General features: G+C 42.9%; 2 protein-coding genes across 2 annotated transcripts; both read right to left on the bottom strand.

The window, feature by feature from the left end:
* Window positions 1-517: 517 nt before the first annotated feature.
* Window positions 518-32,059, bottom strand: CDADC1 (cytidine and dCMP deaminase domain containing 1). Its single transcript, XM_068984464.1, has 10 exons — window positions 31,955-32,059; window positions 31,111-31,208; window positions 26,042-26,116; window positions 22,810-22,987; window positions 19,318-19,887; window positions 15,225-15,274; window positions 11,681-11,850; window positions 9,838-10,027; window positions 7,165-7,225; window positions 518-3,259 (listed from the first exon to the last, which is right to left on the bottom strand). Exons 1-10 carry the CDS (start codon window positions 32,034-32,036, stop codon window positions 3,186-3,188), a joined length of 1,548 nt encoding a protein of 515 aa, XP_068840565.1. The 5' UTR covers window positions 32,037-32,059; the 3' UTR covers window positions 518-3,185.
* Window positions 32,060-39,835: 7,776 nt separating this feature from the next.
* On the bottom strand, window positions 39,836-41,873 carry MLNR (motilin receptor). Its single transcript, XM_068984769.1, has 2 exons — window positions 40,976-41,873; window positions 39,836-40,197 (listed from the first exon to the last, which is right to left on the bottom strand). The coding sequence occupies exons 1-2, from the start codon at window positions 41,871-41,873 to the stop codon at window positions 39,836-39,838; spliced, it is 1,260 nt and encodes a 419-aa protein (XP_068840870.1).
* Window positions 41,874-53,456: the final 11,583 nt, after the last annotated feature.

Below are 53,456 nucleotides of genomic sequence, written 5' to 3'. Positions count from 1 at the left end.
CACAGTACATAATGTGATAAAGCTGTGAGTAAGCACTTAAAGTCATAATACCAAACAATGAATACTGATGCAACCAAACTGAAAGAATATTAGGAGGATGGAGAGATGGAAGTGTGTGCTGAGGAGAGGGAGGTGAAAGAAAGCCCTTCCATGATGGAAATTCAAAAGAAAATACCTAAAACTAAAACACTATTAAGAAACGTGATTTGGAGACAAATACAAAGTAAATCAGCTAAAATCCTTGAGCCTGGCGGCCTCTGGGGAGGGGTGATACAGAAGACAGAGTGGGTCTTACTGTTTCAAGAAAGGTTTATAGATCTATTTTGCTCATTTTTAATGTGTAGGTGTAATTTTACTTAAGAAATGACTTAATTTACAACGATAGAAGTCTTTTATTACTGTCACATACATGTTAAAATCAGCTAATACGTCAACAGGTACAGGACAAATGAACACTGATATTAAAAACAAAACTGAAAATGTAAAGAGAGAAAAAAACCAAAGCTGATACTGATTTAGGCCCTTGTGACATCCTGAGCTAGACTTTAAGAAATCATTCACCTTCTGGACACTCGTGTTTCCAGTTCTGCAGAGGAATATTCTAAACAGATGAGATCTAAGTTCCTTTGAAATCTGAGTCTGTTTAAGTGCAGTAGTTGAATAGGGTAAACACATTTTATGGATGCATTTCTAAAGGGTATTCCATTTTAAACAGGCCTTGTTTTCAACTAGTACTGATTAATAGGGCTTTTCACTTTTCTTATATGTAATAATTTTAAATGATCACAGAAAAACCCCTTAATATGACACATGAAATGAAGGTTCTAAACTGTTCCTTGACCTTAAGAAGCAGAAGTAACAGCCGCAGCTCAATGCTAAGCGGCCACTCTTGGCAATACCAGAACTTCAAAACATAGCTCTAAAGTGGGTTAGAAGCAGACTGCTGTGGTAGATCTGAAAGCTCAACTGTTCATGCATAAACCGAGGAAGATTTATGAGAAAGTATTCTCAAACTCATTAAGTAACTGAGGAAGAGAAACCCATGGAAAAGCCGAATAAAAGAAGAAGCGTTAGCAGTGATTAGATACAGGTAAACCCTCACGCACCCCACCTGATAGCCGAGCGCCGAGCCAGGCCTGCGCTCACCCCACCTCCAGTCGGCATAGCTGCTGTCCTTGGCAGTAAACAAATGCAGAGCTCTGTTTTAAATTATGCATTTACTGTTGCCTTCCCAATCTTTGAAATTAATGGTGATGTATTTTTAAGGGCAAGTTCTGATTTCTCAGCCTGAGGGGTGAGCCCTCTTGACTGTGGGTGACTCGGTTTTAGGCAGTACTGTTGCTGCCCCAGGGGGCTCCTGGTACAGGTTAGCAATCTTTGCGTGAGTTCCCAGTCACTTCCCTTTCCTGCTGCCCGGGGTGACCACCCATCTCCATCACTTTCTCAGATGTTCACTGCACCCCCACTGTTCAGCTGCCCGCCCCCTGCAGCCCCTTCAGGACCTCCACTTCTACGGGGCCTCCACTTCACCCGAGTGCCTGCCTGTCCTCCTGTGTGTTCCTTCCACCACTGTTCCTTCAGTTACATCCACAGGGCAGTTCTCAACCCTGAGGGTCCTCAGAGGCACCTTCAGGGAATGCTGGCCCCAGCCCCGCGGTTTGATTCAACAGGTCTGGGGTAGGGCTTAACAATGTGCACTTCTAACAAGTCCCCAGATGAGGCTAACGCTGTTGGTCCAGGGACCCCACTCTGAGAAGCACTATTATTAATACGTGACTTTATGCTTATGTCTGTCACTAGACTGCAAGCTTCTTGAGGTCAGGGAGCATTTCTTACACGCCTCATCTCCAGGGTCTAGCCGGTGTCCAGCAGTCATTTAGTCAACAAATATTTATTGAATGCCTGTCACGTGCCAGACACTGTTGCAGGCACTAGATTCAGCAGTTTAAAAAAAAAATTTACACACACAACACAGGCTAAGCAGGCTGCCGTTCAAACAGGGGCACAGGTCCACGTGCGGGGTGGCCTGTGCACTCTCCTGAGACTGGCAGTAGGCCCTGTGAGGATACAAGACGCCCCAGGGAGAAAGTGGGCGACAGCAGAGGTGAAGCTGACTCCCCGCACAGAGTCTGTCGCACCCCAGGGCTGCCCATGGGCCACCAGCCACACGGCTCCCTCCCTAACTCCAGGAAAGTACAAAGCCCGTGCCTTTATCTTTGGGCTGATTTTCTGAAAGTTTCCTCAACAAATAAAAAATGAGAGGACTCATGAAGAGCAATTTGGAAAATAACCATCATGTTCGCCATCAAGACTTTCAGTATTCTTAAGGTTTGCAAATGTTTTTATAAGGCCTTCCATTCAAAGCCCTGAAACGCTCTCTGCTAATTATATGGAGGGGATAATGGGCAGCATTTATGAATGGAATTCCAGACTAAAATATTTCTTCTCTTGTTAGTGGTTTCAAGAGTCAGTGAGATCAGAGAATAATATTGTCCGAGAATAATGCTGTCTTCCTATTGCTACCCTGAATCAGCGATGTAACACCAGAGTCCAGCAAGTATCATGATTTTTACACACTGAAAGACTGAAAAAAAAATAACCTTGTTAGGAACACACTTTTATAATGGAGAGGAGGTCCACCAAATTCATTTTTTATGACTCCAGGCTAATCAAGTAAATTCTGATTACCAGAAAGCTTTGGGTATAAATGGGGCCTTTTGGTGAGTCACACATTGACTTAAAAATGGTCAGGTTGCTGTTTATTTCCATGGAGTAGATTACTAATTATCACCTTCATAATCCAAAGGGATTAATATTTCTGAAAAGGTGTGTACTTCTCTGCTGAGATGTGACCTCCAAAGAACCAGCCCCTTTCAGACTGGATCCCCTAAAGCTAAGACCAGGAGAAATCAATCCCTGTAGCCGACTGAACTGGTCTCTTGAAATGACTGACACCTGCTTCAGTGTAAAAAAAGAACACACCACTATACTCTGGAAAACATACAAATAAATCTAAATAAAAATATTCTCCTTAGTATCATTCATATGCTAATAATAAATTAGCTTCCTTTAAAAAATTTTTTCAACTATTTACAAAATCCATTCTTCTTTTCTGAGTTAACAAGGCGGGATTTTAAAAGTGCAATAAAAATTCTGGAGGGCTTCACCCCTTGTTCAGACAAGACTTAGTGGTTTGCAAGACGCAGCTTCTTGTTCTGGTGTGGTTCTTCATCCAGGGGTAAGGATCCCAAAACGCCATCTGATGGTCAAGAATAACTTAACGTCAGGAAAATGCTACTTCAAAGAAATGAGCTTTGTCACTTCAAAGAAAATGTCACTTCAAAGTCAGAGGCTGTAAGATCAAAACAATGTTTAAGCTAAAGAGGAATATTTTAAAAATAAAAATGAAAAAGGGCATATTGATTTTATCTTTAAAATTCTCAACTGTTAAAGAACAGATTCTAGATAAGTCATTCACAGGTGACACAATGTATCTGACCTTTTACAAACTGGATTCATCAACAGTGTATAGACAACAATTCACAAAACTTTTTCGGGGGAAAAGTTATTACTGTTAGGCTGGAGGAGACAAAAGGACCCGTCTGTTGTCCAGGGAGAAAAGGGAGTCGTCTGTGGGGCAGTGAGGTGTGAGGGACACCCCCCCCTCCCATTGGAAGGCAAGCAGACTCATCACCTTGGTCAGGTGGGAGACGGGCCTGGCTTCCAGCTCGCCCCATGACCTGATTTCCCTGGCTTTCCTGGGACACACACTGTGTGCGTGTAAAGTGCACAATGTGATGGGTTTCAACACAAGCACACATCTGAGAAACCACCACCACACTTAAGATGGTAAGTATACCCACCACCTCTGAGAGTCTCCTTTTATCCTGCTGCTTTCTGTCTTTCCAGGGATCTGCCTGCCCTCCAAGCCTCTGTGCTCACCTCGCTCTTCCTAGTCTTGAGGACACTTGGATCAGGGTGCAGGGAGAATAGATCTGGAAAGCTTTCTCTCTCTCTTATTATGTAATATTGGAAACATTAAAAAAAGAAGACTGTGTGTGATACAGATGGGAGTCCTAAAGCCTCATAATAAATTAACACTCAAGAACCTACTTGGTCGGTGTTCAGTCCCTAAGCCGTGTCCGACTCTTTCACCCCAGGCTCCTCTGTCCTCCACTCTTTCCCAGAGTTTGCTCAAGAATCTACTACCCAACCCCCAAAACTGAGGGAGCGGTGTGAAACCACCCCCAAAACCACCTCTCAGGTGCCCCCCAGTCCAATCCCATCCCTCTGTCACCCTTATTCAGAGGTAACCACTGTGCTGAATCATTTATCATTCCATTGCTTCTTAAAAATAATTTTGCCACATGTACTAACCAATACACTATTTGCCTTCTTGTTGAACTTTACATCGAAGTTGCATTATAATGTATTTAGTCTTCTGAAACTTGATTTTTTCATTCAGCATTATATTTCTAAGATCCTTCCATGTTTAAGAAGCTGTAATTCATTTTACTTTCACTGCTTTATAATATTCCACTGTAATATTTTAATTTCCAGAGATAAATTTTTGTGCTATTTTCCAGTTTTTGCTTTTAAGAGCAATGTTGCAATGAATTATCTATCTCTGTCTTTTCTACGAAACATGTAAGAATTTTCCTAGGGCGTATGCTTAGAGGTCAAATTGCTGGGTCATGGAATACACACATCTTCAGTTTTACAAAGATAACATTAAACTGCTTTCCCAAGGTGGCTGTATACATTTTTAGTCCAACCAGCAATATACAGAAGTTTCTAATGATCCACCTCCTCACTAGCACACTTGGTGTCGTCAAACTTTAATTTTGCAACTCTAGTAGGTACAGCAATAGGGGTGTAAACATTGTTGCAGTGATTTTAATTTGCATTTCCATGACTGCTAATGAGCTTGAGCATTTTTTCATGTGTTTATTAGATGTCTGTGTTTCTTCTGTTGTGAAATACCTGTAACTATCTTGTACCCATTCTCAAATGAACTCAACTGTTAATCAACTGTATATAATTGGCAGCCACAGACTACTTCATCCAACAATAGCAGAATATACGTTATTCTTAACCTCACATGGAATGTTTACCAAGAGAGACCACATTCTGGGCCATAAAACACACCCTAATAAATTTAAAAGAATAGAAATCATACAATATCTGCTCTCAGACCACAATGTAATTAAACTAGAAATGACTAACAGAAACATAACTGGAAAATCCCAAAATATATGTGGAAGTTAAATAATACATTACTAAATAACAAATGAGTTAAAAAAAAAAAACAACCAAAAAACTCAACATAAATTTTTAAATATTTTGAACTAAATAAAACACAACTTATAAAAATTTGTAGCATTCTGTGGAAGAAATGCTAGAGAGAAATTTATAGCAGTGAATGTATATATGAGAAAAGAAGAATGATCTAAAATCAATGGCCAGAATATACGAATCCAAATAACCAAAGTAGATTCGTGGTAGCCTGGGGCTGGAGGTAGGAGGAAACAGGGATGACTGATAAATGGGTAAGAGGATTCTTTTTGAGCTGATGGAAAATTCTGAAATTAGGCTGTGGTGATGGTTACACAATACTCTGAATCTACCGAAACCCACCCAATTCTGTACTTTAAAAGGGCAAATTTATGGTATATAGATTATACCTCAATCAAGCTCTTATAAAATTTAAAAAGAGATAAGGATATTATTTAGTGATATAAAAATACAAAAAATACATATTAACAGTTTTTTTTAAACAAATATGTATTTGTTAAAAAATACATACAAAACACAAACCTGCATTTCAGTGGACAATCATAAAGCAAACATTTAACCATCACCCAGGGCAAGAAATAAAGCCTTGCCAGCAAAACGGAAGCACTCCTCTCATCCCCTCGCCATCCCGACCCCTCCTTCCCCTCTCAGGACACCCCCAACAGCACATCTCCCCTTCCGTAGTGATCTAGGGACAGGGAATCCTGGCTACAAGACTCTTGATTGTAAGTGGCAAAAATCTCCTCTTTCACGGCTTGCCTTTGTACTCTTTCAGTGCTATCTTCTGACAAACAGATGTTCTTTATTTTAACACAGATAAATGTTCTTTATGTTTAATGCTTTTTTGTGTCTTCTCCCTAACAACAGGGAATTATTAACTCACCCCCCTCGAACACTATTATTGAATACATAGTCTTCAATCAGATCCGTATTTTTTCCTTTCCTTTTATCTTTAACCACCTCCCCCCCGCCCCCGGCTGATAAATTTTTAAAAAGAAAGATGGAGTGGATATGTACTTTTTTTCCAGACTGCAAATTAAAATTTCACTACTTGGATAAAATAAAGCTAAGTTAGAACACAGAAAATCAGGATATTCACATAGACATTATTTTCATAAAGACTTTCATATTTGCTAATTTTTCAGAGTAATCAAATCATTGTTATTATCAAGAAAATTTTACTTATTATATTGAACTTCTACTTACCTTGAATCCAAACAGAAAGATAACAACTAATATTTAAAAATAATATTGTATAGTAATAATTCATATTCAAAATAATATGCATGAGGAATTGCAAGGTCTCCTAAAGACTATATTGCTTTAAAAATATGTGTTAATATATAAACAGTAAAACTCTGAATACTAGTAATTCATTTATGGTAACTGTGATGACTCTTAATTAGATTATTAAAATAACCAGGATATTTCCATTCTCTGGCCAATCTGAGCTAATGTGGCTTTACTCAAACAAGAATGTACATAGCCTCATAATCTGGCCCTGGTTCCATCTGTATTAATTAAATGCATTTTTCTTTTCTAACTGCCCAAGAGGCTTTTGTTTTGGTACAAAAGAGCACTGTTGCCTATAGTCTCATACAAATTTAATTTATAAATTCGATTTGTGCATGATTATTTGTATTAAACTACAGAGTCCATAGGACTAGTCATTAATAAGCACTTCCCATGACATCTAGCATATAGTCCATACACAAGTGTTGGCACAAACTGAATGCAAAAATCTAATCTGCAAAAAGAATATGGTCTCCCTCCAACCACAGCAATTTCCAACACCTGATCATTATAAGTTACTATTTTTCTTTTCTTAGCAACAAAGTCAACCTCAATAAAGGACTTGTAGATACTTACTCTCTCTGCTTTCAGGCTCATTTTGCTCAAGAACATCAGTTCTTGATGGATTCAGTTGCCACTATAAAAGGAAACAAACATTTTATGTGTATGTTTAAGAAGGTTTTTAAAAATAGCATTTCAGCATTGTGCCTTCAAATATAAAAACAGCTTAAAACAGTAAGAACAGTTAGTGTGTCATACCACCCAAGCCCTAATAACAACTTTGGATGACCCTGAATGATATGACTGCTGGATTAAGGATCAATATTCTTAGAGAATCTTATATATATGGTTTAGTAAGTATTTTTTAGGTGCTTTATATGTTCCAGGCACCCTGGACACAAACAGAAAAGTCAAGTTGAAATCTATAAACAGTACTATTATATCTTTTGTACTTACTGCAAACCATAGCATATAAAAGTTACATTAACTGCCAGCATTATCATTAAAAAGCAACACATGATTCTGGACAGGATCCTTTTGCTATAAAGAACTTTATTGGGACAACTGGTAAACCCTTACTGAACTCTGTGGATTAAGTGGTAGCAATATATCAATGAAAATTTCCTGAGTTTTGTGGTTGTATTGTGGTTATGCAGGACAACCTACTGTTTGAGGAAATACACAAGAAAGTATTTAAGAGTGACTTGGCATCATGGCAACAACTTAACTCTCAAGTGTTTCTGGAAAAAAATTCTAGTGTTTTTGTAACTTTTCTGCATGCTTGAGATTATTTCTAAAAAGAGAAAGGTTTTTACAAACCAGAGTAGTTAAAAAAAAATCATGAGGCATTAAAGTTCTGAGTTTTCCACAAAATAATTACCACCTCAGCAGTTCTTTGGAAATATCAAATACTAATTGCTTCTAATTTTTTCCTGATTTTTCTCATGAGAAATGCATGTGTATGTGTGTGTGTGCACACACGTGTGTGTATGTGTCCCCTTCCTTTTGTGTAATCTTAAACTTTAAACTATGTTCACCTCTGCTCCTGCTGCTGCCTCTAAGTCACTTCAGCCGTGTCCAACTCCGTGCGACCCTGTAGACGGCAGCCCACCAGGCTCCCCCGTCCCTGGGATTCTCCAGGCAAGAACACTGGAGTGGGTTGGCATTTCCTTCTCCAGTGCATAAAAGTGAAAAGTGTAAGTCGCTCAGTCGTGTCCGACTCTTAGCCACCCCATGGACTGCAGCCCACTAGGCTCCTCCGTCCATGGGATTTTCCAGGCAAGAGTGCTGGAGTGGGGTGCCATTGCCTTCTCCAATGTTCACCTCTATCTACTACTATATACTATTGAATTTAAGTTGGCATAAAGCTCAACATTCAGAAAACTAAGATCATGGCATCTGGTCCCATCACTTTTTGGCAATTACATGGGGAAACAATGGAAACAGTGGCAGACTTTATTTTTTGGGGCTCCAAAATCACTGTAGATGGTGACTGCAGCCATGAAACTAAAAGACGCTTGCTCCTTGGAAGAAAAGTTATGATCAATCTAGACAGCATATTAAAGAGCAGAGATATTACTTTGCCAACAAAGGTCCATCTAGACAAAGCTATGGTTTTTCCAGTAGTCATGTACGGATGTGAGAGTTGGACTGTGAAGAAAGCTGAGCACCGAAGAATTGATGCTTTTGAACTGTGGTGCTGGAGAAGACTCTTGAGAGTCCCTTGGACTGCAAGGAGATCCAACCAGTCCATCCTAAAGGAGATCAGTCTTGACTATTCATTGGAAGGACTGATGCTGAAGCTGAAACTCCAATACTTTTGGCCACCTCATGCAAAGAGCTGACTCATTAGAAAAGACTCTGATGCTGGGAGGGATTGGGGGCAGGAGGAGAAGCGGATGACAGGGGATGAGATGGTTGCGTAACATCACCAACTCAATGGACATGAGTTTGAGTAAACTCTGGGAGTTGGTGATGGACAGGGAGGCCTGGCCTGTTGTGGTCCATGGGGTCGCAAAGAGTCAGACACAACTGAGCGACTGAACTGAACCACTGAATTAAAAAAAAAAGGCTGTGGGAAGAGGTGGATCAGGGACTTTCTTTTGTTAGCCACCAGATGGCACTATAGAACCAACTGATTCAAGGTTTCTAAGGTCAAGTTCTTCCCTGGTAGCTTAGCTGGTAAAGAATCCACCTGCAGTGTGAGACTTGGGTTGGATCCCTGGATTGGGAAGATCTCCTGGAGGAGGGCATGGCAACCCACTCCAGTATTCTTGCCTGGAGAATCCCCATGGACAGAGGAGCCTGGCACAGCACAGCACAAGGTCAAGGTAAAATTCTCTCTCTAGAGATATATATTCATAAGGCAGATCCTAAGCTGAACATTTGTGACTAGGCAAGTGCTTGCACATAAAAATAAACTCAATGATAATATTTTGTTGAAACTCTTTAAAAGGGCAAGAATCGCTAATTTAAAATATGCAGCAGAGTAACGGAACAACATGGGCTTCCCAGGTGGCTCAGTGGTAAAGAGCTCGCCTGCTAATAAGTTCGATCCCGTGGTCGAGAAGATTCCCTGGAGGAGGAAATGACAACCCACTCCAGTATTCTTGCCTGGAAAATCCCATGGACAGAGGAGCCTGGTGGGCTATAGCCCATGGGGTCACAAAACAGCTGGACATGACCTAGCGACTAAACAGCTATCAACATAATACAAACTATATTTGGAAACAATGTGTATCTACTTACTGTAAATTTGCTGACACCTTCAAGTTCCCCAAATCTCATGTAAGAGATGTCTGCCTTCTTTTTTCCAACATCTACATCCCCTGCATAGATTTGTTTTATGCCTGCACCTTTAATTAAAGGTACACATTCATCACAAGGGCACTTGGTCACAAAAATCATACTTCTTTCTTCTGGTTTTATTTCTTGACACCTACAAAAATATATATACATATGAAAAAATTAGGAAGGTAGTTTCTAAAAGGGTAAGTTATGTTTTAGAAAAATCTTTAAACATTAAAATTGAGTCATTTTTGAAACAGTTTTACAACATTATACACAATAATGATCAAGCCTTATTCTTGCTGAATTAGTCAATGCCAAGATTTTCAGTATTTAGACTACAAAGGAAATGAAAACAGAGGGAATAATGCTTTCTAAGTAGGAAACTCTTTATAAAGTCAGAATTATGGGCCAGAACTAACGCCTTCCCTGAGAATGTACCATGTGTGATTAGACATTAAGTCATCGTGGTAGCCAGAAGATCTGGTGCCTAAGAGATATTTAATAAATGCTTACTAAATTGATTAATGTTAGAGTTCTGTTTTGAGTTATGGTTCCCTTACTGCTTTTACCTCACATAGGATAACTTAACAAACACTTGGATTTGAAAAAATGAAGCAAGTAAATCTGTAATGAAGAGTTCAAGAAAACAACCTGTGTAGTGAAATTCTGCACGCCGGGGTAGTTTAGGACTGAGGATAGAGGAGTTGCACTTCCAGGTTCTGTGGTTTACAAAGCTCTCAGTCGTATGCTCCCCATCACCAGCCTTCCACATCCATGTCCTCAGTTTAGAGTCTCATTCTCTTCCCCTGGACCAGGGAAGCAGAATTGTATGCATCTAGCGACTTAGCAGCAGCAGCAGCAGCCTGTTCAAACTGTACACCTGTACCCTAAGTAATCATTACTATAGCTCTGTCAATGTCTTTCCATTTGTCCACTACTACCAAATGAAGTCTAAACTCGAAGTTCTCCCCTGTCAATCCCAAGCTAGCCCACGGTCCAGCCTAAATGGAACATCTATGTTCCTAAACACACAAGCATTTTCCTTCTTCTAGCCCACTGCTATGCCTCAGGCAAGAATGGTTTCCCTTCAAGTAAGCCTCTTCAATTGCCACAATCCTACCAAAGCTTTAAAGCTCAGCTCAAATGCCAATTTCTCCATAAAGGTTTTCCCTCACACTCCCTCTCCATCTATTGCAGCCCCTGAATTTCTACCCACTTTGTGTTGACCCTTCCCACACAACTGACCATGTTAGGTTGAGTACAGTCTTATATCCCACACTGGACTATAAACTCTTCAGGACAGAAACCATGACTCATACAGATTTGAATCTCCCAAGAGCACCCACTAAATGGTAAATGCTGAGAAATATTTGCGGAAATTATCTAAATTAACGTTAGAAGGAGGTAATGCCAGTGATAAGCTCTAACAAAAACTATGTTAAAGCAATTTGGTTCATAATAAAATCTATATATTCATAAATACATGCTCAGAATTTAGAAAACAAAGGTGATCTTATAATGCAGAAACATGCAAGACCCTAAGGACACACTTCAAGCAGTTTTATCCTGGAGAGAGAAGGAAGAAAGGAAAAAAGATTTGCTCAATAAATCTGAAGGCCTGGAGGATCCCTGACAGTGGCCTCTGGTCACGTAGCAAAAACCACATACGACTAGAGCTATACTTCTGAAAAGGATATTTCTTGGAATTTTTAAAAAGGCAATAAATTACAGCAAAATGAAAGCTAATTTCAATTAACCCTTGCTACATTTTATACAAAATACATGCAAACGGATTTCATACCTAAATGTTAAGGCATTCTGTTCCGCATGTACGATGTATCTGAATTTCCTTATTTCTCTGTCTTTCTGTTTGTCATCCATGTGCGGGAAGTCAGCATACTCAGATCCAACAGGAAAAGCATTATAACCGCATCCTATGAAGTACATGGCGCCTGTCCCATCACAACTTCTCTATGGAAAGTGAGCAAACCAACAAAGCTGTGTTCAACATTCTGAAAAGGCATCTTACACTCTATCTTTAAAGCCTAGCCTCACACTTTGTATAATGGATTCACTTTTCCATAATACACTATAAAGTTATGGCAAACCTAGATAGCGTATTAAACAGCAGAGACCTGGCTGACAAAGGTTCATATGGTCAAAGCTATGGATTTTCCAGTAGTCATGTACAGATGTGAAAGTTGGACCATAAAGAAGGCTGAGTGCTGAAGAACTGATGCTTTCAAATTGTGGTGCCGGAGAAGACTCTTGAGAGTCCTGTGGACAGCAAGGAGATCAAACCAGTCAATCCTATAGGAAATCAATCTTGAATATTCATTGGAAGGACTGAAGCTGAAGTGCCAACACTGTGGCCACTTGATGCAAAGAGCCGACTCATTTGAAAAGACCCTGATGCTGGCAAGAATTGAGGGCAGAAGGAGAAGGGGACGACAGAGGATGAGATGGCTGGATGATATCACCGACTCGATGGACATGAGTTTGAGCAAACTAGGGAAGGGCAGGGAAGCCTGGAGTGCTATAGTCCATGGGGTCGCAAAGAGTCGGACACAACTTAGCGACTCAACAATGAACAACAGTGATACACGGAGCCATCAGAAAAATACAGTATTGGATTTTCCTTCAGCAGGGTGATCTTGTCAAAGTTAAATTTCAAGCAGGCTAATCATCTCTAGTATATAATATCAAGACAGTCCTTCATTTTAGCAGTTAGTTAAATACTAGCTTAATTCACACACTGTTTCACTTGACTCAGACATCTCTCCCTGATTGGTTATAAGATCCTAGAGAACAGAAACCATGTTTTATACTGTTCTTCTGGCCCTTAAAGCACACCTATTATAGTGGTCCATACAGAGCAGGTACTCTATATTATTATAAATTATTGTTAATTTATTATATGCTCTGTGCTGTGCTACTGGTTAGCAAGTCACAAATTCCAAAAATATTTTGAGCAATTTCTGTTTGGGGTTAAAAATGTGCTATTATGTATACAGTTGGAAAATAAATAATGTATTTTCCTTCCATCTTTATGTTTACTGAGCCTCTATTGTGTGTGTGTGTGTGTGTGTATATATATATACATATACATATAAATAATAGAACTTCCTACATAAGTGGCATGTTTCTTTCTCCTGGTCAGTGGCATATTAGGTGTTAATATGAATGCTTTATCAACTCTAAGAGTGAATATTTAATAAACCAAACCTGTTCATAATTGTTTGGAAAATGCTATGCTGCTGCTGCTGCTGCTAAGTTGCTTCAGTCGTGTCCGACTCTGTGTGACCCCAGAGATGGCAGCCCACCAGGCTCCCCCGTCCCTGGGAGTCTCCAGGCAAGAACACTGGAGTGGGTTGCCATTTCCTTCTCCAATGCATGAAAGTCAAAAGTGAAAGTGAAGTTGCTCAGTCGTGCCTGACTCTTAGCGATAAACCTCACTAAATTTCAATATGTTAATAATTACTCATGTGATAGTATCAACAGTATCATATTTACTGTCTCCTAGTTCCATTCCTTCTCAACACATCCCCATAATTTCAAGTCTTCATCATCTCTTTTCTTAATCTCCCTACTTCCTGTCTAGCCCCACTTTATTTTTAAAATGCAAATCTGATCATTTTCCCACTTAAGATGTTCTTGGACTGCACTGTCCAATACAGTGGCCATTACACGTGGTCAGTGCAAACTGAGAGGGGCCAGAAGATGCCCCGGGAAAGGAAACGGCAACCCACTCCAGGGTTCCTGCCTGGGAGACTCATGGGCAGAGGGGCCCGGGGGGCCACAGTCCATGGGGTCGCAGGAGAGTCTGACACAACTGAAGTGACTAAACAACAACAAACAAGTACAAAACACACACAGAATTATGACGACTCAATATTCCCCTCAAATGCAAAACGTTTCATTAAAAATATTACCCAATATTTTTATATTGGTTACATGCTGAAATGGTAATATTTCTCAACAGGTGATTAAGTATATTCCTAAAATTAACTCACTCCAGTGTTCTTGCCTAGAGAATCCCAGGGATGGGGGAGCCTGGTGGGCTGCCATCTATGGGGTCGCACAGAGTTGGACACGACTGAAGCGACTTAGCAGCAGCAGCAGCAGCAAAATTAATTCACCTGTTTCTTATTTTTTTTAATGTGGCTCCTAAGAACTTTAAAATCATGTATGTGGCTTGCTTTTCATTTCTTCTGGTTAGTGCTATGCTCGGGTATCCCCACTGTCTAAAAGATAAAGTCTGAACTCTCCATGGTATATGAAGTTCTTCATGGTGCAGCCTAATCTTTTTGCTATTCTAGTAGACACAGGACTCTGGACGCCAATGTGCCAAATCGCTTGCATTTCCCCATATTCTTATGCGCTACCTCTGTGTGTTGCCCTCTGAGTCCCACTAACTCACTCTGCTGAACTCCTCCTCATTCTTCAAGCCTAATAGCACCTGACCTCCTCCAAGAATGCTTTAATTTCTCCGAGCAGAGTAAGAGGCCTCCTCTATGCTCTCATGGCGTCATGTTATGATTACAGTTATATGCCTGTCTCTTTTTCACCTCTGTCTCCATCAGTAGACTGTGTAAGGCCATGAAGGGTGGAATATGTGGCCCCACTGTTCACAGGGGCACAGAGTCTATCCTGTCCTGTAGAAGCTGTTGAATGAAGGTTTACTAAATGAATGTATCTATCTAGAAAACTGCTGAAAGAAAGCAGTTTTTCAGTTCAGTCAGTTCAGTCGCTCAGTCGTGTCCGACTCTTTGCGACCCCATGAATTGCAGCACGCCAGGCCTCCCTGTCCATCACCAACTCCCGGAGTTCACTCAGGCTCGCATACATCAGTCAGCGATGCCATCCAGCCAGCTCATCCTCTGTCGTCCCCTTCTCCTCCTGCCCCCAATCCCTCCCAGCATCAGAGTCTTTTCCAATGAGTCAACTCTTCACATGAGGTGGCCAAAGTACTAGAGTTTCAGCTTTAGCATCATTCTCTCCAAAGAAATCCCAGGGCTGATCTCCTTCAGAATGGACTGGTTGGATCTCCTTGCAGTCCAAGGGACTCTCAAGAGTCTTCTCCAACACCACAGTTCAAAAGCATCAATTCTTTGGCGCTCAGCTTTCTTCAAAGTACAACTCTCACATCCATACATGACCACAGGAAAAACCATAGCCTTGACTAGACAGACCTTTGTTGGCAAAGTAATGTTTTTAGAACTTAATAAATACCCTAATAAGAAATATTAATCCCCATGGGTCAACAAAATGTCATGCACTTAAGATCAAAATATGTTAAACAAAATCAAGTGTAAATGGTTATAAAGAATTAATTTCACACTTACAGATTTTCCTTCCGCCCAGATGACTGCCCCGACTCCTGTTTTATGATCCTCTGAAAGATACATGGCATGTGACTCAGTGAAAACCAATGATCTGTTAGTTTCAGAAATAGACTGTTTTTCCAAAAATAATAAACATGTATTTATTGAAATATACTTCATAAATGTAGTGGCAATCCTTGACAACCTCACTAATTATGGAAAAGTATGAGAATACTGTCAAGCATAGACTAGGGGAGCTGGTGTGAACTAATTATAGACAGTGTCACTACCAACCCAGGCACAGACGATGCATGTGCAGAGATCACTGCAGTAACAGTGCCCACGCTCAGGTGACTTCAAAGCTGTGACTAGACTTTAGGGTAACTTTACTGAATCTCCACCAAGTCAGTTTTTAAATACCTATTTCTAAGAGATGATGAAAGAAAGACAGAAGTTTTTGAACTAATGGATTTGGTGTAATATAACAACCATTCACAACAATCAAATCTGTCTTCTCCTAGCATTTTTTGCACTCTCATCAAAGAACATACATTTCATGGACGTGTTCTTGCTATGAAAAAAGTTCAGATTCATAAACACATATCCTTATGGGCCCTCACATACATATATATATTGCTGGAAGGTACATGAAAGGAATTTTAATTTACACAAAATGATGTCCTTTCCCTGACCTTCAGAGTTTACCTTGCGGGGAGAAGAATGCCAAGTTGTTGACATGATGCTCGTTTCTAATTCAAGTGGTAGAAGTCATAAATATTAGATTAAAATTTCCCTGCAGAACCAATTTAATTACTCTGCAACAAGCAAAGGTGTATTTCTTTAAACGATTAACCTTAAACAGAAAACACAAAACCAAAATAGAAATTCTACATATTCAAATTAAGTGATTAAGATTTAGATCTCTTCACCCAATCTGCTTGCCTTCCTCTGACATGAAGAATTTTGTAACCAAGACTTCCCTTTACTGAATACCTGAGTCCCTACACTCATGAAGCTCATGGTCTGGGGTGGGAGGAAGGTGGTAACAACAAAGAGTCTAAAAGCAAAGGCAGTGTGCTGGGCTATAAAGGAAAGGAACATGATACCGAGGAACAATGTGGCAGGAATGTACTTTAGAGGTGGAGACTGTCAACAAAAGGATTTGGGGATAAACAAAGTCTTGTGCCTTCCAAGATCTTCAGAATATAACATGGTGAGCAAAGAACAGAATTATGGCTTTATGCTCATTTCTAAGGCAAGTAGCAGAAGGTAAAAATGAAAACCTCTAAGTAAAACTGTACTTAATAAATGCATAAATCTGGAACAAAAAATGAAAAACTCATGGAAATTCTTCAGATCCCAAGTTTTTAATTTTAAAAGTTAAACATATTAACTTTATCTAGAGAGCTCAGGGCAGTGACTAACATATGGTAAAAGCTCAAAAACCGTTTGCTGAATGAAAAAAACAGAGTAATATGATTTTAATGAAATAAGAATATCTATTTGCTGGGGGGGGGGTAAGAAATTCTTCATACCAAGTCTACTTTTCCTACCACTGACACTAAGTATTCTTCATATTATTATTTTTTAGTCCAGGAGCCACCTTTTCTGTTTCAGTCTAAGGACAGACTAAATCTTGTCAAGAGGGGGAAAAAATGCGGTGTTTTAAAAATTTTTCTTCTTTTTTTTTAGAATTTTATTTATGGCTGTGCTGGGTCTTCGATGCTGTCCAGGTTTTCTCTAACTGCAGTGAGCAGAGGCTATTCTCTAGTTGCCGTGCGAGAGCTTCTCATTGAGGTGGCTTCTCGTTGCAGAGAATGGGTTCTCACCTAGGTCGCCCAGGCTGCAGGAGCTGGGGCACGTGGGCTCAGCAGCCGCAGCTCCCGGGCTCTACAGCACAGGTTCAACAGTTGTAGCATATGGCCTTAGTTGTCCCAAGGCATGTGGATCTTCCTGGATCAGGGATTGAAGTCGTGTCCCCTGCATTGGCAGGCAGGTTCTTTCCACCGAGTCACTAGGGAAGCCCCCCAAAATATGATTTCTAAGCTCCACTATTTAGCTAAGGTTAGCTTCACCAAGAGAATATACTTTACTACATGTCTTTTGAAATCGGAATAAAATTTCATCCATATACAATGGAGAAGGTTTCACCCAGCCCTCAAGGTTGGGTGACAGATGAGGTAATTTCTCAAAAAGCTTTTCACATCTGTAATTTTTTTGTAAAACTTCTTTTAAAAAAATCTTTCATGTCTATAAATTGCTACCCAGGATCTGCTCATTCACAGGGTTTTCTCTGTATACCGTTGAAGGAAAGGTCAACTTGTAATCACTGAGCCAAACTCCTCGGACCCTTTGATCACTGGAAGTCAGAGGACTCTTTATGCTACTGTTCTGGCACACAAGTGTGGTTATTTTCAATCCCAATACTGTGGTCACATCAGGGTTTGTCCAAGTGTGGTACACAGACCAACTGCATCAGAACCATTGGACGCTTGTTCAAAAGGCAGACTCCTGACTCCCATGGAAACTCCCTGAATTAACCTCTCCAAGGGAAGCAGCAGACTTGGGAACCTAGACTTCTCATGAGCATCGCCTCAACTGAAAGTTGAGAACCGCTGAGTTATGATTTGAAACAGTTGAGCTTTTTTGGCTATGTCACCCTACTTTCATCATCAACACTGTGTGGTTCGGGAGGAAGGCATAATTGTCCGCTTTGGAAAACACCTAGTCTAATGGAAAACAGGACATAAAAAGAAATCAAAATTCACACTTAAACCAGATAGTTAAGATTAGATGTCCTACAGCGGTTTGGCATCATACAGTTTGTGCCTGTAGTAGAATCAAATTCTTTTAAGGTGATGATTAACCCTGTTGAATGTTGGAATCCCTTGCAGAATTTTTAAAATTCACAGGCCTAGGACACACCTACAGGGACGAGGCTTAGTGGGTCTGGATTAGAATTTGAGCATTTGTACTTAGAACTTCCCTGGTGGCTCAGATGGTAAAGCATCTGCCTACAATGTGCGAGACCTGGGTTCAACCCCTGAGTCAGGAAGATCCTCTGGAGAAGGAAATGGCAACCCACTCCAGTATTCTTGCCTGGAGAATCCCATGGGCAGAGGAGCCTGATGGGCTACAGTCTATGGGGTTGCAGAGTCGGACACATGACTGTGACTAAACTTTCACTTTTAATAAAAGCTTCTATGGTGATCCTGACAAGCTGCCTTTTGAAAACCTCCATTTTACTGAAATCACTTCAACCCAGGGTCTCTGTTGCATGTACTGCAGACCAGTGCATCTGTATGGACTCTTTTTGAAGATTTTCTCTATCCTCCTTCTCTTCTTGGGATAAGTTTTAAAATCCCTACTTATAGCCCACTCACCAGGCACTCCTCTGCGGCTCCTCCTGCTGGCATTTTCTTTTCCCTATTCCAAAGTCGCATTTTAAAAAGTGATCATCATTCTACTTTCAAAAAAGTTATGCCTGGTAAGATGTAGAAACACTATTCTGTAACTGGAAATATAGATACCACCCTTTATCATGGTAAGGTAAAATTCCCAAGTAATATTTTCCTTCTTCACATACATACTCATGTACAACTTAATAAAGTTAACACTATTTGATTTCTCCCCTTGCTGTTTGAAAACATACCAGAAATTGGAAGAATCTGCCAAATTTCCTTTGATTCTACTGGTTATTTGAAATTCATATTTTTAAAGATTTTTCTACGTTTTTACTAAATATTGAATAGATATAGAATATTGAGTAGTTAAAAAAGAGGAATAATTCTGGTTCTCTCTCTTTCTTTTTGTCCTTTCTCTAGAGGAGGGCTCATTCAACTGGGAAATGATAAAAGCAAGCAGCAGAAAGGGCTGAATCAGATTCTGATTTATAAATGCAGCATCCAATATAGGCCACAAGAAATCCTAAAACTGCTCTAAGAAAGAGATGTCTACTCAAGGGTCTCACTAACTTCTCCATATTGGTATGAGCAGCAACACTTTAGTATCTAAGGGTCAATAAACGCTACCAGAAGTGAAATGAACACCACTTTATGTCTGACACAAATACGACCCCATCAACCCCCATTTAGGAACTAAGCATGTAACTCACCAGTTCGATATGCCAGTAACCTGGCCTGAATCATGCAGTGCCTTGCAATTTCTTGTGGCAAACTTTGATTGTGAATTTCATTACTGTGTTCGGTGTTGCCACAATAAAATCCGTAGTGTTTAAAGTTGGGCACGCTGGAAGCTACTGCGGCCAGGAGAAGGACAAGGTCTTTCATGTTCTGCCTTAGATTGCTAAAGTACGGATTCTCACACAAGTTCTCCAAACCTATAGTCATCAGTATTTGCTTATGCATTTCTTCATTGGAAACCAAAAATATCATTTCATATTCTTTTATTCTCTCTTGTTTACATTCAGAATAAAAATCAAAGTTAGTGTCTGGCAATGTTTTGGAAATTTTTTGAATAAAGTCACATTTGTAAGAGGTCTCCTCTACAAACTGCACCATGTAACACACCAAAGGCTGAAGTAAGACACACACGTGGGCCCGACTGTTTGACTTCAGTCTTTCTACTGCTTTGGCATCTAACTTTGCGTCTTCAAAACTGGAAGCCTCAGTGAGCAAACTTATTTCTGGGTCAGCAGGCCAATATGAAATTCGATTAACTCCAGCTGAAATAAAAAATATGAAAGGTAGTTAGCAGATGCCTGCTGAAATTAAGGGTTTTCTTGATAAATCTATCATATCATTGCAGTTGATCCTGAGGTCCCAATGTAATAAATGTCTACTACCAAATCACCAGTAATATAGCCCGAGTGTTGGCAAACTATGGCCACAGGCCAAATCTGTCCCGTTGGCTACTTTTGTACAGCTTGCGGGTCAAGAATGGCTTTCACAGTTTTAAATAGTTGAGAAAATGAAAAAAAAATACTTGTAACATAATGAAAATTATTCAGTGCCCGTAAAGATTTATGGGAATACAGATATACCTAATCATTGACATAGTTTCATTGTTTCTGTACTATGATGGATTAGCTGAGAGATGAACAGCTGTATGAATACGATACAGCCTGTAAAGCCTAAAATACTTACTATGTGGCCCTTTATAGGAAATGTTTGCTGACAACAAAGCCCGTGGGAATCAATGGTTTTGCTAAGTGTGGTCCCAAAGCCCAGAGCTAGGAAGATGTACCAGAGTACTCCAAGTAATGAAATGGCTGCTTCTAGAAATAGTACAGCATAATTGATATTGACTAGAGCTGTGAACCTAAAATAAACAATTTATCCACGCATGAAAAATGTACTGGTACTTTAAACTCTTTTCTCTGGGAAGCTCATCTAAGAAAATATTTGAAGTAAAGACAAAAAATAAAAATTCATGTACGTATATGTTTAGTGCAGCACATTGTTTAGAACAGTAAAAATTGAAAAAATCTAAATGGCCAGAACAGGGGAACAGTTTAACACATTACAGTCCTCCTCATAATAAAATATACAGTTATCCAAAACATCCATAAAGAATTTATAACCTGACAGGAGCAGGGAAGCAGGGGGAGAGGAAGAAGTGTGAGCTGCTTTTACGAATACAAAATTAAAGACAAAACAACAACTACAAGGAACATTCTTCAATCAATGTAGCAGAGGAAAAGTTAGTCATTTTAATATGGGCTGCTGTGCTTAGAGGCTCAGTCGTGTCCGACACTTTGCAATCCGATGGGCTGTAGCCCGCCAGGCTCCTCTCTCCATGGGATTCTCCAGGCACGAATACTGGAGCGGGTTGCCATGCCCTCTTCCAGGGGGATCTTTCTGACCTGCATCAAACCCAGCAGTACTGCAGGTGGATTCTTTATCACTGAGCCACCAAGGAGTCCCATCTTTAACATACAGAGACCGAAATTCTTGAGAGCACGTGTGAATTGACAAGACAGAAAGTAAATTTACCAAAGAGAAAGCGAAACAAAATAACAAACACGAAAACAGTTTTAAATTTGTGTTTGGAAATGAACAACAAGATGCCTGATACAGAATTAAACACATAAACGTTCATCAATTAATTAGTATTTAAAACAAAGAAACCTCTTTGCTCATGTCTCATATAATTTCCATTAGAAAAGGCATTTATTTTTTTATCATTGTGCCCAGAGGTGAATAGACAGATGGACCACAGGTTTTCTATATTCAAAATAATAAACATCTGAGTTGAACAAATGCACATTTCTACCTACTCCTTGCTACTACAGACTCTTACTGTGGCTTGGGCTGTAAGGTAACTGTGAAGGCCTCGTTTGAAGGAGGCTCTAGCCACGTGACCACTTCTTCTGGAAGTGCCTATAACTCAAGGGAACTCTCCTTACCGTCAATCTGATCTTTACTCTCCTGCACTGGCAGGCACATTCCTTACCACTAGCCACCCGGGACGCCCATGTAAAAGATATACCATTTTTTAAATAGGAAAAATGGTCTGGATACATACCTAGGTACAAAACAGAATCATAAACACAAAGATTGGAGAGGAGCCCAGTGTGACTAGATAGCTATACATTAATTCTTTGTGCTCCTCCTTTCGAGGGGTAGAGTAGTCACTGGGAGGCAGCCACCCCGCCAGGAATTACAGTTCCCACAATGGACGCGAACAGAAATGATGTCTGCGACTTCCAGGCCAGGGCTTTTAAGAAACAGGTATGCTTCTTCTTGCTTTCCCTAGTGGCTCAATGGTAAAGAATCTGCCTGCCAACACAGGAGACTCGGGTTTGATCCCTGAGGTGGGAAGATCCCCTGGAGGAGTAAATGGCAACCCACTCCAGTATTCATGCCTGGGAAATCCCATGGACAGAGGAGCCTGGTGGGCTACAGTCCCACGAGGTCACAAAAGAAGCAGACAAGACTTAAGAGGCTAAACAACAATAACAAAGCAACATTTTCTAAACATTCAAGGAGTCGGACACTACTTAGTGACTAAACAACAACATGCCTGCTCTACTCTCTAGACACAGGAGAGGCCAGTAGGGATTCCAGTAGCTTACGACAGAAGATGCTGAGGCCCACAGATCAACCACAGAATAGCTGGCTGCTGTTTGATAACACCTGCACTGGACTATTACATGCATGATGAGTGTCTAATATATTAAGCCACTGAAATGTTGTTGATGTTTGTGAAAGCAGCTAGTATTAGTCTACCGATACACTGAGGGTCGGGACTTCCCTGGTGGCTCAGACAGTAAAGCGTCTGTTTACAATGCGGGAGACCCAGGTTCGATCCCTGGGTTGGGAAGATCCCCTGGAGAAGGAAATGGCAATCCACTCCAGGACTATTGCCTGGAAAATCCCATGGACAAGAGGAGCCTGGCAGACTACAGTCCATGGGGTTGCAAAGAGTCGGACACGACTGAGCGACTTCACTTCACTTCACACTGAGGGTCACCTAACTAGTTAGTGATACAGCTGAGAGCAGAATACATGGTTTCCGATTCTTCTTCTTACAGTATATCAAACTGTCTTCAGATACATATGTATATTTTTAAATTATATTAGACAATTTGACTTGTTCTCAGATAAATGCTATTAATCCCCAACAAAGCCTTATATGCACTTACCATTTACAATCATTTTCAAACAAGCAGAACATGGCTTTCTGGAAAAATAGAGATCACAGTTTTTCAGCTTTGACCCATGTTTTATCAGAGCAATTTTCCCAGCATGTAAATCTTCACTTGAACAGTGGAGACCAACAATTTTCATATTTTTCACCACCACAAGACCAGTTCTCTTCACCTATATTAAGATATAAAATAGTAATTTATTTTATAATATCTAATGATCATCTCATGGATTATACTTGATTTATGAATAAAACAAAAGTTTAATTCTTCATCTGAACATAGTTTGAACAAATACACATTTCTCATTAGGTCCAAAAAATTTTCTGAAGGTTTAAAACGTTGACTTTATATCAGAAGTTTTCTAAATCTAGGCTTTCTTAACCAAACAAGCATTTAATTATCACAAATTTATCCTAGTAAAAAATGAATTACTTTTTACCCTAGTAAAGGGCAATAATCAAGTTGATTTGACTTGTTTCTTATAGCATCTAGCCTAAGACTACTTAGTATTAAGGTTCTAGATAGTAAGAAGGAAAATTTGGCAAACCCTGTGATTTAACACATGGGTAAGTGAAGCCCAGAAAATTTACATGACTTTCTGAAAGACTCACAGACGGTAAAAGCCAGAACTAAATCAGAGGTCATCTTAAATTTAAAAAAAAAAAAAAAGTTTTTTTAATTGAAGTATAGTTGATTTACAATGCTGTATTAGTTACTGCTGTAAAGCAAAGTGATTCAGTTATACATATACACATTCATTTTTTTATACATTCTTTTCCGTTATGGTTTACAATAGGATACTGAAGATAGTTTTCTCTGCTATATAATAGGACCTTGCTGTTAATCCATTCTATATAAAGTTTACATCTACTAACTAAAAATTTTCTAATTGATCCTATTATACTTTTTATTCTTATTTATTTACTTATTTGGCTTTGGCATGTGGGATTTTAGTTCCCTGACCGGTGGCTGAACCTGTGCCGTCTGCACTGGGACCACAGTGTCTTAACTCCTGGACCACGAGGGCAATCCCTAAAATATTTTAAATACTTACTAAAATAAGATAATTCTCAACTTCTTTCTAACAAATGATTCTACTAATTTTTAAGACTATGGCAGTCTAGACTAATGTGGTTAGGATTCACCTCCCACAAATATATAGGTTATTTATAATTTTTAAAATGTTTTAAAATGTATAGTCAAGCTCAAGGAAAGGAAGACATAACCTCGGGTGTTAGAAAGAGAGAGAACTCAAGGCAAGAGCACTCAGCCACAGCCGTCTCAGCGGTCTCCCGCCCACGGTAAGGGGCTGGGCTGACTTTTATTTTTCAGTCCCAGAAGCTGGGCATGAGCTGGAGGGCCAAAGAGTGGTTCCTTTAAACCTAAGGTGATCTAATTTATACAGATACTAATCAAAAAGGCAGCTGTAACAATTATGACATCAGATAAAACACATTAAGATTAAAAATCAGTTCTGCATGTGCCACAAAATAGCTGTTTTCACAGCAAAAAATTCTGAAGGAAGGGACATTAAAACTAATCCTTGGGTTCATAAGGGATTTTACAATATGAGGGGGACTTGGGCTGAGAACACAGTGTCCATTATTCCCTATTCCCTTTCAAAAAGATTTTACTCTAAAGTTATTCTCAAGAGGACATGTTTGAAATCGCTTGCAAGACAAGACCAAACTAAAAAAGAGCCAAGTTTCAGTTTCAGTTATGAGTATAAATTTCTGTAACAGTGGAAAATGAGACTCAGCGGCATATCTAAAAATCATTCTTTAAAAATGAAGCATTACTCATCAATTAACTTTTTTATTGGAACAATCTTTTAGGCCACATTTATCACTTTTTTGTTGAGAGTACTTTTTACTTTTGAAAATATCTTTTTTTTCTTCCCATTCCGTTTCTAGCTAGGGCCAAAACCTCAAGTTTGAGACCAGGATTCTTCCATCCCAAACTTAAAGCCAATAAAAGCCTCTGTTGCATTCCATTCTGGGACTTCTGCTTACTCCAACTCCCGGAACTAAATCTTTGCAGTGAGTCACTGTTCTGGATACTGATTTTGCTTCACTTCACTAACATCTTGACAAGTCGTCTACGTAAACCTAATCGCAGAGTTTTACAGTAAAACAGAAGTGAAAGAGGACAGTCTGTTTTGTATACGTTCACTAATTTTTTCCTTTTGCCTTTCTTATAATTAAAAACATCTAAATATTCTACAACGAATTATTTCTATATTCTTGTTGGGCATTTTCGAGACTCACTCTCAGAAATAACCAGAAGTCTCCAGGAATGTACATCAAGGCAACTTTTTTGAATGATAAAAATGTACAAGGTAACTTTTTTCAAAATATGAATGTTTTGTCTCCTCTCCACACCCAGTGAATCACAGAGTCTCTCTGGAAAACTCAAAAGATTAAGATGGCAAGGAAATACGAGGCATATCAAAAAGAACAAGGCTCATCTGGTCAGGTCTGGGCTTTGATGTTACTCTACTTATAAGCTAGTAAGTTGGCCTGGTACTGTTCCATAGATGCGAGCAGAAGACAAACTACATCAGAAATGACTATGGCTCCCGTGCAGCAAGCAGTGCAAGCCTCACGTCTGCGACGGTCCCCTTGCCCACAAGGGGTCACACGGACGGGCCTATATGGATTTCTAGACACAGAGTGAGCTAGCTGCGTCACAGGAGAGGAACACTGTGCTCAGGAATTCTGCTGTGTCTTACTGAGAATGGTGAGCAAGGCTGTTCTATGTCCCAGAGAGAGACATTACTTCAACCCTCAAGGTTACCTGCTGCAAACTCAACTCCTGAGAAATGGCCTGGGCGGAGCACAGCGAGGACCTTGCCTTCTTGGCAAGACGAGCAGGATATGTTGGAGTTTGAGAAAATATGGAAAAGGGTTTCTCAACACATTCTATATGAACTCACATGGGAAGGTGATGAGAGTGAAACTTGAAAATGTTAAAAAAAAAAAAAAGAGCAAGACATAGGAACAGATTATAGATTATATAATCCTATCTGGTCTCACCTCCCCACCCCCAGCCTTTGGAGAGACATACATAGTCTTATAAATGTATCATTTTTAGAAGGATACACAAAAACTCTCCTGGAAATGGGAATGGGGAACTTGAATATAAAAGAAACTTTTATTCTACTTTGTATCATCCCTTTTGCTTTGTTACTATGAACATGTCTTTTTTAAAAATCATAAAAGTGCACCTGTTTTTTGTCAGCAGATACTCTGGCCATCTCTTCATTGTCTCCTAGGGGTCCATGCTTTCCCTCTTCCTTTTCCTAATTAAAAGCAGATTAAGGGGGCAAAAAAAGGATTAGTACATAAAATGTGATTAATTCAATATTTCCCATGTAAAGAACAGGAAGCAGAGGAAGTAATGATGTTGGTAATGAAATGATGGGGGTGCGGGTGGTGGTAGTGGTAATGCTGACTATATGTATGATGATAATAATAATTCCCAACAGTTACCACGTATCTGGTCCTAAATCACCTTCTTTAATTTTCCCAACTTTTACAAAGTAGCTATGATTATTCTCATTTTCCAGATGAAGAAATTGTGGATAGAGATAAAATATTTCAACCATGGTCACAGAGCTAATAATAAATGGGTAAGCAGGGATCTGAGCCCCTAATCTACTGTCTTCACCATTATGCTACATTACTTCTGTCCTGGAAAAGCATGTGAGGTCTTTCAGCATAAAGATAAGGTCCCAGAGGACACCATGGGAAGAGCTGGGAGAGAAAGACAATACATGATGTATAGAGAAACATGAGGGAACAACGCAATTATTCTAAAGTTTTAAGGAAGTAATATTCGGGAAATTTTAGATAAGTCTTACATAACTGAAATTTAAAACTATGAACTAGTAGGAAAGATAACTATTTTTAAATGACAGCCATGTTCAACAGTATTCAATTTCTATTCCAAATTTTTTTTTCAAATTTATTTATTTTAATTGGAGGCTAATTACTTTACAATATTCTGGTGGTTTTTGCCATACATTGACATGAATCCACCCCGGGTGTACATGTGTTCCCCATCCTGAACCCCCCTCCCACCTCCCTCCCCATCCCATCCCTCTGGGTCATCCCAGTGCACCAGCCCCGAGCATCCGGTCTCGTGCATTGAACCTGGACTGGCGATCTATTTCACATATGGTAATACACAGATTTCAATGCCATTCTCCCAAGTCATCCCACCCTTGCCCTCTCCCACAGAGTCCAAAAGACTGTTCTATACATCTGTGTCTCTTTCGCTGTCTCGCATATAGGGTTATCATTACCATCTTTCTAAATTCCATATATATGCATTAATATACTACATTGGTGTTTTTCTTTCTGGCTTACTTCACTCTGTATAATAGCCTCCAGCTTCATCCACTTCATTAGAACTGATTCAAATGTATTCTTTTTAATGGCTAAGTAATATTCCATTGTGTATTATTCCAAAATTTTTAAGTACTTATGGGTTTTTTTTTTCCTCAGAAGTCCCACTCATTTATCTAGTTTTAGACTGGATAATTAAAAATTCTTACTCTTTATACTATGTATACTTTGCTGAACAAACCTCAAGACACATTCATACAGTGTAAATATTTGACAACACAGAAAACTCAGATAGCAGTTATATTCAGAAATGGTTGTAGTTAACAATTCCCTAAGGTTGGCAAAAATTATAATTTAAATATCCAATAATAAGGAAACAGACATGTTACATTGATAGAATGGATTGTTATGCAATCATGACGATGACAAAAAATGATAAAAACCTAGAAGAAAACAGGTGGTAAGCTTCTTGACATAGGTTTTGGTAATTTTTTGAATCTGACAGCAAAAGCAAAAGAGCAAAAGCAAAAATAAACTGGAAATACAACAAACTAAAAAGCTTGTTGAGTTGGAGAAAATATTTGCAAATCACATATCTGACAAAAGGCTAATATTCAAAATATATAAAGAACTCACACAACTCAACAGCAAAAAAAAAAAAAATCAACAAATCCATTAAAAAAATGGGCAGAAGCTGAATAGACATTTTTCCAAAGATACACAGATGGTCAACAGGTAAACAAAAAGATACTCTACATCATTAATTATCAGGGAAGTACAAATCAAAATCACAATGAGATATCACCTCACACCCGTTAGAATGGCTATCATCAAAGAAGCTAGAATTAACAAGTGTTAGGGAGGGTGTGGGAAAAGGGAACTCTTATGCACCGTTGACTTCACTTTCACTTTTCACTTTCATGCATTGGAGAAGGCAATGGCAACCCACTCCAGTGTTCTTGCCTGGAGAATCCCAGGGATGAGGGAGCCTAGTGGGCTGCCATCTACGGCATCGCACAGAGTTGGACACGACTGAAGCGACGCAGCAGCAGCAGCATGCACTGTTGCTGAGAGTGTAAATTGGTTCAGGCACTATGGAAAACAGTATGGCGGTTCTTCTAAAAATCAAAAATAGAACTATAACATGAACCAGCAATTTCACGTCTGGGTATTTATCAAAAGCAGATGAAAACACTAACTTGAAGAGATATATGCACTCCCAATGTTCACTGCAGCATTATTTACTTACGATAGCCCAAATATGAAGACAACCTCAGCGTCCATCAACAGATGAATGGAGAAGAAACACTGTGAGTATTCAGTACACACAATGGAATATTATTTAGCCATATCACAGAATGAAATCTTGCCATCTACGACAACATTAAGGGATCTCAAGGGCATTATGCTAACTGAACTAAGTCAGACAGAGAAAGACAAAGACCATATGATCTCTCTTATATGGGATCTCAAAAGAAACAAAAATCCCCAAGTTCATAGACACAGAGAACAGAATGATGGTTGACAAAAATAGGGGTGAGGGTGGGGGAAATTGCTGAAGCACTGGCTACTCCAAAAGCATTAGACTAAGTCGCCACTCCAGTGTTTATAACAGTATTGCAACATGAGCATTTTCAATGTTGTTAAGTCAAAAGGGCAGGATCCAGAATTAAATGATATCCAGTGAATAAAGGAAATAGAGGAAAAAGGTTGTGAAACAGCACAAAAATGTTAGTAGTCTTCAAGTGGTGCAATTATGAGGGATTTTTTTTCTTCTATTTTGTAAATAAAAAACATGTATTATTTTTGTAACACATAAAAATATTTTATTTTTAAAAAGACAAAGACTTTTAGAGTGTCAAAAGCAGTGTTTCCAGTACAAGTAATATGAAATTGCATCTTAAGAGTTTCTGTGGCTTACTTTCTATAGCAAAAGCAGGATAAAGAATTTAAGTGAAATGAATTTATTACCTTAGCTTAGAGAACATTTTTCTTATTAGGAAAAAGATCTTATCAACTTTGTGAACAGCATGTGCAATTAATAGCGGAATTATTTATATAAATTAATGTGCCTGTCTGATGAAAAAGAACAAGATATTTTGGGGTGTGTGTGTGTGTGTGTGTGTGTGTGGTGTGTATGAATGAATTAAAATGATACCAAATCTTTATATTAGAAAAGGTTCTTAAAAATTATTACTCAATTTGTAAAAAGCCCCAATTCAAGGTGTACATTACTTTGATACATTTGTATATTATAATATGACTGCCATTTATAGCAATAATTAGCACCTCAATCTGGAGAAGGCAATGGCACCCCACTCTAGTACTCTTGCCTGGAAAATCCCATGGACTGAGGATCCTGGTGGGCTGCAGTCCATGGGGTTGCTAAGAGTCGGACACAACTGAGCAGCTTCACCTTCACTTTTCACTTTCATGCATTGGAGAAGGAAATGGCAACCCACTCCAATGTTCTTGCCTGGAGAATCCCAGGGACGGGGGAGCCTGGTGGGCTGCCATCTATGGGGTTGCACAGAGTCGGCCACGACTGAAGCAACTTAGCAGCAGCAGCAGCAGCACACCTCAATCATATTACACAACTATTCACTTCTTTTTAGTAGTTGGAATAATCATGTTATACAACTATTATTCACTTCTTTCTAGCAGTTGGAATAATTAAGTCCTAATTTCTAGCATGTTTGATGATTATAAAACAGCATTGTTTTCTGCACTCCCTGTGACTGTGCACTAGATCTCCAGGGCTTATTTACTACTCATAAGTCTGTACCCTTAAACGACATCTATCTCAGCCCCCAGTAACCACCATTTTACTCTCTCCGAGTTTGGCCATACAGACTTGTCTCTCTCTGTCTGACTTACTCATTTTGCATAATGTGTTCAAGGTCCATTTATCGTGCTGCAAATAGGAGGATGTCCTTCCTTCTCACAGCTGAATAACACTGTAATGTAAAGTCCAGCTTTTAAATGCACTTTAAAAGGCTTAAATCTTAAACATTTGCTTCTGTCTTTTTAAGACAAATTCCATTAGCAAAAAAAAATCCCCAAACCAAAAAACCCAACAGCTTGGCAATCTTCTATTTTCATAAAATAATACTAAGCTATTAACAACTAGGGAGAATAAAGGACTTCAAAAGCCATGAAGAAAATGAAGAACTTTCTCAAAGCCAATAACAGTAAGTGGTTGAAAAATAGGAAATAAAAATGCACAACGTCTTAAATAATGTTTTATTTATAAAACATTTCACATAGGTATTGGGAGAAAACCACTCCAAGAACTATCATTTTATCATGAAGTAAATTTCCCATCTACACACAGACCTTACACTCTTCTCAAAAACTGACTCAAAATGAGTCACAGACCAAACCTATAACACTCTTAGAAAATAACCATAGGAGAAGACCTAGATGATTTTGAGTATGGCAATGGCTTTTTAAATACAACACCAAAGGCATGATGCATGAAAGAAATCAATGGTAAGTTGGACTTCACTAAAATTAAAAACTGCTCTGCAAAAGACAATGTCTCAAAAGAATGAGAAGACAAGTCACAGACTAGGAGAAAATATTTATAATAGACACAGCTGATAAAAAGACTGCTCTCCAAAATACACAAAGAACTCTTAAAACTCAACAATAAGGAAACAGATAACCTGATTAAAATGTGGGCCAAAGACCTTAACAGCCAGCTGACCAAAGAAAATACCGATGGCAGTCTGAGAGGGTAACTGTTAATATTCTATTTTTAGTCTGGAAAGCGAAACCGTCACAGCTATGAACTACAAGCATCACACTAAATCGCGAGGGTGTTTTGCAATTTGAAGGCTTGTTGAGTTTGTTTTTAAGTGTGACCGAAACTAGAGCAATAAAATCAGATTTTAGACCATCGCTTGCCTAAAGGTTGAAAAACTATCTATGAAACAAATTATACCTGAGATTTCTGTCTTTGGGTTTTCACTGCTGGGAACAGTTCCATCCAGAGACTGAGCAGAGTGAAAAGGTTGACTTTAGAAAGCCTTGGTATTTCACCTACAAAAAGAGAGGGCAAACACTTAAAACTTTTACTGATGATGAAAATCAGAACTAAGCTCACTGCCACTTGGGTGCTGCAGCCTTGGCTCCGCTGTTTTAGCAAGAGGCAGAGAAAAAGGATTCGTGTGCAAAACAATCAAAGCACTTTCTTATCAGAAAGTTTCAGCCTCCTTAAGGGTAACCTCTTCCAGCACCTTCCGAAGTTGGGCCCTCTTTCACCCAGCAGGCAAAAAAAAAAAGAAAAAGTACAAGTGATGCACGTAGCTATGGGAATTATTTTTTTTAAAGTTATTAAAAGTCCTTGCATCGGAGATCACGGTGGAGCAAGCTTTACTCTGAACTGTGATGAGGCGCTGCAACAAGGGCAGGGATTAGAACATAGAACTAAAAATACAGTGACCTTAAAAGGTAAAGGAGCTGAAATACAGGCAAGCGCCGCGTGCGGAATCAAATTAAAAAACAAAACAAAACAAAACACGATTTAGGGAATTTTCAGGCTCGCCGATCCACGTCCTGGGAGAAAAAGTAAAGGGGAGTGAGGAGTGAGCACAACTTCTGAAGCCAGTGCAGCCGGGCCAGGAGACCCCGGTGACGGAGGCCGGGACGCGCCCGGGGCAGGGATGGGACACCCGAGAGCAGAAACGCAGGCGAAGAAGAGCAAGAGGAAACCCGCAGTGAAACGGCGGGAGACTCGCAGAGCAGAGCTAGAGGCTGACGGCGGGAGCAGGATTCGGGGCACTCACCGGTCATGCTGCCCGTCTGGGTGCTGACTGACCGTCCGGCCCCCGCGCTCTCCAGATTTTGCATCTGCCCCGCTTCTCTCATCCCCAGCCTAGCGGCCTCTGCAGCCCAGGAAACCTCTCGCTGTCCTGCATGATCTTTGCCCCAGCAACCCCACCTCTCGCCTCCTCCTAGCAACAGACAGGACGGCGACCGCCAACTCGGCGCGCTCAGATGACGCACGAGCTCGGCGGCCATTTCCGGGCGCCCTGTGTGACGTCACGGCGAGGCGCGGCCGCGGTGGCGTAGGGGCTATTCCTCCCGCGGCGACCCGGCGAGTAGTAGAGGACACGGGGCTGTGAATCATTTGACGCTTGTGTTTGACTGCGTTCTTAGGGTTTGCTGAATGAAGTCTGGTCGCTTGAGGATGTCTTGGCTCGAAGTCCCAAGTTGCGCACACTCGGCGAGGGCGATGAGGGCTTCGCATACCTGAGAGTTGGCCCGAGAGTGAAGGAGAATTGAAGTGGAAGTCAGTGTTAATCACTCAGTCGCCTCCCACTCTTTGCGACCCCATGGACTGCAACCCGCCAGGTTGCTCTGTCCGTGAGATTCTCCAGGCAGGAATACTGGAGTGGGTTGCCACTTCCTCCTCCAGGAGATCTTCCCGACCCAGGGATCGAACCCAGCTCTCCTGCATTACAGGCAGATTCTTTACTGCCTGAGCCGTTAAGATGAAACTAGCCCCCATACAGTTAGCGGTCAGGGTCTCAGAGAGTTTGAGAAGCGAAGGAGGTGGGAGCTGGGCAGTCCCAGGTGGTTATCCTCTAAGATTGGCCAGTCCGGGGCAACTTAGTGCCAGGGACTGCCACAAGAACATTCTGCTGCTTCTTAAACACATGAAGACATTGAGGGTAGAACTGTCCTCAGGAAATTGAGGATGGAGGAAGTGGCCCTTGGAAAATCTGAGAGGTACCAGACATTGTGGATGTGTGCCCAGTGCAATTTAGTTTTATTATTTTATGTGTCCTAGGCATGACTCAGAATGAAGCTCCTCCCTCCCCCCAGTGACTCAGCCCATTTCCCGTCACTAACCTAAGCTGTTATCATAATCTGAAATATTTAAAAAATAGGCACAAAAACCGCTCCAAGACTATGAAAGCAAAAGCCAACGTTATGAAAGTACATTATTTTGTAAAAGACTGAAGAGAATTTTCAGTGTTGATGGAGATGACTGTGGTTCATTGTCACTGCTGTATAGTATTTCATTGTAGCTATACACCACAATTTATTTACCCATATTTGAGTCAAGAGACATTTGCTCTATCTCCAGCTTTTTGCTATTGCAAGCAGTGCTGCTTTAAATTTTTTTTTGTATATTTTTTTACGTTCATATGGATGAGCTTCTTTAGGGACTACACTTAGGAGTAGAATCCTTGAGTTGTCAAGTTTTCCAGATAACTGCTGAAAAGTTTTCCAGAGAGATTGGACCAATTTACATAGCTCTGTATCCCCACTAATTCTTGGGTATTGTCAAACTTTTAACGTTTACCAATCTGGTTGGCATAAAATGATATCCTGTGGTTATGATTTTCTCTGGTTTCTACTTAGGTGCATTGGCCATACATATGTCCTCTCTATGAAATACCTGTTAACCATTTTTCTATTTGGTAGTTATTTCTTACTCATTTGTGAGCATTCTTTATACATCCTTGATACTCATTCTTGGGTGGGAATGTGTATGGTAAATATCTTCTCATTTGTCACTTGCTTTGTCACTTAATTATTTCTTCAGTGCATAGTTCTTTATTTTAACGTGCCAAACGTACAAATAATTTTCTTGGGTGAGTTTTGTATCTTTTCAAAAAGCATTTTTATCCGTTTATAAAGATATCTTTTGTCTGTCAGTTATATCTCAGTTTTTTAACAGTAGCTTTTATATTTCCACTAAAAGCCATAAATTTTTCCTTTCATATTTATATCATCATTCATCTAGAATTTAGTTCTGTGTATGATGTTAGGTGAAGAAGGAAATGGCAACCCACTCCAGTGTTCTTGCCTGGAGAATCCCAGGGATGGGGGAGCCTGGTGGGCTGCCGTCTATGGGGTCGCACAGAGTCGGACACGACTGAAGCGACTTAGCAGCAGCAGCAGCATGATGTTAGGTCAGGATCCACTTTCTTTTCCACTTGGATAATCAGTTAGCCCAGCATTATCTCCTTATTGATCTGCAGTGTCACCTCTGTCGTATCAAGTTTCCATATATATGTAAATCTGTTTCTGGATTCTATATTATTGGTTTATTATACCTCTGCCCCCTTGACTCCCCCCACCCCCCCTAAAAAAAGCCACCTTATTTTCTTCAGGAGTATCTCGGTTATTCTTGACCCTTTAATCTTCCATGTACGTTTTATTTTATTTATTTATTTTTAAAATATTTATATATTTATTTGGCTGTGCTGGGTCTTAGTTGTGGCATGCGGGATCTTCAGTTGCACATGCAAAATATTAGTTGTGGCAAGTGGGATCTTAGCTTCTCAACCAGGGATCAAACCGCACCCCCTGCATTGGAAGGGCAGAGTCTTAACCACTGAACCGCCAGGGAAGTCCTGTCAAATGACTTTTTTGACCAACTTATTCAGAGAATGGGGAAAGAAGGAGGGAGAGACAGATGGAGGGGATGGAGGAAGTGGGGAGGGTTATTATGTTTATCACAAGTTTTCTTAAAAACTCAATGATCCCAGGTAGCACAGTGCTGGTAAAGAATAGGTGCTCAACATCACTAAATAGTATCCTTCCCCGCTTTGTGTTTCATTTACTTATTCTTTGTAAATAACCCGGGTCTCTTCCTTTTATTCTAGGTCTTGTTGATTGGGAACATTGGTCCTAGCAGTGTGTGTATTTGGATAGAATCCTCTTACAATAAAACAAGCTGAGGTGTCTGTGCTGGATTTGTTGGTACTGGTGAGGTTCGGCAGAGACCGAATACCTGGCTTGTAGAAGAAAACCTACCTCACCCTCCGTCTTGCTCGGGTATGTGGAAGGCACACCAATGACCATGCCTCCTGCACGCCTGGAGACAAGGTCGCCGCAGGACTGACAGGGACCCCTGCTGGCCAGTGCACCCTTGTACAAAGGATCGGCCCTCACGTGGTCATTTTAGGCAAGGATGTAACCATAAGCACCACCCTGAATCCAGAAATTGAGGTTTCCTAAAGAGTTCTTGGAAGGCAGTTCCTGGCAGCACTTCAACCTCAAAGAAGCAAAGAGAAGCCAAAACAAAGTCCAGACGCCTTTCATGGCACATTTGCTTTGTTATGGAGGGCAGTGCTGCCAGAGAGAAGTCACTTCTCAAGTTTTCCATATATTGTCCCTACTGGTGTCTTCAGAAAAGTAAACTTGGTGCCACATAGGTCAGTGTGCTACAAAGTAAGACTGTCCAGGGACCCTGAGGACATCTGTGCCCCACCAGGTAGGAAGGACAGGCAGGCCCGCCTCCTGTGATGTCCTGGGGTTCTCTGCCATCGGTGGCCTGGGAGCAGGCAGGCAGTGGGCCTGGCACCATGGTCCATGACCATGCTTTGTAAGGGTCCCCATGTGTGCAGCACCGTCTGGACTGGATTTGGGTGTTTCTGAATCAGCAGCCTGAAGAGGTTCTCTGATGATTCATGTTAGAAGTCAAGGGACTGGAGGGAGGGGTAGGAATGAGAGGACAGGTAAGACAGGGAATAGGGAACTCATGCTGGTGGAACAGCTACTTGAATCAACTTTACGACAATGATAATGGTATCTTACAGTAGAGAGCGTTTTCTACATTCCAGACTCTGTTCTAGCCACTTTGCATGTGTTCAGTGCTCAGTCGCTCAGTCATGTCCAACTCTTGTGACCCCGTGGACTGTAGCCTGGCAGGTTCCTCTGTCCATGGATTTCCCAGGCAAGGATACTAGAGTGGGTTGCCATTTCCTTCTCCAGGGGATCTTCCTGATCCAGAGATTGAACCCACGTCTACTGTGTTGGCAGGCAGGTTCTTTACCACTGAGCCAATTGGGAAGCCCAGCCCCTTTTACATATTCATTTACTCCTTCCAACAACCGTATGAAGTATGTATTTTTATTTTTATCCCTACTGATAGGAAATGAGACATTGAGTACCTTGATCAAGCAGACACAGCTTTAGAGGGTGGGAGAAAGATATAAATGCTCATCACTGCATTTAATACAACATCTATGATGCAAATTTTCATCGTCTCCATTTTACAGGCAAGGAAGCTAAGGCCGTTGGACCAGCAATGTCAGCATCATTTAGGAGCTTATTAGAAATGCAGCACCTTGGGCCCTACTTCAGACCTACCAAAGCAGAATCTGTACAGAACCACTTTTTTTTTTTTTAATCACCTGAAATTCTGCAGGCCTTTCTGATGTCACTGCTTTTATTGGCCTGTGAGCTGAATCTGTGGTTAGTCTGGATGATACAGTCATACATTTCAAGGCCAAAAAGGCCATTCAAAAGTCGAGATGATTTCAACCCCATAACATGAACTAATGTTTCTAGAGTATTTTGTCATACACTTTGCTCGGTGAGTATTTGTGCAGTCAATTAATGAAACAAACCCTTCCCCAACGTTGGTACCTCACTTGAAAAAAGCTGGGGGGCTCAAAGAGAGCTCTTTCTGGGGTCAGCGAGAGTTCCCAGTCAGGGCTTCCAGGACACCTCCCAGGGCAGAGGGAGGCCCAGGACTGAAATCACAACCACCCATCCCTCTCCAGTGACCCTTGACTTGAGACCCACGAGGCCACTCCTCACGTCTTTCTATGATGTCTCTCCCCTTTACAGCTAGTGGTCAACGTGAGAGGACACTTTCTGCTGTGCTAGAGAACACTTTGGGGGTTCCCAGGTGGTGCTAGTAGGAAAGAATCCACCTGCCAATGGAGGGGACATGGGTTTGATCCCTGGGTCAGGAAGATCCCCCTGAAGAAGGAAATAGCAACCCACTCCAGAATTCTTGCCTGGAAAATCCCATGGACAGAGGAGCTTGATGGGCTACGATCCATGGGGTTGCAAAAGGTTAGACATGATTGCTGCTGCTGCTGCTGCTGCTAAATCGCTTCAGTCATGTCCAACTCTGTGCGACCCCATAGACGGCAGCCTACCAGGCTTCCCTGTCCCTGGGATTCTCCAGGCAAGAACACTGGAGTGGGTTGCCATTTCCTTCTCCAGTGCATGAAAGTGAAAAGTGAAAGTGAAGTTGCTCAGTTGTGTCCGACTCTTAGCGACCCCATGGATTGCAGCCCACCAGGCTCCTCGGTCCATGGGATTTTCCAGGCAAGAGTACTGGAGTGGGGTGCCAGTGCCTTCTCTGTAGACGTGACTAAACACAGAACAATTTTAGACCTTAGAACAACTTTTCAAATATTTTTGACTATGACTCATAATGAGAATACATTTTATGAACCATGAAAGATACCAACCGATATATAATTGCAACAAAAGTTTCACAACATAACAGTTGGCCTTACTACAGATACACTGATTAATCTATTCACATTCCAATAAACATGTGTCAGACTGCACTTATCTCACAATCCGCCAATGGATGAGGTGGGCGTTTTGAAAGCAGGTGCCCAGCCATCCACAGGAGCAATGGAATTCAGAGACTCCATCTCAGGGACCCAGTGGTAAGGAAGGCTGATGCTCCTTGTGACACCTGGAAACACACCTCTGTCACAGGAAAGTGTGATGCAGATCCCTCTTTTCTAGAATCCGAACAAGAAAGCTCAAAGGAGAGCTCTTTGCTTCTAAACTTTATACCATAAATAAACACATAAAAGCATTATACTATAAATAATGTATCAATTCTTAGCCATGATTTTCCATAGGGAAGAAGCCACTTCTGAGTGCCCCAGAGAGGAACTCCCATGAGAAGAAAGACTGCGTGGTTGCAGCTCCAGCACGTGTCCACTTAGTGCCACCAGACAAACGAGTGGCGGAGGCACAGGGCTGCGCCGAGAGCACAGTGAGTCCCCCAATCAGTGTCCCCAGCAACAGCTTCTCAGAGCCTCCGACATGCTCTTTTGTGTTGTGTAACTCTTGGGAAGGTGGGTACAGCATGCAGTGTTTTTCTATCATAGCTGACCACAGAATCCTTTCTTGAAATGCTCTCTTAAAACCTGCAGAACACAGTTTAGAGACCGCTGCCCCCAGTGACCAGTATGCCTCTTCCACTAGTTGCAAGAAACACAGTGTAGATGGGAGGCTTCCTCGCTGCTGTATGAGGGCAGGGCCAGGGTGTTAGGACGCTTCAAGCAGACTTGAAGGCATCACGTATATAGCTAATCACATGATAAAGGACCTGGTCAGCATGTGGAGCAGACCCTTGTTTATGAAGTCACTATTTGTAGCTCACAGCTGAGCTAGTTGTATCCTGCCTACCTCCAGGGGCCACCATTCATAAGACCCTGGCAGTGGCTGAGGCCCTTTGGAGTTCCCAGAGGCAGCAGCAGCCCTCTAAAAACAGGTTTATGTTTCAAACTGTAAAAAACAACGTTACACAGTTGTTGGCCAGAATATCCAGTACAGTCTCTCTCACTCTGACTGCATCCATTGTTGTTGCTCAGTCACCCAGTCGAGTCCGACTCTTTGCGACCCCATGGACTGCAGCCCACCAGGCTCCCCTGTCCTTCACTGTCTCCTGGAGCTTGCTCAAACTCCTGCCCATTGAGCCTGTGATGCCATCCAACCATCTCATCCTCTGTCGCCCCCTATCTTTCCCTTGACTCGTGTTTTTCTGTAAGTGTAGCTTCTCAGGGTGGAAGTGGGTAAGGCTCTTAAGAGATCAGACTCAGACCTGAGACTTGAATCCATCACTACTTATCCCACCAAGCCAAGGCGAATAAGGCATATTAAAGCTCTTATCAATGTGATCAGCAGTCTCTTTGTAGAAGCCAAGTCCTGCTGCAGCTCCCTGCCCTCAGGCTTCAGTGACTAGGTTCTGAACAGAGGGTACTGTGCCTAAAGTAAATTATTTTCTCCAAGCCTGAGAGAGGTGAGACCCCTGATCACTTGACTCTACCCAGAATTCCTTTTACTTGTTTCTAAACATTTTTTGCTGCCATATGTAAACATTAAGTAATTTCTTGAATCAAACTCTCATTATCCTGGATTCCTTGTAGATGCACCATCACATTTATCTAAAGCATAAAACAAAAACAACACATAACATATATCTAAAACATAATACACCTCTGACCTCACAGGTGACAGTTTTTATGGCAGCATCTGTCTGGATTACTTGTTAACTGGAAAATGAGTGTCGTATCCCAAGAATAGGAGAGTGAGGACTTAGAAAACCTCCCCAGAGCACATTTTGTGATGTGGGATTTTAGGAGGATGAAATGAACTTCCCCAAGGAGGTACATGAAAGGAAGGCCAGAGAGATTGGTACAGATACATCTCATACCTTTGTTTACAAAAAAAAAATTCATGCTAAGTTGCTGACAAACTTGCAAAACATCAACCACTCTTTCTTGTTATTTAGTTGCTAAGTTGTGTCCAACTCTTTGCAACCCCATGGACTGCAGAATGCCAGGCTTTCCCGTCCTTTACCATCTCCTGGAGCTTGCTCAAACTCATGTCCACTGAGTCAGTGATGCCATCCAACCATCTCATCCTCTGTGGCCCCTGTCTCCTTCTTTCCCCAATCTTTCCCAGCATCAGGGTCTTTAACAGTGAGTCGGCTCTTCCCATCAGGTGGCCAAAGTATTGGAGCGTCAGCTTCAACATCAGTCTTTCCAATGAGTATTTAGGGTTGATTTCCTTATATTGCAAAATGTCAACTACTCTTTCCAGTTCTCCCTAACAGTATCCGTTCCCCCCTCCCGATTCTTTCCTCCCTACAGACATGTTTTCCCTTAAGTCCTAGAGCCATGGGACAGGGCGCCAGTGCTGGTTGCTGACTTCTGCATGTTGGCACTGTTTTCCGTGCAGCCAGCCCTGTCTCTGGCGGGGTTCCCTTCGGCCTCCCTGCTTCTGCAGAAACCTCTCTGTCTGGACCGTCTGGCCAGCAGCAGTTTCCAGGCCGCTGCTCTATACTTCTTTGAAATGAGGTTGTAGAGGATGGGGTTGATGGAGGCGCTCAGATAGAAAAGTTGCAGAGCAACAATGTTAAAGTACTGAGAGAAGTGCATCATCTGGGAATCCTCGGTATTTATGTAAATGATTCTGCCAACGTGGAAAGGCAACCAGCAAACTATAAACGCCAGAACCACCACCACTGCAAAACAAAACACAGGCCCCAGAATTAGCTAAAGCGTCCGAAAACAAGAGTTCCCACTGAAGCAATAATTAACAGCACAATAAATAAAACTCTTGCCTAGCCAGATCCCCACCCCAGAAAAACTACCGGGTTACAGGCAGCATCGATGTTTGGTTTGAAATTGAATATTTGAGAACAACCAACAACTGAACATTCGGCTCATACATGCCCTAGCAAGGCCGGACATAAACTAGAGAGAGTGATTAGAAATCGTTTCTTTCCACAAACCTATTTCAGAAACATGTTCTCTGTTTTCCGTTGAAAAGAATTATGCAACGTCTGTACTATCTTTATTTATTTATTTTTTGATATGGGCACTATTCACTTTAGTCCTCAGGATAACATAACATTTAGTAAAGAAACTTTATCTTAACGTGAGGTATCCCGTCTTCTCCAGGGTTCTGTGACTAATTCCACATTTGCGGCATCTAACGGACACAGGCAGTGGGCTTAAGAGCCTGCAATCATTCACCTTGGATCAGTCTAGCTCTCTGCTCACAGAGGCTTTGGAAAATAATAGTTATTTACCAGACCCGGATATCCCACCGTTAGGGGGGCTCCCTGGGTGACACAGAGCTCCTAGAAGACGGGAGATGGTTTTCTACGGAGACTGGGGAGACAAGCTGGGGTCGAACCACAAAAGGGAGCGTGGCCAGAAGGGGTGCTGAGGGCTGGGAGATCCGGGGAAGGGGCACCGCGTGGTCGGGGTGTTTGGAACAGAGGCGGCGCCACTTACGCAGGACGCGGACCGTCTGCCGGTGGCCCTTCTCCCGGCCGGAGGTGGCCAGGCCTCGCAGCTGCCCGCGGCTCCTCCACAGCTCGCGCCCGATGAGCCCGTAGAGGACGCTGAGGCATAGGAAGGGCAGGAAGAAGTAGGCGGTGGTGACCCACAGCATGACGCGCAGCGCACCCAGCTGCGCCGGGCTCGGCCGGCACTCCCGGCTGAACAGCGCGGCGGCAGCTGCTTCGGGCCCCGACGGCGGGGACCGCGGGGAAGCCTGAGAAGACCCCAGGAAGGGCGGCGGCAGCGGCGGCAAGGGGGAGGGCCGCGCGGTGCCGTTTAGGTCCCGGAGCGCATTGTGGCCGGCGTCCTGCTCGACGCCCACCAGAAAGAAGAAGGGCCCGGCGGAGAGCAGCGCCACGGCCCAGAGCGCGGCGATGAGCGCGCGGACGCGGCGCCGGGTGACCAGGACGCGCGCCCGGAGCGGACGGCAGACGGCCAGGTAGCGCTCCACGGCGAGCGCCGTCATGTGCAGCAGCGTGGCGTAGGTGCAGCCCTCGCCCACATAGAGTGAGAGGCGGCAGAGGAGCTGCCCGAACACCCAGGGCCGCGAGCGCCACAGGCGGTACAGGTCGAAGGGGAGCCCGAGCAGGATGAGCAGGTCGGACACGGCCATGCTGCCCAGGTATAAGTTGGTGGTGGTCCGCATGTCCCGGTACCGCCCGATCAGCAGCACCGTCACCACGTTGCCGCTCACCCCGACGGCGAACAGCCCCAGGCACACGGCGGTCACGGGCACCAGCGCCCCCAGGGGGAAGGGCGAGCAGCGGCGCTCGTCGCACGGCAGCAGCGCGGCCCACGGCGGCTCCCCGGCGCCCCGCGAAGCGTGGCTGCGGTTCCCGGGGCTGCCCATGGGCGCGGCGCGCGGGGCGGACGCACGGACGCTCGCTGGGTCCCCGGGGCAGGGCCGGGTGCCTAGCGCCTGGCCGCGCAGCGAAAGCGCTTCCTTCGGAGGCCGGCGCGCGCAATGCGCGTGGCGCTCCCGCCGCCTGCACGGCTCGAGCCCCGCTGCAGCGCGCGCCGGAACGCGATTCCGCGGTGTCCGCTTTGAGGGCTGCCGAGCAGGTGGCGCGCAGTCCCCGCCCCCGGCCGCCGCCCTGCCCGCCCTGGCCCCGCAGGCGCTCCCGCTCCCCGGCCCTTCCTGTTCCAGGCGCTTCTCTCCCCAGCTGAGCGCGGGAGGCGGCCGCCCCGGACGACGCCTGCCCCGAAGCGGGAAAGAGATTTCTGAGCCCCCAACCACGTAGGCTACTGCACCCAGCGGAGTGCGGGCGCTTTTGGGGGGTTGGGTTCTGAGAGGGACCTCCTGAGGGACCTCGGCTGGTGGCTGCGTCTTGACGGCTCGGGAGGGAGCCGCAGGACCAATAGCGGGAGAGGAGCTTAGACCAGAATCTAGAGCCCCTCCTGGGTTCTGGTGGTGGCTCGAGAGCCGAGTCATCTCAGATCAGCCCCAGCCTGAGGGGGCAACAGGCAGTTCTCCTCTTTTGTATATTTTCAAATGGTGATGGAGTTGACCAAGTAATCTGAACTATCTCTTATGACTGAAATCTATGGACATGACCATGTCTACTCATTTTAAGGGGCTCCCCTGGTGGCTCAGACGGTTAAGAATCCGCCTGCAATGCGGGACCCCTGGGTTCGATCCCTGGGTTTGAAAGATCCCCTGCAGAAGGGAATGGCAACCCACTCCAGTATTCTTGCCCGGGGAATTCCATGGACAGAGGAGCCTGGCGGGCTGCAGTCTATGGGGTTGCAGAGTCGGACCCCACTGAGCGACAGTCACACAGGAAGAACTAATATCCTGGGGGAAAGACTGAAAACTGAGTCATGAGTCCATTCATTGTGGTCTTGATGACAGTAGCTGACGCTGAGAGCTCAGGATGTGTCCGGTGCTGTGCTTTCCGTTTAATTTTCGAGTCATTGGAACTGAGTTCTTTGTGGATGGACACCGTCTAGCGATTTTTCCATCCTTCCAACCGTGGTTTAAATCCTCAACTTCTTTTTCCCGAGTTCCCTTCCTCTTCCTGGAACTGAAAGCAGGCTTTGCTCTAGCCTGGCTTCCCCTGCTCCGCTCAGCCCTCCGGAGGAGGGTACCGGTCACCGCCCTCATCATCACTGTCCCCGTCATCCCAAAACCTATCTTTAAATCTCACCTCCTCACACTGTGCCCTCTCCAGCCCCTCCCCCCTCATTCCCCCTCATTCTTAAGAATTTTGGTGTCTGACCTTCATTTTCTCAAGAGCTCCCGATAATAATAAAATTCACACCCCTACACAATTCCTCTGCCTGTCCTTTCTATCTGTGGCCTTGTCCTCCACCCAGCCTCAGGCAGTGGCCCCTGTGAAACACATCCCTTACGCCTTATTGTTCCCAGGGGCTTGCCTTCATCTCAGTTTCAGCCACCCCAGATTCTAACCTCCACCCCCTGTCTGTCTAGCTCACTTTCTCTGATACCTCCTGCGGTTCTTCAACTGCAGGAGTTCAGTGGGACCTGCATTCAGCCTCTGCTCCACCCTGTCCCTCACGAGCCCCAGGTCCACACTTCCCGACTATAACGAATTTAAACTCCAAGAGCAATACTAATGGCTTCCAAGAAAACACTCTCAATGCCTGTGCTCTTTTCTTTCTGGTCTCCTTGGCCAGAGTAACCCTGGTGAAGCTGAACTCTCTGCTTACTTTGTGCAGACTTCCAAGTACCTTGAGTAGAGTTGCATCTCTTGAAATTCACAGCCTTTAGCTGGGGGCTTAGTTTTCTCCCATCATCCTCATCCTTATCCTATTTCATTTGCTTTTCCCACCCTCCAGACCACTCTGTACATCCTCCTCTCTCCTTAATCCTCAAGACTTCCTTCCCATCCTCACGCTCAGGTGGTGACCTTGTACTTTAATTCCTGGGAAGAATAGAAACAGCTGGAATAGAACTACATGCTCCCATCACCACAGCCACCATCCCCCCAATCCCCAGACAGATGAATGAGTGGATGTTGTTGTTCAGTCACCCAGTCTGCCTCTTTGAGACCCCATGGACTGCAGCACTCCAGGCCTCCCTGTCCCTCACTATCTCCCAAAGTTTGCCCAAGTTCACTTCCATTGCATCGGTGATGCCATCCAGCTGTCTCATGCTCTGACACCCTCTTCTCCTTCTGCCCTCAATCTTTCCCAGTATCAGGGACTTTTCCAATGAGTCAGCTGTTCACATCAGGTGACCAAAATACTTGAGCTTCAGCTTTAGCATCAGTCCTTCCAATGAGTATTCAGGATTGATTTCCCTTAAGACTGACTGGTTTGATCTCCTTGCTGTCCAAGGGACTCTCAGGAGTCTTCTCCAACATTACAGTTTGAAGGCATCAATTCTTTGACACTCCGCCTTCTTTACGGTTCAGCTCTCACAACAGTATGTGACCACTGGGAAGACCATAGCCTTGACTGTATGGACCTTTGTTGGCAGAGTAATGTCTCTGCTTTTCGATACACACACCCCCTTCCACTCCCTGGACAGATGAATGAGTGGATGGTACTTGTACCTGAACTCAACTCTGCCACTCGGCACATCATTCACCTCCTCAAAATCTTAGAAATCACTGAAGCTCTCTCTCACACGCATCATCAGATTTTCCTCCCTTTTCTGGATCGTTTCCATGTTTTCAGCAAAACTCAAAAGAGTGCCTGCATCCACCGTCTCCCCTTTTCCTCCCTTCCCCCTCCCTCGCTGCCTAAGCATCGGAAGTGTAATTTCTCCATTTCTAGTTGATCTGAACTCTCCCTTACTCCCTCGGGTAGCAAGAAACAATTATCTAGCCTGCGTAAAGCATTGTCCAGTTGAATGAATTAGACAGCTCCTCTCAGTCGTGCTCAGCCCTCTTCTCTCTGATGGCTTCCTCCTTCTGCCCCGTCTTTCCCTAAGAGGGCCCAGGTGGGCGGGAAGCGAAGGTCAGGTGGCTTAAAGGGCCTTAGGAAACCAGGGAGGGAGGGGGGTTCCTAGCTTTGTGTTGGTTCCTAGGGGGCTTGCATTTGCTGGACTCCAACTCGTCCAAGGGTCCTCGTCCCCCTTGGTCACCAGGCGCTCTGCTGACCTGAAGGCAGAGGTCTGTGGCTCGTGAACCTGTGGTCTTTTTCTTTGACTCCCGTGATGCTCCCAGGAGCACGTAGGTACCAGCTCGTTGGTACCAACTGTCGGCTGTCACAGGCTACAGCCCCCCCAAGTCTCTGTCCTTGGGTCTTTTCTGCTCCTTGGCCTGGTGGCCTGCCCACGTCTGCTGAAAGGCTCCCTCACCCATCTCCGCCACATGACAACTCTGAGAAAGACCCAGTGGGGCTCAGAGCATGTCTGCACATCAGGCTCACAAAAGCCAACTCTCCGTCTCGTCTGTACTGCACAGCTCCGTTCAGACCCTCCCCTGCGCTGCTATATTTTCTCTGTGGAGCTTATGACCAACTGACCTGCTACTGAATCTACTTAGCTGTTTGTTATCTGGCCCCCTCCATCTCCCGACATCACATGCTCCGGAAGACAGGATTTCATCTTTCCCTAGTGCCTGGTACCAAGTGAGAATTCAATAAATATTTTTTAATCTCAGAGCATGAATAAGCCTTTCCAGAATAGGGCACCACTATTTTCTTTACAATTCCCAGCAGTTGAGAACCGTACTCTGATTACAGGGGCTGTTCAGCAAGCACTCCTTGATAATCTAGTTGGAGATAGAATACTGATACGGAGAATTAGATTCATGGACAGGTTTTTATTATGTGTTAGTATGACTTGGCCTCTGGGGCAGATCTGAACCCTATTATGATGGCTTGGCCTTCCATGTTTTAAGAAGAAATGGGACCAGATACCTGAAGAATGACTAAACCCTCTTTCTACTTTGTATTTCTGAGCCATCCACCAGCTCATGAGGTTGTATTTCATTGGAGGAGAGGGAGAATTTTCAGTAGTCCAGGTGTGTGGCTACCCTCCTCCTCTACCAAATGTGAAGTATCTACCTTCACATTTGCTGTTTGTGTGGGGCAAAACCGAGCCTAGGTCTGACCCAGCTCTCCCCCTGCTTCCCTGGAAGCTGGTGTCCTTAACAGGCATTTTGCCCCTGGCTGGAAGCCTCATAGGCTGGAATGTTCTGGAAAAAAAAAAAGCTAACTTTGTGCTATGTGTGAGGCGCATTTTCAAGTACCTGCACATGGTAACTCATTGAGTCTTTAACCACAGCCTTTTGAGCGGGTGCTTTCAGTATGTCCATTTTACAGATGAGGAGACCAAGGCACAGAGAAGCTGCCTTAGGTCAGGCAGCTGGTGAGCGTCTGCTTCCCAAGGCCGAAGGCACGACCTCTGAGCCAGGGCCTCTCGCTTGGTAGGCCATAGCACAACCAGTCTTAGGAATGGTTCCTGTGATCAGCTTCTGCTCGGAAAGTATCTTTTAGTTCATATTCTATAAACCAGATTTTTGTGGACAAATGGAAACAGAAGGTTTTTTTTCAGTTGAAGTATAGTTGATTTGGGGTCTTCCCTGGTGGTTCAGCAGTAAAAAAAATCTGCCTGCAATGCAGGAGACTTGGGTTCGTTCTCTGGTTGGGGACAATCCCCTGGAGAAGGAAATGGCAACCCACTTCAGCATTCTTGCCTGGGAAATCCCATGGACAGAGGAGCCTGGCGGGGTATAGAGCAGGGGGTCACAAGAGTCGAACATGACTCGGCGACTAAACCACCACCATAGCTGATTTACCAGGCTGCGTTAGTTTCTCATTTACAGCGCCATCTCCCGTGCTCCTGGAGCCCTTGTAGGGTTGAGTCATCACTGAGCAGGCTCCTGCCACTCACCTGCACCTCACTTGGGAGCTGCCCTTGGGCTGCAGCCTCTCCCATCTGCACAGGTTCCTGGAGACGGCGCCACAGCAACCCAGCCTGGTCCTCAGGCAGAGTGAGGGTTCGGCGTGGAGGTTCTCCACCCGGCTGCAACAGAGTAGAACCTTTGTATTCTGCTGCTGCTGCTGCTAAGTCGCTTCAGTCGAGTGCGACTCTGTGCGAACCCATAGATTCTCCAGGCAAGAACACTGGAGTGGGTTGCCATTTCCTTCTCCAGTGTGTGAAAGTGAAAAGTGAAAGTGAAGTTGCTCAGTCGTGTCTGACTCAGCAACCCCATGGGCTGCAGCCTACCAGGCTCCTCCGTCCATGGGATTTTCTAGGCAAGAGTACTGGAGTGGGGTGCCATTGCCTTCTCCATTTGTATTCTATTACAGGTTAATCACTAAAGAGATGTTGCCTGGAAACGTAAATGGCCCACCTCTAAGGAGCCCTGCCTCCCAGGTAATGAGCATTAAGCTAAAACACCTTTGGGTAGCTGAACCACCCTGACCAGGCCCACCTGTGAATGACTCAAGGGAGGAAGAAATGAACACATCCCCTTTGGAGGCTCAGCTGGAACCGGACGTGTTTGTCTTTACTTCCTACACTTTTAGCTAAAGAGAAGCCTGAATTCTGACTCGGGCAAGATGACTCCCCAGCTTCTTGGTCAGCTGGTTTTCTGAATAAAGTTGCTCAATTGATTTGGCCTGTCGTGTGGCGAGCAGTACCAGCTTGGACTTGATAACAAATTTTGGTGCAGTCAGCCAGGAGCCTTGCTACTCATGGCTAGCTGGTCCCCTTTGGGGAATTTTCAGGTAAGGCCCTAGCAGCTGCTAGGACCGCTTGTCTTGAAAATCTTCCCCTCAAAATGCCCCAGAATGGCTCTGGCTGCCCCAGCGCTTGGTAGCTGGGGCAGGGAATCAGCATTTGGGGGCCGACAGGCTCCATATGGTAGGGTGAGTTGCTCTGGTGTGTAAAGCCAAAAAATTTCTTTCCTCTGCGTTTGGGGCCTTTCTCCAGAATAAGCCAGTTTGTTTGTATGTGAGTGGGGAACCCTGTTGGAGAAAGGAAAGCTGTTGGGCTTTTACCTGTTTTGTGAGCCCGTTCATTTGTTTCTTGGGGTGCTAGTGTTGGTACGTGCCGTTTGTGCTTTTTTTTTTTTTTTAAAGTTACTCACCTTTTAATTGAAGGATAATTGCTTTACAGAATGCCTTGTTTGTCTTGAATTTCTGTCTTCCCAAATGGAAAACATTTCAACTATCCCTGAAGAAAGTCCTCCGAGGTGCATTTTGGATCTGATTACAGCTGTGAACCCATGAGTGAGAGGAAGATATTTTATTGAAACAACGTGTGGCCACAGTGCCTGTTAGGATCTCCAGGAGGGGTTGAGGCAGGGTTATCTGGGGACCCTGGGCACCTTGTACTGCTATGCTTGTGTTGATTAGGTCATTTAGGGTCTCCTACGTCGCTGGCATATGTAAAGCCCCCAAGACCAAAATTGAGGGTTTATTTAGATTTTCTGATTGTCCTTTGGGTTTTTTTTCCTTAAATTTTGCTTGATACTGTTTCCCCATTTATAGCCAGCCCGCTTTTGTGATATTTAAAATTTTTTTACTGATGTCAAGTGGAGGTAAGGAACAGGAAAAAAAAGCAAAGAGAAAACAAAGTCTTTTTTTGTCCAAGAGTGGGATATTCCCGGGAAGAAGAGAAATCTTCCACTTGGTTCCTAAAATTACTGAAAGCTACAAATAGAAATAGATGTGTCTTTCCCAAAATATTAGTAAGGGGTTTTGCCGTCTAGACAGATAGGATTTATTCTGACAGAAACCCAATTTGAATCCACTCTCTTTTGTAACTGATGGATTATACAATGTTATACCTGATTCATGACTGAAATTTTGGAATGGGAACTGTGTTTGTTTGTACATGTTATAGATGTCTGGCATTGCCAGAATTAATTTGTAAAAGAATTTAATTGACCTAAAGGAATTTAGGCTTCCCTGGTAGCTCAGCTGGTAAAGAATCCACTTGCAATGTGAGAGACCCTAATTTGATTCCTGGGTCGGAAAGATCCCCTGGAGAAGGGATAGGCTACCCACCCCAGTATTCTTGGGCTTCCCTGATGGCTCACATGGTAAAGAATTTGCCTGCAATGTGGGAGACCTGGGTTTGATCCCTTCATTGGGAAGATCCACTGGAGAAGGGAACGGCTACCCACTCTAGTATTCTGGCCTGGAGAATCCCCATGGATAGAGGAGCCTGGTGAGCTGGTCGCAAAGAGTCAGACATGACTGAGTGACTTTCACTTTCAAAGGAATTTAAGTGCTTAAATAAATACTCAAATGCTTTTTTTTAAAACACTGGCCAGAAGGAATTTCAGGTTCATGTGACCTAGGAAATATTCAGTATTGAATTAATGTCTGGTATTAAAGTTAGCTTAAGCTTGTTGGTTTGATTAATACAGACATGTTTTAGGTCATCAACATCAAATATATTACTTTTTATTGTGCCTAGGTTTGCTAGAAATCAAATACTGTAAGACCTTATTATTCCTATTACAGCAAGAAAAATAATAATATGACAAAGCTTTTAAGTAAATAAAATAGAGATAAATGAGGAAAGAGTAAGAGGTAAACACTACAGAAATAGCTGGGGCTTCCCTGGTGGCTCAGACGGTAAAGCGTCTGCCTGCAGTGCAGGAGACCCGGGTTTGATCCCTGGGTCGGGAAGATCCCCTGGATGAAGGAAATGGCAATCCACTCCAGCAGTCTTGCCTGGAAAATCCCATGGACGGAGGAGCCTGATAGGCTACAGTCCATGGGGTCGCAAAGAGTCCGACACGACTGAGCAGCTTCATTTTCACTTTCACTTTCTTTCCCTGGCAGCTCAGCTGTGAATCAGCCTGCCAATGCAGGAGACATAGGTTTGATCCCTGGGTTGGGAAGATCCACTGGAGAAAGAACTGGTAAACCACGCCAGTATTCTTGCCTGGGAAACCCCATAGACAGAGGAGCGTGGAGGGACTATAGTCCATAGGGTCATAAGAGTCAGACATGACTTAGCGACTAGACAACAAATAGGAATAATTATGTTTTGGGAATGTCTATCTAAAATAGTTTCTCCAGATTTATGTAACTTGAAATTCAATAAAGTTAAATGAAGAAGATCCATTGAATATCTGGGTCATTTCAAATGGGATAAAATATTAGGACATTAATTGCTGGGCATGTCTCAGTTTACCGACCTTAGCCTTCTCGGGAGAGGAAGACTAAAGCTCAAGTGTGTCAGCTAGGAAGTGTGGTATGACAGTTTCCAATTACTCGCTTCTTGGTTTTTCACTAGAGGTGAAGGTTTTAAGGTTCAGAATTGCAAGGTAACATTTCAGCATGCAAAGATATAGGACATGTGTTTTCAGCAAAGAAGGTATGAGGAATGAAAATGCATTTTGCTAAAGCAAAAAAGGTGGTTTTGTCTTAGAGATGACTGTTTCTTTTTAATAATGTAAGTTTATTTTTAAAATTTTGGCTACACTGGGCCTTCATTGTAGCATGTGGGCGTCTCTTGTTACAGAGTGTGGGTTTAGTTGCCTTGTGGCACTGACCAGGGATCGAACCTACCTCCCTTGCATTTGAAGGTGGATTCTTAACCACTGGACCACAGGAAAGTCCTGAGCTGATTGTGTCTGAATGGAAAAGAAAGTGAGGGATAGATTAATGCAGATACAGAAATTGTAGAAGGTTCTTAGGGCAGGAACACTGAAAGAGTTTTGTGCATGGTCAGGACTGGCTAAGATAACATTGAACTGAGTTAAGAAAATGAATTTTAAAATTAATGTACAAAACCTGAATTTTGTTTTCTAAAGAGGACAAGATTTTCTTAAGGTGTTGAACTGCTTTTGATAATTGTGCATTTCCTTCAGTGTTCTGTATTTGTCATTGAGATACTTTTTTATGACTGGTTGAAACTTTTGATATTTCTGACAAACTGCCCAAAGATCAAATTCTAAATGTTCATGTGACCTCAAGCTAAGTTTGAGGCTTTCCAAAGGGTCCCTGGAATATCTCAAATTATTGTCTCCATCTCAGAGGAATATCAAGCTAATTAGGCTTGTTTGGTATGTTAAACTACATAAGAAGCATTGTCAAATAAATGGTGATGAAATAAATTGTATCATAGAACTTCTTAGATTGTATGTATGGGTAAATGTTAATATACACATTTTAGAAATTATGTGAGATTCCTAAAATTCTGGTATATCCTGGTAAATTATAATAGGTCATAAATTTAGTAATTATCTTAAATTGTATGTCACAGCAGTAGCCAAGTGTCTTTTCATCCGCTTTGTAATCCTAATTGGTTGATGCCAAAGCAAAAAAGCATCTTTTTAATAGTTTAGTTCAGTCGCTCAGTCGTGTCCGACTCTTTGCGACCCCATGAATCGCAGCACACCAGGCCTCCCTGTCCATCACCAACTCCCGGAGTTCACCCAAACTCTTGTCCATCGAGTTGGTGATGCCATCCAGCCATCTCATCCTCTGTTGTCCCCTTCTCCTCCTGCCCCTAATCCCTCCCAGCATCACAGTCTTTTCCAATGAGTCAACTCTTCACATGAGGTGGCCAAAGTACTGGAGTTTCAGCTTTAGCATCATTCCCTCCAAAGAAATCCCAGGGCTGATCTCCTTCAGAATGGACTGGTTGGATCTCCGTGCAGTCCAAGGGACTCTCAAGAGTCTTCTCCAACACCACAGTTCAAAAGCATTAATTTTTCGGCACTCAGCTCTTTTCACAGTCCAACTCTCTCATCCATACATGACCACAGGAAAAATCATAGCCTTGACTAGATGGATCTTTGTTGGCAAAGTAATGTCTCTGCTTTTGAATATGCTATCTAGGTTGGTCATAACTTTTCTTCCAAGGAGTAAGCATCTTTTAATTTCATGGCTGCAATCACCATCTGCAGTGATTTTGGAGCCCCCCCAAAATAAAGTCTGACACTGTTTCCACTGTTTCCCCATCTATTTCCCATGAAGTGATGGGACCAGATGCCATCATCTTCATTTTCTGAATGTTGAGCTTTAAGCCAACATTTTCACTCTCCTCTTTCACTTTCATCAAGAGGCTTTTTAGTTCCTCTTCACTTTCTGCCATAAGGGTGGTGTCATCTGCATATCTGAGGTTATTGATATTTCTCCTGGCAATTTTGATTCCAGCTTGTGCTTCTTTCAGCCCAGCATTTCTCATGATGTACTCTGCATATAAGTTAAATAAGCAGGGTGACAATATACAGCCTTGACGTACTGCTTTTCCTATTTGGAACCAGTCTGTTGTTCCATGTCCAGTTCTAACTGTTGCTTCCTGACCTGCATATCAAGATGAGAAATTGCTATTTATGGCTTTACAGCAGCTTTTGAATGACTCTGTAGCTATATTGGGCTTCCCTGGTAGCTCAGCTAGCTGGTAGAGAATCTGCCTGCAATGCAGGAGACCCTGCTTTGATTCCTGGGTCAGGCAGACCTCCTGGAGAAAGGAGGAGGCTACCCACTCCAGTATTCTTGGGCTTCCCTGCTGGCTCAGTCAGTAAAGAATCTGCCTGCAATGCAGAGACCTGGGTTTGATCCCTGGGTTGGGAAGATCCCCCGGAGGAGGGCACGGCAACCCAGTCCAGTATTCTTGCCTGGAGAATCCCCATGGACAGAGGAGCCTGGAGGGCTACATACAGTCCATGGGGTCGCAAAGAGTTGGACATGACTGAGCGACTAAGCACAGCACACATAGCTATGTTGTGAAGAAGCAAGATTTCATCAGGTTCAAATAGTTGTAGATAAAAAAAAAGATTGATTAGAGATTCTAAGAATATTCATCACCTCCATTCAGTAAGAAATAGCCTGAACCATCTTCATCCTTTTCCCCACATGATTCTGGAACTGACATGACACTGGAGAATTGTAATAGGGAAGAACCTTTGTATTCTATTACAAATTAATCACTAAAGGGATGTTGCCTATAAACTTAAATTATACATAAATGGCTCATTTCTGGGAACCCTGCCTCCCAGCTAATGAGTATTGAGGTAAATACCTTTGTTCAGCTCACAGGAAACATCCTGACCAGGCCCACCTGTGAATAACTGCAGGCAGGAAGTAACTAACAAGTTCTCTCCAGCGGCTGGCCGGAACCAGGCAAGGTTTGACTTTATTCCCTTCCCTTTTAGTATAAAAGAAGCCTGAATCCCAACTCAGGCAAGATGGTTCTCTGGGACCCAAATCTACTATCTTCTTTCTTGGTCTGCTGGCTTTCCAACTAAAGTTGCTGTTACTTGCCCCAACAACTGGTCTCTCAGTTTACTGACCTGTCGTGCAGCAAGCACTCCAAGCTTGCACTCAGTAACACAGTCAATAGGCTGACACCCCAAAGGCTGGGAGACACCTGGGGAATGACATCGCTGAAAGCTCATTCTCTCATCGTCTGGCCTGGATCCAGGAAATTTGAGGACAAGGGCACCTGACCAGAGTACCTGCATTATTCTGCACTTTGTCATTTAGCTTAATGAGTCATCTTGGCGCTCTTTCCAGATCAGTCAATAGGTGGCTACCTTAATCTCTT

Source organism: Capricornis sumatraensis, chromosome 12, assembly GCF_032405125.1.
Source record: "Capricornis sumatraensis isolate serow.1 chromosome 12, serow.2, whole genome shotgun sequence".
In the NCBI taxonomy this organism is placed as follows: Eukaryota; Metazoa; Chordata; class Mammalia; order Artiodactyla; family Bovidae; genus Capricornis; species Capricornis sumatraensis.
Note: the sequence above shows the minus strand (reverse complement) of the source record. Positions and strands in the feature narration are given on the sequence as shown.

Bases quoted from the DNA above. Each gene is read 5' to 3' on its own strand.
- MLNR (XM_068984769.1), bottom strand. From the start codon at position 41,873: ATGGGCAGCCCCGGGAACCGCAGCCACGCTTCGCGGGGCGCCGGGGAG. The intron at 40,198-40,975 runs GTAAGTGGCGCC...TTTGTTTTGCAG, and splicing joins GCAGACGGTCCGCGTCCTGC to TGGTGGTGGTTCTGGCGTTT.
- CDADC1 (XM_068984464.1), bottom strand. From the start codon at position 32,036: ATGAGAGAAGCGGGGCAGATGCAAAATCTGGAGAGCGCGGGGGCCGGA. The intron at 11,851-15,224 runs GTAAGTGTGAAA...CACTTTCCATAG, and splicing joins TCTGGGCGGAAGGAAAATCT to AGAAGTTGTGATGGGACAGG. The intron at 7,226-9,837 runs GTAAGTAGATAC...TTCCTTTTATAG, and splicing joins AAGGTGTCAGCAAATTTACA to TGGCAACTGAATCCATCAAG.